The 71,232-nt window shown below is 42.3% G+C and overlaps 4 protein-coding genes across 10 annotated transcripts in view; 3 read left to right on the top strand and 1 right to left on the bottom strand.

The window, feature by feature from the left end:
- The window catches only part of dazap2 (DAZ associated protein 2), a 6,780-nt gene extending 2,368 nt beyond the window's left edge, over positions 1 to 4,412 (bottom strand). The window contains exons 1-3 of the mRNA XM_042096798.1: positions 4,255 to 4,412; positions 2,538 to 2,656; positions 2,024 to 2,272 (exon numbers count right to left, since the gene is read on the bottom strand). Of these exons, the coding sequence (XP_041952732.1) occupies positions 2,024 to 2,272; positions 2,538 to 2,656; positions 4,255 to 4,267 (381 nt within the window). The 5' untranslated portion in view covers positions 4,268 to 4,412. The remainder of the gene's footprint in view (positions 1 to 2,023; positions 2,273 to 2,537; positions 2,657 to 4,254) is intronic.
- Positions 4,413 to 8,306: 3,894 nt separating this feature from the next.
- On the top strand, positions 8,307 to 31,530 carry pou6f1 (POU class 6 homeobox 1). 5 transcript variants are annotated; one of them, XM_042098303.1, is made up of 12 exons: positions 8,307 to 8,676; positions 10,844 to 10,978; positions 11,506 to 11,550; positions 12,393 to 12,570; positions 13,155 to 13,282; positions 19,093 to 19,315; positions 20,689 to 20,924; positions 21,320 to 21,448; positions 22,168 to 22,401; positions 28,368 to 28,521; positions 29,362 to 29,530; positions 29,970 to 31,530. In XM_042098303.1, exons 2-12 carry the CDS (start codon positions 10,925 to 10,927, stop codon positions 30,352 to 30,354), a joined length of 1,935 nt encoding a protein of 644 aa, XP_041954237.1. In that variant the 5' UTR covers positions 8,307 to 8,676; positions 10,844 to 10,924; the 3' UTR covers positions 30,355 to 31,530. The 5 variants fall into 5 exon arrangements, with proteins under 5 accessions (XP_041954237.1, XP_041954238.1, XP_041954240.1 ...); XM_042098304.1 differs by lacking the exon at positions 11,506 to 11,550; XM_042098306.1 differs by lacking the exon at positions 8,307 to 8,676 and having other exon boundaries at positions 10,842 to 10,978; positions 11,471 to 11,550.
- Positions 31,531 to 35,134: 3,604 nt separating this feature from the next.
- tfcp2 (transcription factor CP2) lies at positions 35,135 to 53,026 on the top strand. 2 transcript variants are annotated; one of them, XM_042097311.1, is made up of 18 exons: positions 35,135 to 35,460; positions 36,270 to 36,468; positions 38,080 to 38,231; positions 39,698 to 39,774; positions 40,279 to 40,384; positions 40,822 to 40,928; positions 41,412 to 41,564; positions 41,839 to 41,949; positions 42,863 to 42,951; positions 43,433 to 43,481; positions 44,967 to 45,005; positions 45,616 to 45,657; positions 46,043 to 46,136; positions 46,429 to 46,519; positions 46,896 to 47,002; positions 49,717 to 49,859; positions 50,115 to 50,166; positions 51,009 to 53,026. In XM_042097311.1, exons 2-18 carry the CDS (start codon positions 36,347 to 36,349, stop codon positions 51,044 to 51,046), a joined length of 1,572 nt encoding a protein of 523 aa, XP_041953245.1. In that variant the 5' UTR covers positions 35,135 to 35,460; positions 36,270 to 36,346; the 3' UTR covers positions 51,047 to 53,026. The 2 variants fall into 2 exon arrangements, with proteins under 2 accessions (XP_041953245.1, XP_041953246.1); XM_042097312.1 differs by lacking the exon at positions 44,967 to 45,005.
- Positions 53,027 to 53,814: 788 nt separating this feature from the next.
- On the top strand, positions 53,815 to 67,323 carry csrnp2 (cysteine-serine-rich nuclear protein 2). 2 transcript variants are annotated; one of them, XM_042097310.1, is made up of 5 exons: positions 53,815 to 54,746; positions 59,702 to 59,871; positions 60,811 to 61,073; positions 61,985 to 62,281; positions 64,179 to 67,323. In XM_042097310.1, the coding sequence occupies exons 2-5, from the start codon at positions 59,715 to 59,717 to the stop codon at positions 65,235 to 65,237; spliced, it is 1,776 nt and encodes a 591-aa protein (XP_041953244.1). In that variant the 5' UTR covers positions 53,815 to 54,746; positions 59,702 to 59,714; the 3' UTR covers positions 65,238 to 67,323. The 2 variants fall into 2 exon arrangements, with proteins under 2 accessions (XP_041953244.1, XP_041953243.1); XM_042097309.1 differs by having other exon boundaries at positions 59,702 to 59,886.
- Positions 67,324 to 71,232: the final 3,909 nt, after the last annotated feature.

Here is a 71,232-nt window from a genome sequence, read left to right as displayed (position 1 = left end):
TGATGGTGCAGTGATTTCCCCATTTAGCTTAACCCCTCCCCCTTTGACATTTGACTTTAAAAATAGAATCAGTTCATCTTTGAGTCCAATTGACTATTCGTACCAAATTTGAAGCATGTGCATTGAGGCCTTCTTGAGAGATCACGTTTACTAGATGGGGACGGACAAACGTGCGTACAACCTGAAAACATAATGCCTCTGGCCACAGCTATTGCCAGCGCATAAAAATCTGTTTTCTGGAGTCAGATGTATTGTTTGCAGGTGTTTTCACTACTTAGCTGAACTATCTGGCTGAAGAGTTGTGCCAGTTACAATCAACTGGTTTAGAGAATGGTTGGAAGTATGTGGTAGGACGGTTAAGATATACTGTAGATTCAACACAGTTTGAGAGCTGAATATACCCCTCAAATATTCATAATTTTGACATAATTAATTTAACATACTTAACAAATTTGAGCGGTTAATGACATAATGGTCTTACTATTCGCCCAAAGGCAAAGGGTATGATCATACTCCCACCAAAATGGTTCATTAGCCATTGGCCAGTCGAGTTGCTGTTCTAACCAGCTTCATGCTCAGTCTATTATCCTTACAGGATGGTCCAGGGTATGGTCAATCTACTTTATTTACTTATACCATACTTTACTTTATATTGTATATACAACTAACTATACATACATCCAACTGAATAGACTGCATGTTATAACACTAACCATGCTGTAGCACTAAGTCTATATAACAACACTTTCTGTGCATAACTCAGTTTTTTTACACTTCTGGTTAAATTCTAACTGCATTTCATTGGCTCTGTACTTGTACTCTGCACCGTGACAAAGTTGAATCTAATCTAATCTAAATGACGTTATAGATGGCTAAGCTACACCAGTCATTCCACTTGATGTATGATGTGTATGGGAAAACTGGCAGTAGTAGCAATAGCAATAGTCTACTTTGCAAATTATTTAACACAGTTGGACTGTGTTCAAATTCCAGTTGATAAATGCAACAGCACCACTAAGAGTAAGCTGAACTATATTCACAGTGTAACATGCTGTTAACCACATTAGAGGAGGTGTTGATATCAATATCGTATTGTTACAGCTGGTAAACAGGAAACATTATCTGCAGCAAGAACTCACACCTGTGAAATGAAGTGGTCTGTTGGCTTATCTACTTCATAGGACATCACTTCCACCCATGCAAAACCAAGACAGAAGACATGCGATTTCCTACCCAGATATCTCGGATAGTCATAGCTAAAGATTAACCATTCTGACTCAATCCCTTCAGATAATGCATCCTCCTCACCTTTTTCTATTTAAAATATGCAGTTGGCAAATATGTTGCTGATATTTATGCTCAACAGCCAATCAAATTACACCCCTCCCTTCTGTGGTCCTGAACTACTGTGTTGATTGGCTGTGACTGATTATGACTCAGTCGGAGTCAGGAATGTGAATGATCTTTATTTTTTTTTTAAAACCACAAAAACTGCACGGACATCTGAGAGGGCCGCACCGTTCAACTTCCCAGAACCGCATTAATATAAATATAGGGTTCCCACAGGTCATGGAATTTCTGGAATATCATGAAAATTTGATATAGACTATTTCAGACATATGCAAAGTCTGGGAATTGTATATTTTTTAGGGCAACGGCATAGAATATCAGGGAATTTTGTTGTAGCAGTTAATTTACTTGCCAAAATACATTAATACAAATATATTTCCACGCAAAATTGATGTACATCTCGTTATTAGCTTTACTGCTTGCTTGAGTGGTTGTGGTTAGCCTAACTTTGTTTATTCAATGCCCATTTATTCATCTCAAAGATTCTTGAATGCTCTGAAGTCGTTGGTCGGTATTTTGTATCATTCATGTCATGGAAATTCAGGTTTTCTTGTCAGCGAAAATCATGGAATTTTACATTTGACTTGGAACCCTGTAAATACTTCATCATGTCACATGTACAAGAACATGAAAATCAGTTTTTACTAAAAGCCAAATATTTCTGTCTACTTACAGGAAGGGCAGGATTGCTGCTGGTTCCAAATCTAGCTCCTGCATCAAAGCCCCCCTCCACCAGGACTGTGGAGCCTGGGGGGTACACCGCCCCCATAGGATAATAGGCCATCGGGACATTAGGGCCCATAGTCCCCACAGGCATCGTCTGTGGCAAGGGCATGAACATCTGAGTGCCTGGGTAGGCGGAGGACATCTGCGCCATCTGACCAGGAGCAGGGGGTGCGTGCATGTACCTGGGCTGGTAGATCTGTTAGTGGCAAGAAAGTGCATGTAAGGAGAGGGAGAGTAAACAGTATATTGAAAAATGTGGCTAATGGCAACTGGAGCACAAAAAATAGCATGTTGCCTCTGCATGTATGTGTGAGGGCACGAGGGAGAGGAAACAGTATGGTAAATAAATGTGTGCAACTGGCTAAAATAAGCGTGTTACCTTTGCATGTATGTGTGAGGGCACAAAAGGGAGTGAAAAATGTATGCAACTGGCTAATGGAGCACAAAAATTAGCGTGTTACCTCAGAGTACGCCGGAGGTGCATCAGAGTAAGGAGGTGCCTGGGCAGGGACCTGCATAGTTTGGGGGTACATGGGGGCAGAGCTCTGCTGGGGGTACACAGCTTGCTGAGGATATGAGCCTGTTAAGACATAAACATAAGATCTAGTTAAGTCAAATCGTTTAATTTCAATTTACAAGTAACAATTTGTTGTAGTTGAAAAACCCAATGTCATGGGTCCTTTCTGCAAATTTGCAAACATGTAGAATGGGGGTAGAGGTCCATTAGGGTTTAGGATTAAACATGCTAGGGCTGTGTACTGTAGTTTCAACTGGCACCCGACCTGTTTCTGGTCAAATAGGTTTTTGCTGTGCAATAATTTAGAAACCATCTCAAGGCCTGGACCTTTTGTGTTTTTTCACGCGACAATTGTGTTTTTTCACCAGGCAATCAGACTGATGCACAATGGACAGTAAGGGACTGTTATGTATGTCTGTGATCACAGACATATACTCTTATCTTACTTATCGCTTATAATAAGGTGTAACAATAAGTTAATCTTAAATTGCACAGGGTTGGAGACACTGGTCCATGGATCAGGCCAGCATGTCCACCTGGTGGCCCAACCAGCTACATAAGCAAAGACCAGCTAAAACCAGCTACCAGCGTAAACTGGTTTTTACCTGATTTTTTCAGCAGGGAAGCAACACTGACTGATTCCTCCTTACTTACACCCCCCGTCCTGTTCTTTCTTTTGTCCTGTCTTATATGTCACTATGCCTGCGTAAGGAAATTGCCCCTCGGGGATAAATAAAGTTTTTTTTAATTGAATTAACTAATTTTGTGATGATAGCAAGGTGTCCATACGTCATCTCTAAGCAATGTGGATGTAGTGTCACGGGATTTATGTGGTTCATGGTGACCACTACAGGCAAACCCGTAACATAAAGGATTCAATCTATGGATTCAACATAACAAAGGCAACTGAGGCGAGCTATGACCAAGAATTACAGAAAAAAATTAAGACACCATTAACAGCTATTTTACAAACGCCGAACACAGGATATAATGACAATATAGTCAGTGGTCATTTTACAATCATACATTGCCATTAAGCATTGCACAAAATCGACATCAATAACGCTACTCTAAACCACGCACATTCGAACCAGATCGTCTCGCTGTTGCAGGCATATTGTGCTATACATCACTGCCGACTTGATCTGTCCAAATAACGCTAAGAGTCACAGATTCCAACAGACAAAGAAATGCATGCTGCAAGGGGAGCAATGTTTTGGGGTCACCTTATGTATCACGTCATTGGGTGAGCTTGCCAGTCTCAGCAGCCATCTAGCATCTAGTTAGCGGAGTCATTTTGGCTAACATTAGCTTGATGATTGTAAAAACACCATTGTCATAACGTTAGCCGAAACACAATTTGAATTGACGGAGGTAATTCAACACATAATGAAGTCTATACTTTTTACAAAATAACGTTATGTTCTTCAAAAGACAAAAGATTAACAAGAGGATGTAAGATCGTACTAAAGCTTACATCCCATGGTGGCTTGCGTTATTTATTTGCCTGACTAGTTAGCTGGCTAATTGTAGCTGCTAGCTAGAAAATGGTCGTTATATAACTAGCTAGTGAGCTAACTGTCGAGCTAGCGGGGTTAAATATCCTGTGATGAAAGATCGAAAGTCACTGATCAGAGAATGCTGACAAACATTCTTATTACCTTTGTTGTTCATTTTCCGTGAATTGGTTAATGTCGACAAAGAATTTGAGACACGGAGGCAGTCTTGATCGCTGAAGTAAAATCGGGGCCTTCCTGACAACAAAAACACAGCAGCCTAGTCAAAGTTCCCTGTCTTCACTTCCTTGTTTTCATGGTCGTTGTCGTACTCTCCTTTGAGTGTTGGTTTATACTACGTCATTCTGGTTCGGCAACTCCTTGTTAAAGCGACATGACTTATTATCAGGAAAGATAATAAGTCCTCCATGATGGCCAATAAATTTAGTCTCATGACCAATAAATCTAGTCTCGTGATCTTTCTCTCCATCCTGAATGTAGGCACATTTGATTTCAATTGAAATAAATAAGATGGAGTAGGCCTAATGTTGTTGAGCACTGACATTGTAACATGGAATCGAGACTGGAGGCTACCAGTGTTTTTCCTTGATGCCCATATGTGAGCCTTGTTGTCCAAAACTAGTCAATTTAGAGGAATGTGTTCCACCTCAGTACTTTTTTAAGTGGCATGATGTCATGGCTATTTATGAGGTGGATTCTCTATGTGAACAATTTCCATGTCCAGTTGAATTTATAATGTTTCCTTGACCTATTACTTTGATGTGACTTAGGGTTGAACCGTTTTGTGCCTAGTGAAGACTATGAGTTAGGGTAGCCTACTAAATGACAAACCTGTGTCCAAAGACAAAATACAGGACATATGTTTGCTCCTGCCCTTGCAATATGGGAGGGGTGTCAAACACAAAGCCCAGGAGCCAGATCAGGCCAGCCAGCAGGTTTCATATGGCCCCCAGATGTTTTGGGTGTGAAGGGAAATTAGGAAAAAAAGAGTTATCTTCCAGTCCAATTGTCTTCAACAATGTGAGAAGACAAGAATCATAATATCTCTTTAATATGACACTGATTAAACCTAGCACTACAAACCATCCTCAAGAAGGAAGAGGCCAAAAAAAAAAAACATGAAGGTATTTCAAGAGAGAAAGAGCAGTATTGTGACAGTAGTCAATTTGGAATTGCTTGCTCATTGGCTAAGTAGGTATAATAAAGGAGTATATCATCAAACAACAGATTGAGACCCATGCCGAAAAATTATAATGACCATGACATGACGGCCCCACAAGGTCTCATTCCAGTAAATCTGATCCACTGCCTAATATGAGTTTAACACCCCTGATACAGCATGTTATGCAATGACATGAAGTTATCATGTTTGTTTGGGATTTTTTAATAACTGCTAATACAGTTAAGGATACAAGGAAGTTTATTGTCACATGCATATAGTTACGGGAAATAAGAAATGCAGTGACATTATGTCTGGTGTCAGCCTATTTGTGCATTTATGGGGGGGGGGGGGGGGGGGGTAAAGTGCAGTAGAAGAGGGGTTTAGTAGATTAAGTGGCAAGGGCTGCATAAGAAAGGTGGTGGAGGATTGGGATGGGGGGGGGGGGCACCAACAAGGAGCACCCAAGAGCAACAAGGGCAAGGAAAAACTCCCTTACCAAGGAAGAAACCTTGGGCAGATCCACGGCTCAGGGGGCTAACCCAACCGCCAGGGGTCTTGGTGTGTGTGTTGGGGGGATGACAAGGGAGATGGGATAGTGTGCTGTGTATGTGGGGAGAGGGCAGTGTGCAATATGTGTGTTGGAGAAGCTTCCTCATGAGACAATGTGCTGTGTATTGGGGGGGGGACAGTGTGCTGCAAGTATGGTGAAGGGACTTACTATTGCAAGCAGAGTACTGTATGTATGATGTATGTGAGTGATGACAGTGAAGATGTGGGCGGCAGGGGAGTGGAGCAGTGACTGTGTGTGTGTGTGTGTGTAGTGTGTGTGTGGGTAGGTGGGGGCAGTGTGCTGTAAGTATGTAGAGGATGTGTATTGGAGAAGATCCTGAAGACAATGTGCTGTGTATGTAGGGAGGGGGGGGGGGGTATGTAGAGGAGGCTTACTGTAGCAAGCAGTGTGCTGTATGTGAGGTGATGACAGTGATGATGTAAGTGTGTGTGTTTTTTGTGTGTGTGTTAGGGATGGGGGTGGGGGGGGGGGGGGGGGCAGAAAGGCTAGGCAATCAAGGACATGGGTAGATAGATGGAGGAGAAATCAAAAATAATAAATAAAACGTTCTATGGAGATGTGCAAAAGTTGGAGAAAGTCAGATATGTGTGTGTGTGTGTGTGTGTGTGTGTGTGTGTTTTGACGTGTGATGAAATAAGAAAATAAATAAAAGGTCTGTAGCATAGGGAGAGGGATGTAAAAGTGCTAAAAGTCATGTAGGTGTGTGTGGGGGGGGTGGGGGGGTGGGTCATGAGTGCTGAGGAGTGAATGTGTGCAAAGTCAGTATAGTGTGAGTTCAGAGTTCGGATGGCCTGGGGATAAAAACTTCTCCTGAGTCTCTCAGTTCTGGCTTTGTGACTACATAGGCGTCTTCTTGATTTCAGCGGTAGGAATAATCCATTGTTAGGATGAGAAGAGTCCTTCAGAATCTTTTGGGCTCTTAGGAGTACTCTTCTGGAATAGATATCTCGTAGAGCAGGGAGTTGAGTTCTTATAGTACGTTCAGCTGAGCGCACTATACTCTCTGCAGAGTACTACAATCTCTTAACTGTGGAGTTCCCATACCAGGTGATGATGCTACCAGTTAGAACACTTTCAACCGCTGAAGTGTAGAAGGCCTTCATGATGGATGTAGAAACTTTGAATTTCCTTAGCTGACGAAGGAAGTAGAGTCGTTGTCTGGACTTCTTCAGAACATATTGAGTGTTAACAGTCCGTGTTAAGTCTTCAGTAATGTGGACACCAAGGTATTTAAAACTTGTGATTCTCTCTACAGGTTGCCCGCTGATCATTAGTGGGGTGTAACTGTAGTTCTGCTGCTGCCTTCTGTAATCCACTATCATTTCCTTGGTTTTATTGACATTCAGTGTCAAGCTGTTAGATTGACACCACTGTGCCACCTCATCAACCTGATCCAAGTAGAGCTGTTCATTGTTGTTACTAATCAGGCCCAAGATCACTGTCATCTGCAAACTTGATGATGGAGGTATGACTACTGTTGGCTTTGCAGTCATGTGTGTAGATGTTGTACAGCAGTGGACTCAAAACAGCCTTGGGGAGCACCAGTGCTGATGGTTAATGTCAGATGTCAGACCCCCCACTCTAACCACTTGTGAACGGTTGGTGAGAAAGTCAAATATCCAGTTATTGCACTAAATTATGATGCAATGAATGTATTGTTTATCTAATGAATATTTGCTACATTTTTTTTTGTTGCCTTACAAGCAGTTGCTCATGGAGCAAACCAAAATGGAATCCTACAGCTTAGTTTGGATATGATGCAGTAATTACAGATGCTACTCAATGAAACAGAGCTTCTCTTTTGAGCGGGCACCAGGACTAGATAGAGATAATTAAAGATTCAGCTATTCAGCAATCCCAGCTCTCCCTTTGAGCTCCATGGCAATATGTTGCTAATGCATGCAAACGCCAATGTTTGCCAGCTGGCAACAGCACAGAGGAAAAGACATAGCACACAAAGCAGAGTGTGCATAAAAGGGCATTATGTTTTCATAATGCAATACCTTTACCCGTCTTTGAAATCCAAATAGCAAAACTCTCAAAATTACAATCATAGGTTATCAGGCTATCAGGAGAACCCAATAAATAACAAAACTAGATGATAGATAGATAGATAGATAGATAGATAGGCTATCCTGGATTTGGCAGTGGCAATTTTTGTACCTTTTATTTTATTATACAAAATGGATTGATTGCACCAATAGTTCCAGCACCATTCTCAGTAGCCTTCAGTTTGGCTACTTTACAATTCAATTGATTAAGCATTAAGAATCCTCTCTCATGTCTATTTTCCCCCCAGTAATAGTTCCCTGTTTTCTTTCGCTAAACTGGAAAGAGACGGGGACTACACAGCACTCAGATTCAAAAATGTACATGCACATGACGCAACGCAGCCGCCGTGATGTCTCTATACTGCGCATGTTTGTGAAATTTCCACTGTCACTTTAAGGCCGCCATATTTTCCCCTTAAGTCGAGCCAGTAACATTTTTTCAATGCAAGCCTTGGCCTGCATAAATTATGTTCATGACGTAGTGCAAAATGCCAAAATTGTATTAATTTTGCGGGACTTTTTTGCAGATATCGACTCTATGCTTTGCCTTCAGGTGTTTAGACTTCACCTGAACAATATTGACGAAGATCGTGATTAAATATTAAGGAAAGGAGGTTCTTCGCGCTGCGACCCTTCTTATCAATGCAAATACCTCTTTTGTGTGCAGCCATAGCGCCTGTCTGGAAGCTGTGAGATGAATTTTTAATTATGTGTGTCTACATCAAACTGTGCCAAAGCTGTCCGAAAGAGGAGAATCTACGATATTAACCGACATTCTAAAGGTAAGTTTCAAAGGGAAAGCATTTACGGCCGTTGGTGTTTTTATCGCATTGTTAGACGAACTGCTAAGAGGAAATGAGTTTTTGGTTAATATGCAATGTTCGTAATTAGCATAATTTATATATTTATGATAAAGAGAAAGGAAATACATAAAATGCTGTCCCCTGGCATAGTAGTGAACTACATGGTGTTGAAGACGTGTAAGGGTAACAGGGTGTCCCGAAAGCTGTACGCGGCGAGATTTTTATTGGATCAAAAATCGGGGTGGGGTGGGTTGTAACACCTGCTGAAGTTTTGACAGATGTAATATTTTCATGGTGGGTTGGGTCATAGCCCCAGATTAATCAGTTTTTTCGGCTAAGGGAAGGAAGAAATCAGGACGTGACATTGAATCCTTGCAGCATCCACAAACTGTGCTAAGAATATCACAGAAATGCTGTTGAGGCTTCGTAGCCTAGGCCGCTTTACAACGACGAAGGAAACATTTACCCCTTGATGCGCAGTGCATGCATAATGTTTGAAATAGACCGCTAGTCTACTGAAAATGTGAACTAAGCCGCTCTGTCGTTTCTACTTCAGTGAAATGTTGCACGCTTGGTTCATATGGCTATCAGTCTGAGAAGGTGCCAGCCACTTCACCCTACAGTGAGCTAATCAGCGAAGGACTGTTATAATGTGCTAAAAAGAAAAACACACAGAACACACGTACACACTCTTTACATTTTAGTGCATTTAGGTGACCATTTGAACCAAGTGTGGCTTGAGGTTATAGCCTACCTTCTGGAAATTCTGCTATTGTCACCTATGCACTGCACAAGGAGTGTTCCTGGTGTCCAGGAACCGTGGGATACGCACCTCTTCCGAGGCCCTCAGTCTTTGGATCCATACCTATTGCAGTGCTCCAAAACACATAGAAAGTATATAAAGTTAGCCTACATCTCACATTGTAAAGAGAACTGTTAGCTAAACTTGACACTTAAAAAGAGCACCTATACAACCTTGATTCACAAAACCAAAAAAATATTTTGCTACCCATAGCCTGTGACCTCTACTATGGAATCCTGAGTGTCCAACACTTGCATCTGTCATCAAGCCACTTCTGAGTAATCTTGAGATTTCGCTTGGAAAGCTCACATGCGGGACAGTGGACACCGACTAATGAAAACGTGGTGGTGAATTAATTTGTACCAACATATTCCATTGCCCGTTGTAGAAGGCTGGTTGTACAAGGCTGGTTGACCTAGCCACACTTACATGGAGACAAGGATCAGATTATTAAAAGCCCTTTATTTATGATTGGGCAATAATATGAGTATAAAAAACAGACTGGTTTCAGCCTGACCGGCCTTTTTTACTCTTATTATTCCCCAATCGTAGGCAAGGAGGTTTTTAATAATTTGATCCTTGTCTCCATGTAAGTGTGCCTGATGTCAGCCAAGCAGCCTTGTTTCTACAACAGCTTTTTTGAACTTCAAGAGCACCTTGCATGTACCTGGAATCTACTACGTCCACGATCTGAGCATTCGGTATACCTTCCCTTTTTGACATTCTATTGCCCCATGACCTTTGTGTGGCACTGTTATGGAAGGTGGCCAGCAGCAGAGGTGAGCTAAGGAAGCTGTGCCCTCTTGGAGTGCCAAAAGATTTTCATGATGAAATTGAATTCATGGCTAATTGGTTGCAGAACATTAGGAGGTAGAGGAATGACGGCAATGTTGTAATTATTCTCCACAATACAGGGGTTCGCTGCCCACAATACAGGGGTTCGCTGCCAGTGGTAAGAAGAACGTTTCTCTGCCATGTGTATCTTGACAGTTGGATAACTGTCTTTACTCGTTACTTTACTGTCTGATGCAGAAGAGGGATGTGTGCCATTGATTGATTACTGTACTTGTTGGTCTTTCGAATGTCCAAACAGACACACTGCATGCTGTCTTGAAATAGGCCTACAGTATACGTCACGGCATGACATCAAAAACAGGGTGTTCTTAATGTGATTTAAAAAACAAGCATAAAGATATTGAGGTTGTGAGTAATAGCTATTGTTAGTTATTGTAAATTGTCAACACTGACATTATTTAGTTCACATTAAGGCATCTTTTTTCAGGGGGATAATTCATAGGTTTGAAATGGAGCATTGCAGAGTTGAACCATATGTCTCTTTCAAAGTTCCTCACAGGTGCTGAGAGCTTGGTCGTTGTCCAGAATGCTGAGCCAGTGAGAATCCACGGGGTGACCCAGTTCTGAAGCATGGACTCAGAGGAGCTCTCGGCGAACAACGCACCCCTCACCGTTAACGAACAGGTAGCCCACACATCCAGCGTATGGTCTGTTAGATGTGACCTCCAGTCTGTCCTGCTTGCCCCAACTCTGCAGCCCCAATATCCTCACCGCACGTTTCACCATCACAATACAAATTCATTTGTCGGGAATGATTTAACAAGAAAAACCTCTATTACACATAACACCCTGTGATTGTTTTTCCCATTAAAACAAAAACACTCTGCAGTTGCTCCCTCGAGATATTTCCGTCACATTTCCTCAGGCTTCTGTTTCTGTCTGTTCAAGCAATGTCTTGTATGCTTGTTGTCAGCCTACTCAAGCCATGCTGTTTGAGGCTGGCACTTAAAACATTGCTTAAGCTATTTGTGGGCTGGTGTTCCTGCTCCAGTATGCTCTACTCATGCCATGTGTGAGAATGTGTGTCTTTTTTTTTTTCTTTTATGTGTCCATTTTATTTTCATTTGACCCATTGTGTCCTAATGTGTGCTTGGCCTCTCTGTCTATTCTCCTTAGCCATTCACTGTCTGACTGCAGAAGTGTTTTTTCAGCCATTAGGTTCCTGCACTGTGAAATTCTCTGCTCATGATGACCAGGTATGCACACTGTCCCACCTTCTCCTCTGTTTTCACTGAGATGCTCCGTGTCTTGCTCAGGTGCCATTCGCTCCATCCTCTTCTTTCCTTCTTCCTCTCCTCTGTCTCTCCCGTTCTCTCGGGATTTACTGGGGCTTGAGCAGATCAACAATCTATTTTTCCCTCCTAGGGGAGTAGTTGTAAGGGTGAAATGTAGACTAGCTGTGTACTTCTTTTTTAAAAAAAATTTTAAGTATATTTTTTGGGCTTTTTGCCTTTATTCTGACAGGACAGCGAAGATTGACAGGAAGTGAGTGGGAGAGAGAGAGATGGGGTGGGATCGGGACATGACCGCAGGTCGGATCCAAACCCGGGTCCCCATGGGCACCCGGACTCGTACATGGTACGGGCGCTGTAGCCCGTTGCGCCACAGCGCCCCCAACCAGTTGTGTACTTCTAGGTGAACTTGGGGAAACCAAAGCAGTCCAGTGCCAGCCATGTCTGTGCCAGTTCAGCTGGTGTTTCTGCAGCTTAACCAAATTCTTAGGGTTCCCTTTAGAAACGGCCAGCAGTGAAATATTCACCCTAATTGAAATAGAAAGGGCTGCCTTCACAACGACGCCCTGGTGGTATTTCTTTAATTGCTGTGATTGCTCAGTCCACCACTGAGGAGCTATAAGAGCTGTAATATAGTACCGTATGGCTGTTTTTTTTTTCCGTGTTTGTGTGTGCAGCAATTCTGACTTGAAATGTTTGTGTATTTCCTATAGCTGAATAGATCAGACTATTCTCTTAGCCTCTCAGAGTGATAATGAGGCATCGGTTTCCATGATGTCCCTGAGCAGCCCTTCCTTCTCATGCAGGTCATTGTGATGTCTGGCCATGAGACGATCCGCGTCCTCGAGGTGGAGGTCGACTCTTCCCTGACGTCCTCGGGCTCGGAAGGGAAGGCGGCGGCCGATGGCGAGGAGGTGGGGAAACTGACCTCGGAGGGAGGGGCTCCGAGCGCTCCTACCGGAGCCAATAGAATAAAGACAGGAGGTGAGGCGGTGAGAGTGACATGGAGTAAATGTATGCTCTCCTAAGCAGATGGACTACTGTTCTGGGCTCTTTATAGGCTGCTTCTTTTAATGCATTCACAGAACAGAAGATCCAGTGCCATTTTGTGATGTTTGTTTCACTGCCACTAAAAGATTTCCAGACATTCAAGATATTTGTAAACTGTAGCATTTTATTGAAGGTGTGTGTGTGTGTGTGTGTGTGTGTGAGAAAGTGACTAAATACCAACCCCTCCATGCAAAGATCAGTGACCTAGGCTATGCATGTAAGTTTGTGGCATTGATATTTGGTAGCCTGGGACATGTCCACAAACTGATTGTCAGTGGACTAAGACTGGCAGGGCTACCAAAAGGAAAGTCTAAACAGTTGGCAAAATTCTGCTCCATATCAGCTGTGATAGGCAGCCTTGCTGTGTGGCGTAGGCAATGGTTTATGTACACTTGAATGTCAAAGCTGTGTCATCTCTTGAGAATATTTGAATCCTTTCTGGAAGAAATTTGATTGGCGGATTCAAATAAAGAAATAAAATGTGTGTGCGTGTGTGTGTGTGTGTGTGTGTGCATTAGGTGAGCTGGAGGTGTCTGCTGATGCTTCAGCCCCTGCTCCTCAGACTCTGATTAGCTCTGAAGCGGTCAGTGTGTCTGTTCATCAGCCACAGACCACTGTGCCCATCACCGTCCAGGCCTGTCCACAGGTGAGCCTCTCTCAGCCCTTAGGTGGGGATCACACTGGAAATAATGAAGCGGCAGCGGTAAGCGCAACGCTATGCTCAGACCATAATAAGTTCTATCTCGTCCCTAAGTAACACAAGCGGTTTGCCTAAACTAACAATCGAATATGCTCGCGTTACGCTTTGAAAGTTGAACCAAGTTCAACGCTCAGCTTGTTCAACGCCGCCACCGTTCCGCTGCCGAACCATAGAGAACAGGAAATAGAGAATAGGAAACCTGCCGCTTGCCGCTGGTCAGTGTGATCCCTGCCTTACACTCAGTCTCTGTCTCAACCCAGGTTGATTTGCAGTGTAGATTTGATACTGAAGCAAGTCAGAATATTATCAGTTTCAACCACATCCTTTGAAGTGAGATGTATGAATAAAAAAGAGAATAGTCTGTTGTCAAGTCTATGCCCAATTCTCATGAAGACCACCAATCAAACCTCATCTTTGTTGAACACAGCAGGATGACTAAAGTCCTCTAAGAGTAAACAAACTTAAACAAAAGCCTTCTTGTGGCCCACAAGGAGACAAACAACTATGAATAAACCCCGCTTTAAACAAATACATCTGTAGGAAGAAAGCAAGTACACAGTGATCGTGAAGGTGCAAACCTCCTTATAGCTTCAGACTTTGAGTTGTACTGCAAGCACAGCAATTTCCTTCAGTTACAAAGAAGTCCTGTAAGCAGTACCATTCAACCCAAACACCTGGCCCCTGAGCCATAATCTAAAAAAACACCCATGACCTTTCACCTAACCATACTCTATGTGGGCACCTCACAAATACTAACCAATCAACAGACTTCGTCACATAAGTCTAATCAGGTCTCGGCCTATTCCATATCTGAGCTGGAATGCTGGCACTCTGTTCTGCGTGCAATGCCCTCTCACCTCTGGTATTTTCCGAAGGGAGAGAACCTCCTCTCCTAAAGCAAGTGCACATTTGCGCGTGTCGAAGATGTGCGTCATTGACACACTGTTCCAATTGTTGGGAAGCACACAAAACCCCCGCATGCGCATTGATGACTCAATTCTCGTCACGCGCCGTGTGCGCGGGACACAGACGCGGGAGCATGTCACGGTCTTTACACTACTAACACCTTAACACACCTATGCACTTACCGTGCCCTTCCCTCCTCTAACACCTTAATACACCTATGCACTTACCAGACAGTAAAGACAGTTCCTCAGTAAATGGAACACTTGCGCGCATGGTGTTATCCTTGTTAGGATAAAAGGGTCTACTAAATGAATAAATGTAAATGCCATGTAATGGTCCCTATGGGCCCTATATACAGGGTTCCTGCGCAGTATGAAAAACCTGGAAAATATATAATGATAATAGGAACAATAGAGGGAACTCTAATCAGTCTTCTAAATGTATATGCGCCCCCTGGCAGCGATTGGATGGTTTATAGAAAAATATTTGATTTAATGACAACAAAAGCCCAGGGGGTAGTAATTGCTTGTGGAGACTTACAGACGTAACATACATTTGAATCCAAAGCTAGATGTCTCTAATGGGAGGCCATCATCAAAGCCCATTAACAGGAAGATGAATGCATTAATGAAGGACTTGGTTATTATAGATGTTTGGAGGGAAATTTATCCCACCAGTCGAGACTACACTTACTACTCCGCCCCTCACGCATTATATTCTAGAATAGACTACTTCTTTATCTACAATAGAGACCTCCATATGATACAGAGATGTGACATAGGCCCAATGACACTCTCAGACCATAGTCCTGATTTCATATCTGTGAGCTTTAACAGAAAACCTAGATCCACATTGTGGATACTGAACTCAGATGTTCTGAATAATCCAGGAAAGGAGTACTTGAATATAAAAATTAAATCATACTTAGAACTAAATGATAATGGAGAGGTGTAATTGTTTGTAATTGTAATTGTTTGGGACACGCTTAAGGCGGTTATGAGGGGCAAAATTATTGCCATCACCTCTCACATAAAGAAACTTAGGAGGCAGAGACTACATGACCTGGGAATTAAATAAAAGCATCTACAAAGACTCCACATTGACACTTTGGACGATAGGGTGAAACAACAAATAAAAAAGATAAGGACTGAAATTGAAGACATAAGCACTAAAGAAATACAAAAAAAGTTGCTATTTTTAAAACAGAGGTATTATGAAGTAGGTGGGAAAGCGATGAAACTCCTTTAATACAGATTAAGAAAGCAACAAGCTGACAATACCATCCACAAGATAAGAAATCCAGAAAGTGGAACTATAGAGTATAGAGTAGAGGAAATCCAGCAATGCTTTGAAAAATTCTATTGAACACTCTATTCCCAACAACAAATTGATAACGACCTTCAGATTAAATAATTTCTGGCCTCACTTAATTTACCCTCCATTTCGAAGGAACAAAATAAAGACTTAACATCTGAAATAACACTAGAAGAACTAAACTCCGCAATCTCTAGACTGAAGACGAATAAATCTCCAGGCCCAGATGGTTTCACAACCGAATGGTATAGAGCATTGCGAGAGCAGTTGGCTCCAACATTACTGATAACATGTAATTGGGTCTTAAAAAAAAAAGGAAATTCCCCCCTCCTGGAGGGAAGCGATTATCTCACTTATTCCAAAAGAAGGGAAAGACAAGCTTGAATGTGGTAGTTTCCGCCCAATAAGTGTTTTAAATGTCGATTATAAGCTATTTACATCAATATTGGCACACAGCATAGACAAGATCTTACCCATACTCATCCACCCTGACCAGACAGGGTTTATCCAACAAAGACAAACACAAGACAACATAAGAAGGACCCTGCACATCATCAGACACATCACACAACATGGTATAGAGGCGGCCCTTATAAGCTTAGATGCAGAAAAGGCCTTTGACTCCGTTAGGTGGTCATTTCTATAAAGTTTTATCAAAATTTGGCTTTCATGAGACTATAGTTGCAAAATTTCAGGCCTTATATGACAACCCTTCTGTGGTTGAGTAAACGGGTCCTTGTCAAGTCCCTTCATTCTTCAGCGTGGAACCAGACAGGGTTGCCCTGCCTCCCCCCTACTCTTCGCTTTATTTATCGAACCATTGAGTCAGTGGATAAGACAAAATGGTAATATTAAGGGTATAGCAATGAGAACTGACGAACATAAACTTGCCCTATTCGCTGATGATGTGCTGATCTACTTATCACAACCCTCACAAACATTTCCTAGGTTGATGGATCTGTTGGAGAAATATGGAACACTTTCAAGGTATAAACTAAATGTCCATAAGACTCAAGTTATCACATTCAATTATAACCCCCCTAGCTGGTTTATGGGAAAGTACTGTACCACCTGAGATGGGATGCAGATTATATAAGATACCTTGGTGTTAACCTACCTAAGGATATCTCAAAGTTGTCTGACTTGAACTATGGCCCCTTAGACGTGAAAATTAAGTCGGACGTGTTGCGATGGAGTCTTATCCCCTCCCTGGGCTTAACCTCCAGAGTAGAGTCCATAAAAATGAATGTGTTACCAAGACTGTTCTGGAAGATCTTCCAGACTCTCCCAGTGGAAATACCTATCAAACAGTTCATAGAATGGGACAAATTGATATCTAGATTTATATGGCAAGGTAAAAAACCTAGAACTAGATATAAAACTCTGCAGTTACAAAAGCAACAGGGAGGATTAAGCCTTCCGTGTCTACGTGATTACTATTATGCTGCTCAACTGAGACCTTTAGTGTGTTGGTGTGCCTCATCGTACTCTTCAAGATGGAAGGATATTGAGAGCACAATTAGTGAAGGGGTTCCCTTGGCGGCCATAGTGGCGGACCATGGACTAATGAACGATATGATAAATAAAAATAATCCCTGGATTACTACAGCTCTAATGATTTGGCAAAATACAGTAAAACATTGTAACATAGAGGGCCCTTAAAAAATGCTGAGATGGTGCGCTTTTGATTCTGACTTCCCGCCCAGCAAATTAGATAATACTTTTAGAACTTGGATCAAAAGAGGTCTTACAACGTATCACTCTTTTGTACAAAAGGGGACATTAAGAACTTTGAATCACTCCGGAAAGAGCATGGATTGGAACGACATGATTTTTATAGGGACCTCCAGGTCCGCCATTACTTCTGCCAAATTATAGTTGGACTACCGGAGGCAGGGAAGACGGGTATTTTTGAAGTGCTCCTAAGGGCATGCAATTTTCAGACATATAATAAAATCATCTCCAGACTTTACCATAGCATACGCCAGGCTGTTTCAGACAATACACTATACATTAAAGAGAAGTGGGAGAAAGAATCTAGTCAAGCTATCTCAGTGGAAGATTGGGAGAGACTATGTGAATTACAATGGGGGATAACATGCTCAAATACCTGGCGGGAGTTTAGTTGGAAAAACCTAACTAGGTTCTTCATTACACCATTACAACAACGACAACAAATACATAATACAACATGCTGGAGAACCTGTAGAGTCAATGAGGCCAAACATTTCCATGTGTTTTGGGAGTGCCCAATTCTAGCTCCTTACTGGCAAGAAATCCACCTCCACCTAGAAGCGGCCCTGGGGATGAACATCCCATATAGATTTGACACCCTGTACCTAGGAAATATATCATTTGATAACTGGGACCACAATGATAAGAAGTTGATACTGATACTTCTAGCAGCAAGCAAAAAAGCTATCTCAAGAAGGAGGTTAAAACAAGAGCCTCCATCATTACATGAATGGTTAGATATAGTTCATGATATTTATATTATGGAAAGGCTTTCCTTCTCTCTCAGAACTCAATGTGAGAAATTCAATAGGATCTGGTCGAAATGGACTGGGTATAATAAATGCATTAGATCAGATTTCTGTTAAAAACATTTATTTTTCTATTATTACCATCTCTATTCTAGCCTTGTGGAAATGTGAAAGCTCCCCATGTTCATGTTGTTCTCTTTTGCAAGTAAAAACTATTAGGCCATAATAAGGAAATACATAGCTTTATTTAAGTTTAATGCACGCTATAGTACATTGTGGATTAATGTATGAGTGATTTGCAGCTATGTATTACTTGGTCTCTTTCATTTTGTTCTCCTTTCTATTACACCTTGTATGTAGGCCAACTGGATATAATAATCCACTTTGTACTGTTTTGTTGTCTGAATCCCTGTAAAACATCCTGATGGCCAAAAATAAAAATAAAATGTCAAAAAAAGAAAAACCTGGAAAAGTATGGAATTTGATTTTAGTAATTTCCAGGTCTGGATAAGTATGGAAAAAAGAAACAAGGGTATGGAGAAATATTTGTGTTTTCAGACTGTTGCATTTGCAATAATCACATTTGCAATAATTCATTATGACTTCACTTTGGTCATAATGAACCATTCCTACTGTTGTGTAGCTTAACTGTCAGTCCCCATCGTCAAGATACAACTATGATACAACTAGGATACAACTAAAAATGAACCAGCTAAATGGACGAATATTAAGTGTCATTTTTTAGTTCACTTCAGTTGTCCATACCTTTGTTTTCACCGAGTTATCCCAAACCAGATGTGGCCGCAATGTAGAGAATATGGTCAGAAAAATCTACCGAGAAGTTTGGAAATTTGAGTATGGAAAAAGTATGGAATTTTGAAATGGAAAATGTGTAGGAACCCTGTATATAGTATGTCAGTTTACTTATTTATTGTTTTGTATTTGTATTTTTTTATTTGTAATTTTTTGCCTTGACTAACATTGAAATTTCGTTGTACTGACTCTGCTCTGTATGATGACAATAAACTGAACTGAGCTGGTCTGTTCCTCCAGGTGCTGACCCAGGACGGCTTGGCCACCCTGATGACGGGCATGATGGCGCAGCCGGGCTCCCTGGGCCAACCTCTGCTCATCCCCATCAGCATGGCCGGCTCGGTGACGGGACAGGGCGGCCTGGCCGTGCTCACCTTCCCCACGGCCACCGTGGCCACCCTGCCTGGCCTCGCCGCCAGCTCGGCCGGGGGCCTCCTGAAGCTGCCATTCACTGGCCTGCAGGGTACGGCCCCGTTCACACATATGCCGATTATATTTGCTCATCGTCTGTCTCTTGTCATTGAAATGATTCTAACACCGTGTCCTAACTGCTTGTGATGCGAGCGAGTGTTAGCGACAGAATCCGTTTGAATACTCTGTTGTCAATTGGAGTGTCCTAACTAGATGCAGCAATGCTGTCAAAGTCCTTTTAGGCAAGTCCCTCCACTCCGCAGCCATATGGCAACGCTTTTTGGGTACTCATCGGGCATCCATTTCAACAGAAATGCGCGTGCGCAAGGCTTCACGACACCAATCTTGCTCCAGCGGCGAGATCACAACACATGATTGGCACGATGTCTTCACAACACACCACATTATTGGCTCAATGTATTCACAACACAGTACATGATTGGCTCAATGTATTCACATGTCAACGTTTTGCCGTGGAAGGGGCGTGATATGCGTAGACAACTACCATATTGGCGTTACAAACTACGCCCATGCTTTTCTATGGAGGATTTTTTGAGTGCTGTGTCTCCTCATTAGAAAGACTCTGATGCTGTGCAGTGCGATGTGATGGAACGTTTTGAGCAGGACTTTTGTCGAACACCGTTGTTCTGCACATTGTTTTGCTCGTGTTGTTCTTTTAAACACCATAGACTGTCATATTTAACAGATTCAGTGTGGACAGAGTGAGAGACATGGCAGTTGATGGTTCACATGTAGTTAAGGATATGCTGTAACTCTGTCATGTGATGTTTTTCCATCACCAGTGGCTGTTTAGCCTGTAATCGCTGAACTACATTAACATTACATGGTCTGTTGCTAGTCGCTTGCGGTGTGAATGTGGATTAAGAGACTTGATCCATGCCTGTGTTTGTGTGGGGGGGTTTAGATGACCTCATAGTACATCTTTGGTACAACCTGGGTACATTTCCATATTCAACCATTCTGTTTCAGGCTTCTTGGAGTAGGTCACTATGAATTTATGCACATCAATGTGTGCAATGAAGTCTTTTAGTGACCTTGAATTTGGAAATATGGCATGTCATCATCTTGGTGTGTAACAGTGAAGAATTTCACTTTAGTAATAATCCTGAATCACACAAATATTAACACCAAACAATTCCTCTAGCAGCTTAGACAGTGTAGTCTACACATATGTCTATTTCTAGATTAGAGCCCTGCTGTGCGTTTGCAGGGAACTGGGTTTTTGTTGGGTTTAGCCTCCAGTGATAGCAGGGCTTGGCTAATGCTGAATGATTTTTCTGCTTCATCGCTGCTCATCAGACGTCCCCTTTGGTTATTTGACTGACTGTCCCTGAAGATGACCTTGGGCTCCTGCTGGTTTTTTTGGACTTCATATGTCTCTGTTTGTTTCGTCTCTCCCCCTAGCCGCCACTATGCTGAACTCAGTCCAGCCACAGCTGCAGATGCCCACGCAGACGCTCTTCGCTCCCCAGGCCTTGCAGTCGGTGCAGGCTGCCATGCAGACGTCCACACAGAGCACGCTGCCCACCACGGCGCAGGTTGCCACAGCAACGACAACGGTGGCCACTCCCAGAACCTCGGAGCCCAGCGCATCCGTGGCGACACTCCAGACAGCTGGGTTCTCCATAAATCCCGCCATCGTACGAACGCTTTTTGTTCCTATTAGAGCTCTACCGTTGGGAAATAGTTTAAAAGCACTGCTGGAGTCCGTGTGCGTTTAGGGAATTGTGGGTCTGCGTCCAGGGAGTTTCTGCTGTGGCTGACTTATGAACCCCATAATTTGTGCTGTCAAGTTCAGTTTGGAACAAGAAAGCAAGCAGTACAATCCACTGGAAAAACCCTCAGCACCGCTAACTACATTTTACATTTGATGGCTTTCCTTTATATTTAGATCATAGAGCCGCAGTGCAGTTTTTGTACCACTGTATTCTGCATTGTGAAGTGTATCAGTTCTAGTGAATCTATTGTGTCTGTATTTAGTTTGTATGGTGGAACGATAGCCGATTTCATGATTCATCTAATTGTCTCTTCCCAGATCAGTGCAGCATCCTTGGGTGCCCAGCCACAATTTATCAGCTCCCTGACCACAACTCCTATTTTCACCAGTGCCATGTCCAATATGGCTGGCCTCACCAGCCAGATCATCACCAACGCCCAGGGACAGGTGAATCACAAAAGACCACTGCCACACTTATGTTAAGGCCTCTGCCAAACTGCCGTTTGCCAAATGATATTAAATTATATTAAATGCCAAAATGCCTTGATTAAATGGTTCTTATTAAGTAAAGAATGAATGCTATGTATGCCATCTGCAGTGACAGAACTCTAGACAACAAATATCCTTGTTTGGTGTTCTATAGGACCTTTTCTAATAATGTTTGTAAGTTAAATACATCTTGTATCTCTTTTTGTCTGTACACCATTCCTGTCAGTGCTGTTTGAATCAAAGGATTATCCCAGATGGCTGCCTAGGGACCACGTGTGGGTGCTGTAAGGGCGTGATTACACAGTGACCTTCTCAAATGGCACTATAGTCATTGAGCTGTATTCACTTGGGACAACCTGGAAGAGCTATGTCTTATCTCAGAAATGAATGCAAGGCAATGGTCATTCACTAATGAAGGGGGAAAAATAGCAAAAAAAAATTAAATGCCATATGTTGCCCTCTAATTTTGTCTCTAGGCCTTTTCATCCAAATTGACCTCCACCGTTGTGAATGCACACATAGTTTACTTCTCTCAGCAAACTAGCAGAAACAGAATTCGGCACCGTATCCTGATCTCATACCCTGGTGCTCCTACTCCTGCTGAGGTTTATAGCTATGTAGTTAATAAAGTATGGGTTATTACAAACGGCACCTGCTTTTGCCCCTCCTTTTCTCAGGTGATTGGCACCTTACCTTTCCTGGTGAATCCTGCCTCCCTAGCGGGCGGTGCTGCCACACAAACCTTGCCCACTCAGGGCCTGCAGGTCCAGACGGTGTCCCCCCAGCTGGTGCTCAATGCACAGGGCCAGATCATCGCCACCATCGGGAACGGCCCCGCCCAGGTGCCCACCACTGCCGCTGTCTTGTCCAAGCCCTCGGCCGCACTGACTTTCACCAAGCCAGCCTCACAGGTACAGCCCAGCCCATACCCACACCCATACCCATAGCCACATCCATACCTATACCCACAGCATACCCATAGCCACACCATACCCATACCCATACCTATACCCATACCCACACCCACACATATACCCACATCCATACCCATACCCACACGTATACCTATACCCACACACCATACCCACACGTATACCCATACCCATACCCACACACCATACCCACACGTATACCTATACCTATACCCACACGCCATACCCACACGTATACCCATACCTATACCCACACGTATACCCATACCCACACACCATACCCACACGTATACCTATACCCACACACCATACCCACACATATACCTATACCCATACCCACACACCATACCCACACGTATACCTATACCTACACGTATACCCATACTGTGGAAGAATTTTTAGCTTAAAGGTCTGTAAAAACTGAGTCTGAAATAAGGTTTGTCTTTCTCGTTAGTAGTTTATTAATCTCTGCGCAGAGAGGTCTCATAAGCATCAGGCATTCAGGATACAGAGACAAAGTCTGTGCACCCAAGAGACAATCAGTTGTTTCTCACACACACATTTATACCTCGCACAGTATCATAATCTCATTGTATCATTGTATCATTACGCCCTCTCTGCACACTCATGACTTGGTCAATACAATGGGTTATTTAAGAATCAGGGACATTAAGAACATTTCTAATCGGACCATTAGTTATTGAAACAGCAGTATCAAATAACTAGATGTACCGCATAGCGGTACAAAATATGACCGCTGCTCAGTCCTGTACATCCGTTCTGCGAAAATAAATCACACTTCAATTTGTCTCCATATTTTACTCCATCCCCCACTCTTGAAACTTTTGTGTATGCTTGTTTGGCATGCCTGAGTGTGTGTGTGCGGCTGCACAGAAAGTAGCCTACTGGTGCTGAAAAGGTGAATAGATTGTAGAATAGCCAAAGAAGATCTCTAAACAATCACAAATAGGGCAGTTCATCACAGTTCATCCATTGCAACTGGATTGATGAAAGGTCACTTACACCTGTAGGCTACATTGTATTTGGGAAAAGCAAAAGGTATCAGCATAATGCTATTTATTTATTTATTTTTTATGTATTTATAAACAAAAACATCTCTGTCAGTTCCATGCCGTTTTCAACAGCTATCAAAAACAAAGGTCATTTTTGGATGGATGGATTTTTTGTGAATGTTTCTTCTTCTACATAAGATTTTAGTCATCTTTAGTTCATGTAATACTTTATTGTCAATGCACAAATTAAGTAACAGTAGTCTGAAACGTTATTGTTAATGCACAAATTAAGTAACAGTAGCCTAGTCTGAAACGAAACGCTGTTTTACATCTAACCAGTGGTGCAAATAACTGACATGTCCAAATGGGCCTTGATGAAATGCGTCGCTAGACTGTTCATACACATTTTAACGGGCCAAAGTTGAAGAGCTTTTGTCCGTTATTGTTCGTGCAAATATAGGCTGATTCATGTTCCCTTGCATTGTGTAACTGAGGTCCATGGCTAGTCTGGCTTTCATCAGACCAAGCTCAATCTTTTAAGAAATCAAAAAATAAATAGCGGGCAGATCAGGCTGGGTTCACCCAGCCTAGTCCATAGGCACCCGATATTGTTTAATTTTCCGATTGAGATATACACGCTCTGGCTATTCTAAATGCAAAAATGCATCAGGGAGTTATGACAAAACGGTAACTAACAAACTAGATCCTAACAGATAGCTGTTAGCTTCCCTAAGCTACAGGTATGATTATAAGGTAGGCCTATTTACAACATAAATTGTCAATAGGCTATGCTGGCGACACAAATAAAATCTCCTTTGGAAACCAATGGTTTACGCCTTACAGTATCAAGCGGACTTAAACTGTCATATCGTGGCGAAAAGTTGTAATAACATTCACGCAGCTCCATGAGTCAAGGAAAGGGCGAATGAAGTAGCCACTTCTAAATGGGACCCACTACACAGTAGCTTAAGGTGTTTTGCTAAAGCAGCCATAATGAAATGATGGTGTCATTGTTTGGATACTTCACACACACGTGCTTTTTAATTTCACAGACTACAACTACCAAGCTGTAATCAAAGCACATCGATTCCCCTCTCACACCCTGCACGCACTTAAAACAAAATAAACAGGCGTCTCAGTCTCACGCATGTATAGGCATGTATAGGCAAAACTGTATCAGACCGGTGTAGTGTAACGTTGGTAAATCTTCCATTGCACAGAATGATTTTGTAGCACGTGCAATAAATGACAGTCGAAAGATACAAACAGTGCTGCTATACATTTGCTTGGTATAACCGCATTTATAGTTTTCTACAAATGCAATCAATCAAATGCCTCCATCACTCAACCAACGCTAACGGTAACATTACCTAGATCCTTATTGATATTACAAGATTAACGTACCTGCAGTAAAAACCAAGCATGTCCGATAAACATCCTCAGATTTATTTCGGCTTCAAGAAGAAATGGGAATTACACTTCATGTGAACATCGTCCTATCCTTATTAGATGTTCGCTGCTGTAAATTACAGTCCTTGTAGGAAGCGTCCATTGTTTTTTCCAACCCACTTTTAACTTCCAACAAAATTACGTCTCACTGCAACGATGCGCCATCTAGTGGACAAACGACTACTTCTCGCCAATACTGAAAATGCAGCCATGATGATGATGATGAATATTTATTTTGGCTTTCTTTTAATCCTACTGAATTTGTAATTATGTATCGGCCGTTCTAATACCGATAGTATGTGGGTGCCTGTGTGTGTACAGGTCAATCATACACATAACATTTGGTGCAGTTCTGAACATCTTAACTGAAGATAGGGGCGATTAAAGCAGAATAATATTGCATTTTCATTTTTTACCGGGGGGTGGGGGTGCAAATCACAAATGAGTGATTATGAGCCAGGTTGATGTGGGCCCTTGAGACCAACATACCATAAAAGATTCTTCATCCTCAGTGCCACGGTTCAGGTAGTTATTTAGGAAAAACCTTTTTTTTTTGCGGTTCAGGGGGCCCAGCACGGGGGGGGGGGGGGGTGTGGTGGTGGTCCCCGGGGACAAAATAAAATTTTTCTGTAAAAGTCTAGTGGGGCTACATACCCACCAAATTTCATGTACCCCGGTGGTTCGGTGTCCCGGGTATCAATGACCAAAAATTCAGGGAGTAGATGACGGGAAAAAATCTTGAATTGTGTGCATGTGTGCGTGTACAAATTTGTGTTTATGTGTGTGGGTGTGTGTGTGTGTGTGTGTGTGTGTATGTGCGTGCTTGTGTGTTTGCCTGCGTATGTGTGTTTGTGCATGTGCATGCATGCGTACATATGTCTACTGTGTGAGTATGTGTCATACGTATGATTACTGTAAATGTATGTGTGTGCGTGTGTATCTGTTTATGCACATGTGTGCACATGGAATGGGTTAACATGACCCCTGGAGGCAAACATACGGAAAAAATTGGTCATCCTAGGCCCTACAGTTCTTAAGATATTCACAGAGAACTGTGTCTGCCCTACCCTCCTTTCGGGGGGTCCAGTCCAGCGGGGGAGGGCTACAGATCAAAACGAAGAATGACGGTTCCATGCTATCCATGTGGGGGTACATGCCCACCAAGTTTTGTGTACCCCGGTCTTTCAGTGTCCCGGGAATCCTTGTTGGTGTACATCACTAAATGTACACATAAATTATTTTATTGTAAGGCCCCCCATGAACGAAAGTACACAAAACTTGGCATGCATTCGGAGGGTGTCATAATGATCCTACACTTTTAATTTCGTGCAGTTTTGACCTTGTCAGCCAGAGATATTGTGATGAAAACACCTAATTTTTTGCTTTTTAATTTTTAACTAGGTGGCGGTATACATGAAATAAGTGGTAATGGGATGGGTTGACATGCCCCCTTAAGACCAACATACATAAAAAAGGTGGACCTCCTAGGCCCTACGGTTCTCGAGATATTCACAGAAAACTGTCTCCGGCCACCTACAGGCCAGTTGGTGTATAGTAACATAAATTAATTTATTGTGTGGCCCCCCACGAACGGAATTCCACCAAACTTGGCGTGCATACAGAGGGTGTCATAATGATCCTACACTTCCAATTTCGTGCAGTTTTGACTATGTTAGGTCACAGATACCTTCAATTACACCACCTCATTTTTACTTTTTTGTGTTTAACTAGGTGGCGCTATACATGAAATGAGTGGTTATGGAATGGGTTGACATGGCCCCTTGAGATCAACATACAAAAAAAAAAATGGTTTTCGAGATATTCACAGAAAACTGTGTCTGCCCTACCCTCCTTTCGGGGGGTCCAGTCCAGCGGGGGGGCTACAGATCAAAACGAAAAACGATGGTTCCATGCTATCCATGTGGGGTTACATGCCCACCAAGTTTCGTGTACCCCGGTCTTTCAGTGTCCCAGGACTCATTGACGGAAATGAGCATGCGAAAAATAAAAAAAAAATAAAAAAAATCTGACTAAACCTATATGACCGCCGCTTCGCTGCGCGGCGGTCATAATAAGAACCTAATAAGAACTTTAAGAACTAGATTAGTGTCAAACAGAAAGAATGAATTCACACTGCATTAGAAGTATAAATTATAAGGAACATCACAAGCTAGGCTAAACACAGGAGAGTCTATTCAAAAGTGTAAAATCTTACAGAAACACAAGTATCATATCAAAGTTTAAGGTCCCTCTTTGTCATACCCACACGTATACCCATACTCAAACCTATACCCACACCTATACCCAGGGGTCGAAATTAACTTTTTGGACTTTAGAGAAAGGGGCTGGTAGATGTAAAAACACATCCATGTAAAAACACATCCAAAACACAAAAGCACATACCGTTGACTTGCGCTAGCCTAGCACCTGCGAACTCTGCAATTAGAAGGACTGGATGAAACGTGTTGAAAACGGTCTCCACTGATAAATATCACACTTGCTTACTTGGAAATGAGGTCCTATGTCCAAAATCCTGAACCACCCCTTTAAGGTGAAAGTAAGCAAGCAATAGGCTACGTTTCTATGCAACATCTGAAACTTTCAAGTTCTATTGACGATCTATTCGTTTTCTTAGCAGATGCATGAAAGGGTAACCAAATAACTGTAAGACTTGTGAAGTTTCATTTTCTTGTTTCTTGTTCTGACCATGTCAACATTGGGTGAACCAAATACCGGTGTGAAGTGGAGTTGATATGGCAAGCCAGTTTAATGTGTTTAAAGTAGCCTATTCTCGCAGTTGATAAGCAGCCGTTTTCCACACGCCAAAGTGGCACAGTACCTGCCATAATTCAGCCGCCAATACAAAAATATACTCGCCATTGGTGCTCGGTGGGTGTTCATTTCAAGCTCTGCCTGCTATAGGCGAGGATCACATCAGCCAGCCGCAAGCGGCAGCAGCAAACGTAATGCAACGCTCAGACCATAATAAGTTTTATCTCGTTCCTAAGCAACACAAGCTGTTTGTCAATTGAATACGCTCGCATTGCGCTTTGAAGTTCAACGCTCAGCTTGCTCAGCGCTAGTGTTACGCCAGCGCTGCCACCGTTCCGCTGCTGAACCATAGAAAACAATAGGAAACCTGCTGCTTGCCGCTGGCTAATGTGATCCCCGCCATACCCACACCCACCCCATACCCATACCCACACCTATACTCATACCCACGCCCACACCATACCCAGACCCATGCCTATACCTAAACCCATACCCACACCCATATCTATACCTATACTCATACTCATGGCTGTGGGTGAAGTTCTCTGCTTAAAAATTGTATGATCTGAAGGACAATTCAATTGTTCTCACTTTTTATTGCTATTTATGGAAATGTCTTGTAGCTGCATCCATATGCACTTCAAACAGCAATTATATATAATTCAACTTTATGCCACTTCCCCCCCAAAAAAACTTTGTTGACTCTTCCAGGGTCCTGTGGTGACCATGGCACAGTCCCCCGTTGCTATTGCCCCCCTGGTCATCGATCCCCAGCCCTCCGTGGTGAAGCCAGTGCCCCCCTCTCTGGCATCTGCAGTGCCCTTGGCCAGCGGAGAGGCGCCCACAGTGGGACAGCTCGTCAGCAGTGCGTAGCCTCTGTTTTGCTCTTGCTAATTATCCTCAGTGCCGGGCACAGCATCCAAATTAGCCCAAAGTTAAATTACGCCTGGCAACCTTGGCAGGACGCCTGAGAACATTGTATGTTTGTTTATTACTCATAATCATAACATCCCATTTAGAAATGGATACAGCCAGAGAATGGGAGGCTTGTGACATAAATGGCTTTAGAGAAGTGCTTTTGGTGCTGGCCTGTGTGATATAAACACAAGCTCCCTGTCCTCTTTCAGTAAGGATGACGCATGGCATGTACTTCAAAGAAAATCAGTGTTTTCCATTTTGTAATTTGTTCTTGAGAATGTTAATGTCAAATGTACTCCATCCTTGACATGTTTTTGTTTCACTACACTGTATGCTGTAATAAGATGGGATAGTCCTCACATATACTTATAGTGTTTTAAATTAATATTGCTCTTTTCTTTGGTGTAGAAAATGTAGTCATGCTTACTCAAATTATTACTATCTAGATATTTTCCAACAGTGCTTAGAAGAGCATATATCAATGTCTTGCCCTATTGAAACATTAATGTGTGTTAAGATTAAATCATGCTTAGCTGATCTATCTTTAAGATGTTAAATTAGGGGAAGGCAGTCTTGGCCTATGAAATTAATGAACCAAGAAAAATAACTAGCTGCCTCTGAATTCTTAATGTTGTAGTTCATTGGTAGAATGTTGTCATTTGGACAGTTGGCCCTTGTGCCATGTAAGGTTATTGGAAGAAAGTCTCCTTTGGATTTTGGTTCATGTTTTTTTTATTTAGCGCAGCTCTGGCTAAATGGCTAGTGATCTGTCCACGTCTGTCCACAGAGCCGCCTCAGGGGGGCACAGACGAGGAGTGCATAAACCTGGAGGAGATCCGTGAGTTCGCCAAGAACTTCAAGATCCGCCGGCTCTCGCTAGGTCTCACGCAAACGCAGGTGGGCCAAGCGCTGACCGCCACCGAGGGCCCCGCCTACAGTCAGTCCGCCATCTGCAGGTGAGATGGCTTGCTCACACAGAGCGAGAGGAAGGACTGATGTAGTCCTGCAATCAGAGGTGGCTACCTTTGGTAACACTGCTGTATCCGAGGTTATGAATTATGAATAAGGGACAGCACTCAACAGTTCTTTTAAGCTTTTTTAATCGCCCCACAGACATTTTGGGGCCAGGTGCCCTTTTTCAGCGTGATATGCACTTTAGTTTATAAACTGTTGAACTCTATCGCTATCCTTAATTCAAAACTGCATCAGAGGTTATACCACTCTAATTGACATGCAGAGTGCAGCTGACTGTCACACTGAAATTTGGCTAAATGTGGCTAAATGGCAAGAATAGGCTGCAATACAATATGAAATCGTGAAATATGTTACTTGTATGCGTAGCTATCTGTAGAGTTAAAACAACACATTTGATCTCATTTCACTCCTCTCTGTCAGGTTCGAGAAGCTGGACATCACCCCCAAGAGTGCCCAGAAGTTGAAACCAGTCTTGGAGCGCTGGCTAGCCGAGGCCGAACTCTGGAACCAGAAGGGTCAGCAGAACCTGATGGAGTTTGTGGGCGGGGAGCCGTCCAAGAAGCGCAAGCGCCGGACCAGCTTCACGCCGCAGGCCATCGAGGTGCTCAACTCCTACTTCGAGAAGAACGCCCTGCCCACCGGCCAGGAGATAACGCAGATCGCCAAGGAGCTCAACTACGACCGTGAGGTGGTGCGCGTGTGGTTCTGCAACCGCCGGCAGACACTGAAGAACACCAGCAAGATTAATGTCTTTCAGGTGCAACAGCAGCAACAGCAACAGCAGCAGCATCAGCAGAAGCACTGAGAACACGGAACCGCTCATGGCTGGCTGTTCAGCAGTGCAATAGGACGGACATAAGGGAGGTTGGCGTTCCAGGACTAGGGGTTGTGGGGTTTTTTTGGGGTGAGAGGAACTAGAGGAGAGCAACATGAAGGAATAAGGAAACATTTTTAATACTGCAACGTGAAGGCACTTTTTTGGGAGAAAGATGAAGGCAGTCAAAGAGACGCACAGAGAAACAAAGGCAGTGGAACACAAGGATGAAGCTTGTGTGACATGATGCTAAATGTGAACAATTCAGTGCTTACCTGTTTCTTCACCTTTTTATACTGAGGAACGGTAGCAAGTCTGCACCACCACATTCTTTTTGGGGTTTTTAAAATATATTGAAATATACCCTCATGTGTCATTAAGAGACATACAGTTGATTTCATATTGGAAGCTCAATTTCATAAACTTTACATTGTGAGTAACACTTTATTAGGCCTCAGTTAGAGGTCCGTCATCATCCACTGAGGAGACCTTGGGCCCCACCCCCTCCCCTCCATCTTGTTGTTACAATTTGCCCTAGTTAAGAGGGTCACAGTCATATTCCTGTGTAAACTATGGTCCTGGGAGACTCCAGGTCTGTGCGCGACTTTGGAGCAGTTAATTTTTCTTTTCTGTCAGACGCACAGAGGTACGTATCATCAGCTTTCTCCTCAACTTTTTATGAGTTAGTGTGTGTGGAGATGGTCAGTGTGTGTGAGTGTGTTTTGTCACATTTGACAATCATATATCGTTTTTCAAGTCAGAGAAATGCATGCCCGTTGTTTCCCATTGTGAAACTTTCTGTTTGCCAAGAAATTCTGAATGTGTGTTTTACCACAAACCCAGTAATACATGCCTGTTGCTCTATATAGAGACCCACAGTCATGACCATAACATTATTGTAAACTGTTACTGTTAGTGGATATATTTAGTGTGCTTTTTATTCTGCCTAAGTTAGGCAGGAATAAGAGATTTTTCTGGAATACATAAGCTCCTAATCACAAACCAATGTTCTCTAATGCAGCATTGAATTCTAAAATGATATTATATTGTGAAAAGAATGACTGATATGAATTATGTCCTCATTAATATTTTGCTTTCATTAATAATAACATTTCAATATAATTGAATATATTTCTATTGTTATTACCATTAAATAATAACTTTTAATTGCCATTGTAAAGTTGTTATTTTACATGATGATTGTAAGACCATGCATTCACAACACAGTTCCTGACCGGTTTTTACTAGAGTTATGTTCTGAAGATGTTTTATGATGAAATGACTGCAAAAAGATCTCCAGAATAATTAGCGGTTGGTTCCGCCATTTGTAATTTCTGAGACAGTTCCTCAATTTAACTGTGCTTTCAAAGAATTTTATGTAGAGTGAATGAGCAACTGCGTCTCAACATTTTAACTTGACATCATAATATTATGAACAGTTGGGGGTCTAAACAATTATTGTTTATATCCTCTGTAAACTGATAAGTAATTAGACAGTTTATATCATTAACATTTATTGGAATTGTTGCATTTTTTAAACAAAATGCTTAACAGAATAACAATCATTGAGAAAGGGGGAAAACTCAGCTTTTTGAGAAGAGAGAAAGTTTGACACAGAAACTTAGAAACTTGAAATCACAATGACAGTCAGACATAGCCTGACATCTCACAAACAGAAGACCGAATCCAAGCAATAGTAAAATTGTCAAGTATATTTTTGTAGCTCTTTTAAAATTCGTAAGGACCAATAGGTCTCAGAACTTCTTGGAGGGAATTCATTGATTTGTAGGCCCTATACAACCAGGCGATCGGGATAATGGTATATTGACATAAGTTGATGTTCGAGAAGATATTACTCCAGTATATTTCACAGACAACGTTCAACATGGGTGTTGCTGTAAATTATCTAGAACTTGGACAACAGACCTTTGTTACAATTGTGACTTGTAACAAATGATTGTTAAATTCCTGCTATAGGCTTAGCAATGATGAATGAGAAGTTGAGGTAAACCAGCATATCTTTTATTATATGCTTTATTTTGAATGATATGAACCACTTGCAGAAAGTTCAGAAAGATTTCCATCAAAGGAAGTAAGCATGCTAATGCAGGTAAATGCTATTTTTACATAATATCCTGGCAAGTGACCGCTTGCTTTTAGCACAAAACACAAAATGTTCAGGGCTTAAACACAAATTAACTATTGCAATTAAAAAGAATCTGCAACTTGTTTTTACTCTTTATAACACATTACAATATTGTTACACTATAAGCTACAACTGTTGCATATACCAGCCATTAGATGAGATAGACATTGAATGAATTCTGAACTATAACCTGAACTTTCCATTCACTCAAAAACACTTATCAAGTAAGAATTACTCTCAAGTATTGGAAAGTGTCTTATATGGTTTTCATTACCTGCCTATGTATTAATATTTCAGTTGGATCGGATATTTACAGTGACCCTATGCACAACTTCTAAATGTTGCTCAACATAATTTTTTACATAAAAAAAAAGTGTAAATTAATCATTTACACATTCAGTCTTCTGGAATGCCTATAACTTCGATCAACTAAGCTTTGTCTTAAGGTTTGTGTCAGATTCCGTGCAGCATAAATTTCTTCTACAACATTATATTTAGTCATACACTTTTATGATATTAAAAAACAGGATGTGTAAGAAAGGCACTCCCTACATCAATTAAAGGCATTCGGCATTGAGGACTTACATTTTACATTTTACAATTCCTTGTCATTTTGTATGCACAATGTATATGGATCTTACAGGTCAATTAAAGTAATTTGTATGGTCCACATGTAGGTACATAAAGCTCCAGCTAGTGTAAAACAAATGGCAATGTCACATGTCCTTTTTTATTTTTGTTTTCCCTTTTTAAATAACATGTTCATGGGAAAATACTTTCTTCACTATCAAAGGATTAGTAGGAGTAAGCTGGGCTGTGTAAACAATGGCCTTTGATATACTGTAGCTCAAAACAAAATTACACTGCAGTAATAAGCCTTGCATGGGCATGCTACTTTTCTCTGAGCATGGTGTCTTTATCTGTTTCGGTTTCCTCTTTCACTGTTACAATTTAACAAGATTGTCTCATTTATCCCATTTTATTGTCTTTAAAATGAATGAGCTAACTTACATTTCTTTTTAAAGGAAATGTTATGTATGTATTTTATGTTTTTGTAAAATCTCACTCTGAGGTGAAACGATTTGGTTTATCGTAAAATATTGAGATTAAAATCCTTAACATGCATTACAGTAAAGTATAGTCTCTCTCTCTCTCTCTCTCTCTCTCTCTCTCTCTCTCTCTCTCTCTCTCTCTCTTGCTCTCTCCCTCTCCCCCTTCCTCCACATCAACTCTTTTATAGTTCTACGGGTTTTGATATGATGACAAGTTATCATGACAAATTACCCCCCCTCCCCATACAATATATTATAAATGGATAATCATCAATCAAATCATCTGTTGCCGTTAAACCCAGGGTTTCCATGGGAGGGCCTGCAATTCAGCAGCTTTAGCACCCTAATGGACAGTGCCATAGGTCCTACATATGGACCCTAACTCAAGCACACATGGGTTCTTGTAGTGGAGTTTGATGCAAATTCACAATTCATATTTGTGCGCATCACACAACATTTTCCTGATTGCTTAATTAATGATCATCTGAACATCAGTGATTGTGTTAAGATATAGTCATATGTGAAATGCACAGGATTGTGTATATTAGTTCAGTGGAGTGAGAGCTAAATTATCTTTCTGGTCAAGGTTTCTTTTATTTCTTTATTAGTTAAATAATTTAATGATTTAATATTGTTAACCATTTTGGCAGCTTTTCAGATGCTATACTCATTCAATTGCTTTGGTGCCATCTAAGAAATGTATTGGCCTACAATGTGCAAAAGAGAAAGGTGCTACAAGTATAAGGAAGGGTAAGATAAATGTGTGCATTTATCTTCAAACCCCCTCTGGAATCACATTTCTAAATGTGTACCGTGTTGAAATAAAGAGCTAGTGTGAATATGAAATATGGACATACATTTATAAGTGTAAAATAAAACTATACAAATCATTTGAAATCATCCATTCATGTCAATGTTGGGGTTTAAAAACACAATGCCTTATGAGCTTTTTTTAAAGTAGCGTAGGCGTATGACCCTCACTGCTGTATGCGCAAGGTCTTAACAGTCTTCATGTATTACTGGATGATACATATTGTTTGAATTATGTCTGCCAATAAATTGACATTTAACTCAGTCCACTCTCCTTTGTTGGTTTGCAGGAATATCACAGTAGTGTGAAACAAAGTCCATCACAGTGGCATGTGGGTGTCTCCTATGTTCATTTGTGTGTATATAGTAGGCTATCAGTGACAGTCACCAAATAGAGCGTATGATCAGAGAACCCCATTCGGGCTAGGCCTACATTTTCAACACAATCAAACCAACTAACAGATGATCAGGCCTGCTGTTTTGAAAGTCTTGACCACATAGGCCTACACATGATAGGATAATAATATAGCCTAAGTGAATAGCTTACAGTAGCTATAGGCTACAGTTTATTAAACATTGTGCTTTCAAAAGTAGAGGCAGCTGAGATATAGGGATAGGTTACTTTTTCTTACATTTTGATGAGGTCTTTTTATCTTGACAGATGCGCACCACCACCACAGTTTTTGCTCTAGGCCTGCTGCTACTGAAGAGCATATTCAGTTTTTACTCCACCACAGCAGGCGGCGGTCAATTACTATGACCACAGCCCAGGTAACGCAGCGTCGAAGAAGTAGGCGACTGCGGATATTACGGCAATCTCTTTTTAACTGACCAAATAAACAAAATTGTATATACTAGTGTACTAATTTCGGGATGTGTTACATGTGTTCTTTTTGTCTTTGAGTCTATGGGCAAAAAGTTGCATTAATACTTCGCCATTTGTTTCGGAGGGAGCAGTCGTTGCCACGAATAGTGTCTGAGGACTAGCCAGCTAAGTTGTTTGTTTTACCTCTAGCTAGCGAAAAGACGGGTTGAAATATGGCGTGAAGCGGAGGCTGACTTTTACTAATTCAACATTGGGTTAGAAGGGTGAGTCAATTAACGGTTTCTGTTTTCAATATGCTGTGCTGTTGCCGTTTGTTTGGTAGTTTCCATCCCGTACATATGACAGGTATCACCATAGATAAGTATGTATCTCTTGCTAACTCCGTAGCTTAGCCAACTTTGCTTGGTTTCGTCAATTTGCATAACGTGACTAGCACTAGTGTGCCTGGCGAAGAACGGCTAGCTAACGTTATTGTTAGCCAGCAGCTACATCAAATGTTATTTATTCACAGGTAATACGTGTAATCTTCCATAATACAGCAAAGTGCGTGTTTCCAAGTGACTCGCTTTGAAATACGCTGTAGCGTTGTTATATTTTTAGAAACTGTGGCTAGCTAATGTAACTGAAACCATCACCGACAGTACCAAGTGTGCTGTGCTATCAGGTTGTCGCTGGCTGAGCATGGAGTTACAACGTGCTGGCCATACCTGCTTTGTGTAATATAAAATTTGACTTTGATTGCCGATTACATTATGTCGATGTCATAGTTTTTCAATTTCGTTGATCAGTAAAATGTCTTTCTACTGCGTAGACAGTTAACTGCAGTAACATGTAACGTTAGGCTACCACCGTTCTCCTTCATCAGTCAATGTTTTCTTCAGGGCGAAACTTTATTGAAACCAACCTTGACTGTGGTATTTATGCCCACTGTCCACCTTGTCATGATCTGACTAACACCAGGCGCAGCAACCTTATATGCGTTTGTGAGTCGATGTGACTTTACTACACGTAGCTGCACACATCTGGCCAGTTGTCCAAACATTTTCTTGATGGTTTTACTCGGTAACTGCAGGTCAACACAGGTAATCAAGTCAGATCAATTGAGGGTCAGGGGTTCCGTTCGGCCGGAACCTCCAAGCGCGCGTCGTCATGGCTTGGGCCCTGAAACTGCCGCTGGCGGATGAGGTGATCGAGTCAGGTCTGGTGCAGGACTTCGACGCGAGTCTCTCTGGCATCGGTCAGGAACTGGGAGCCGGGGCTTACAGCATGAGGTAGGTGGCAAATGACTGTCTTCACTACTTCCTACTGACTTTCAGTGCTTTCATTTGAACTGTTTTGACGGCTCTTCTTGTACACCTTTCAGAGCATAGTGAAGACTTTGACATGCTTTTTGTAACCTGATAAGAATGGGGCGAAGCACATTGCTTGTATCCTCCTAATTGCAGGCAGTTGTTGAATCTGTCAAAACAGTGATTTATCTGCATTTCATGATAATACAGCCATATGCATGTAATCGAGATCTATTTCAAACTCTCGCTGGGTTGGGTGCCCACTCCTCCACCACTGGTAGGCTACTGCTTTGCGTGTCATCTCATCTGAGGTGAGACTTGCTCTAAATGTCAGCAGTGTGTGTTTTCAACTCGACAAGAACCTCTGGCAGTGAGCCTCCAGCATGATTCAAGCTTCTGCAAGAACACAGTGTCCTACAGCCAAAAAAAACCCCTTGATTGTAAAGTAAAATGCAATATGGAACTGCTGTAAGTGAATAAGACACATTTGTGGGTGACTGTCTTTTTCTCTGAATGCCCTTTACACGGTGGCGTAATCGATACTTGCGAGGATTTCAGCAGCTTATCGCTTGGTGCCCCTGTCAGCTTGCTGCGAGTAACACTTTGAGGTTATTAATTTATGATTTTGCTACTCACTAACATTTAGGAGGTGAGTGCAACTAGATAGAAGGTCAAGCCAAATGACTAAAATGCTGTGTGGCAGTGCATTGCAGTGTGGTAGTTACTAGATGTTTATTTCACTTAGTCTCACTTTTATTAAACCATTTTGGCGTAGCTTCACTTGATTTGACAAGTTGGTTGACTAGGCTTTGGTGGTATGAATGTTTTAAAACACAGAAAATCCAGTACTGTTTGATAACGGAAAGTTGTTACACTAAGAAAACTTAGTTGACAGTTTATTTTTATATGTTGAAATCCATTGAGGTCTGGCCAGCTGTTGTCTTTCAGCCATATTAATTTTTGGGGGCTTTGAAGTGGCCTGATTTGTATCGTAAAGAGCATTCTTGTGGAGACAGGAAAGTAAAGCCAACCTGTGATCCCCTTTCGTTGGTTTCTAGGTAACTGTGTGGCAGTGTTAGTGTTTATGGCTGAAAATGTGAAAACATTTCTTACGCTCTTGGATAAGAGTCATAAATGGTCTTGCAAACATTTGTTATTATGTGAGTGGCCAAGAGGTGCCCCAAACTGGTAAGGGGAACGTTTCTGACATTTCTTTTATCATCAAGTGAAAAATGTCCAGGGTATGCTGAAGTGTTAATGAAGTGTTAAGCAGAAGGCTAAATTACTTAACCGTTCTCTTCTAGACAATGTGGTGTTCTTTGAATTAGTTTTATTGGTGTATTCTTAGTTGTTTCCTGCCGTGCTCCGTAACCTCCCTATATGTTATTTTATTTATAGCCCCCAGTGAAGGAAGCCATTACTCAAGACGTGGTGAAAATGAGTAGGAAAACACCCTTTAGGAAGACACCCTTTCCCCCTGCATTTGTCTTGTCTACGCCTAATTACTCTCTCTCTCTCTCTCTCTTTCTCTCTCTCTCTCTCTCTCTCTCTCTCTTTCTCTCTCTCTTGTTTTCTGTTTGTGTTATACTTCAGTGATGTGCTGGCCCTTCCCATCTTCAAACAGGAGGAATCTAACCTTCCACCAGACACAGAGAATAAGATCCTGCCCTTCCAATATGTTTTATGTGCCGCCACCTCGCCTGCTGTCAAACTCCACGACGAGACGCTCACCTACCTCAACCAAGGTCTGCCGTACAGGGATTCCCTGGGATCATCCATATTTACATGTTCACACTCACAACCACTGACTGTTCGTTTCACTCCTAACTAAGACCTTTGAGCAGTCTCCTTAAGAGACCTCGGCTGCCTCTAAAAACTCTCAGTGTTTCCGTTTACAGTCATTCTTCCTTTCACACACTTTCACATTCCATACTGTGAGGTGTGAGTTAATACCGCAAATCATTCATTTCATGGGGCACCTGAGGTACAAGATCTCACAAGCACTGACAAAGTCAGTGACAGCAGACATTATTGGTGAGAAGCATGAGTTAGTTGTGTAGGAAAAAGTGAAGGGGTAAACCGGTCAATTTAACCAACCGGCATCAGTTAGATGGTTGGTTGGTTAACAGGATTGCACAAATTACTGGCAACAACCCATTCGTTTTTGAAGGTGTTTATTATTATTTTCTTCTGTTATTGTGCTAAATGCTCCAAATGTAAAGCACTTTGAGCTGCAATCTGTGTATGAAAGGTGCTATACAAATAAAGATTATTATTATTATTATTATTATTATTATTATTATATGATGCCTATGATTACGATTCAAGATCTTCCTTGGCCCATGGGAGGCCTACATGTTTCAACCATGTTTTATGAAAATACGTCCAGCAGTGTTGTAGATCCTGTGAACTTAGTGGAGGTATGGTCTCTACTGTGGGCCATTCTAGTGTGGATCATGTAGTTGATGAGAGACAAAAATTCCACCTAAATTGGTAGACCGATTAAACCCCTCACATGATTAAGCAAGGGATATGGCTGTCGTAGAATTAGTGCAGGTTGTGTGCACTAGAGGAGACTACAGAGGCTGTTCTCCTCCTAATCAGACGTGTCTGTGGGTGTGGAGTGAGGCATGTCCAGAAAAGCAGCTGCATGTGCCCTTTATAAGTCTCATACTAAACATGTCACACAAGCATCCAGCCTTTCAGCCATATTAGATATCCCCGTTGTCCCTTCTTGCCAGTATTACTAGTCAGGAGTCCCATGTAATGTGTAGTTTAAATAACTGATTAATTTCAGTGAATATTACTTTAGTTGTTTTAAATTCTTATTATTTATATATATATATATTTATATAAAAAAAATGAGGGCTTGACACTAACTAAATTAAATAAGTTATGATTTTATTTTACCTTAATGTAGCTATTCCCCTACACTGTTTGCCACAATGGACATTTAAAATTACAAGCTAATAATAGGATTTATACACTACCAATATATGATCTCACAATATTCACACCTGATTAAAGGGCTTACTTGTGTTAAAAGGCGAACTTCACTTCAACAAACCACTTGCTTGTGTTTCTCAGTGACTAGCTTTTCACACACACCATATTCCTGAGTTAATGAGTGCATGACCTGACATGGCTTACTAATGTGACCCTAGTCTTGCTTGTGCCATTTACTAAAAGTATTTTTATTCTGCAATTTTAGGACAGTCTTACGAAATTCGAATGCTGGACAATCGGAAAATGGGGGAGCTCCCGGAAATTACGGGGAAAATGGTGAAGGTATGAGTAGTTTTCAAAGCCAACTCAGTTATGAGATTAGTCCTTTTTATGATTTTTTTTTTTTTGTTGCGCCTTTTCTCATCATATCCATCAGCTACTTTTCAACATGGCAGGAAGTGCTCCGCTCCATTTATAAATGCCCGTTCTCCATCTACTGCAGCATGCTTGTTTTTAGTGCAGTATGCTTGTTTCAGTGCAGTATGCTTGTTTTTAGTGCAGCATGCTTGTTTCAGTGCAGCATGCTTGTTTCAGTGCAGTATGCTTGTTTTTAGTGCAGTATGCTTGTTTCAGTGCAGTATGCTTGTTTTTAGTGCAGTATGCTTGTTTTTAGTGCAGCATGCTTGTTTCAGTGCAGCATGCTTGTTTCAGTGCAGTATGTGTGTTTCAGTGCAGCATGTGTGTTTCAGTGCAGCATGCTTGTTTCAGTGCAGTGCTTTTGAGGGGAAGGGGGATAATTGGTTCTGACTGAGGCACTGAGTGTGTGACCCGCACTTGTGTCCCCAGAGCATCATCCGGGTGGTCTTCCATGACCGGCGTCTACAGTACACAGAGCACCAGCAGCTGGAGGGCTGGCGCTGGAACAGGCCTGGCGACCGCATCCTTGACCTGGGTGAGGTGGCCGACACACACAAGGGCGAGGGTTGAAGAAGGGGAGTGGGCAGGGGATACCAGTCAGAACAGATTATTTAGAGTAGAGGAGGGCATCTCCTACGATGAGTTACCAGCATGCTGTGTAGTTACATTTTAATTATACAGCCCAGGCTATCTTGCACCTTAAGTATTCTTAATAATAAAAATGTTGTTACCTGATGAATTGTAAAAAATGTGCAAATGAATATTGATTTGTAATGGATAATACTGGCTAATACTGTTCAAAGAGTGGCTCTGTTAAATGTTAGCGTGCGTTAAAAACTTCAAACATAAACATAAACGTATACATTTTTAAGAATCCACATTGTTTTCATGTTGCTTATGTTGGTTAGAAGTAATTAGAAAAATGTTGCTAAATTGTTTAACAAATATTGACCAGTGTTTTGACCCCTTCAGACATCCCGATGTCGGTGGGTATCGTGGATCCCCGAGCCAACCCCACACAGCTAAACACAGTCGAGTTTTTGTGGGACCCGTCGAAACGGACTTCGGTCTTCATTCAGGTATGCTGCCACCTTAGTACATGAAATCATAGAGTAACTGGTGTGTGCGTGTGAGTGTGCGTGTGTTTCTTTCTTTAGAGTCGTGTATTTCAGGCTAAATAGTCTTAAGGGCCTAACACTAAGAACGAAAACTATATTGATAACGGCAAAAAAGTAACACTATAACGATAATGACATGAAGAAGATGTCGTCAGGGATGACTTTCAGAGCGATTTTGAGCTGATAGACTATCAAAATCTATCAAATTTGAGACATCACATTCATCAACACAAGGAGAGGCTTTTACTTTTGTGAGTGTGTGTGTGTGTGTGTGTGTGTGTGTGTGTGTGTGTGTGTTAGGCCCAGATTATTACTTCCCCATTTTGTGTCAAGGATCATTGTTGTCTCAACGAATGGTTTGAACCATTGTGTTTTTAGAGGGACTAATTGAGTAATTGTGGCTAGTTTGTGACTGTGCTAGCGTGTGTTTTGCGTGTGCCACAGGTTCACTGCATCAGCACAGAGTTCACCATGCGCAAGCACGGGGGCGAGAAGGGCGTGCCGTTTCGCATCCAGATCGACACCTTCAAAGAGAACGAGAGCGGAGACTACACCGAGCACCTACACTCGGCCAGCTGTCAGGTCAAAGTCTTTAAGGTGAGGACCCCCCCCCCACACACACACACACACACACACCTTCACACGCTCCCCTTACCTCTCTTAAGATGAGACCGCCACCCTCAAAAAAAAAAAAGAAATCAAACTTCTAATGCACTTTGATTGAAAGGTTTGACCCTCAGCTGTCAGTTGGAGCCCTGTGACATCATATTGAAGCATTGGCCAAAAAATGGCTAAAAAGCTGTTTTGGCTGTTCAAATCTGATCGGCACGTGTGACCTGATCCCTGATTGTTTGTGTTTGTTCTCCTTCAGCCCAAGGGGGCAGACAGGAAGCAGAAGACAGACCGGGAGAAGATGGAGAAGAGGGCTCCGCAGGAGAAAGAGAAGTACCAGCCCTCGTACGAGACCACCATTCTCACAGAGGTACGCATCCGTCGCCGGGCAGGCTGACTGGAAGGAGTTCTCTGTTGCATACTGTCAGTTATGGCAAACCATGCTCGGTGCTGAAGAAACCTTGCTATTCCCCTCAATGGTCAGTTATTGAACCTCGTGATTCCACTTTTCTTTTCATAAAGTGTGTTAATGATGGATGTTTTTGATTTTTTTTTTATATCATAACTGAAGAGGAACTCTGACAAGTTTTATAAAATGACATCGTGGCACACTTGTGGTAGACCAAATTCCCTGAATTAATTTCTTCGAGGATCTACGCAAGTGAGTTATTCCTCATCATTCAAGAAAGCGAGACGTTTCATTCTCTAAAAATTTCTGAAACATCATTTGTAGAGAACTCCTTATCCGGAATGGTTCTGAATGTTTACAAAGGTAACTCTGCAATGAGTTTTTCGCCTGCAGTGTCTTTGTTTCGGCAAACAGGTAATGTGGCTCAGAGATATAGTGGCCGTTAAGAGCTGCTGGGAATTACAGTGTAACCTCTAGGATTGAAGCAAAATATGAAAATGAAATGGTTATATTTACGGTAGTTACCAGTCACAGACCACAATCTTTTTTATGGCCAACATTTCTCCACAGTTTCAGTGATAAATCTGCATTGATTTTTGAGCACTACTGAAAGCAGATGGTTTCCTTTCCATTCCTGTTGAGGTTGGACTGTGGCCTCTCTCAGAAGTGGTTTTGATTGGCTTCTGTAGACTCTGAATGGCTTGGTTTGGTTGTGAGCAAGTGAGAAATCATGGCATTTCATCAAAAGTCATCAGAGTTCCCAGAAACTGTTTTTTTTTGTTGTGCATGTCAGTGTTGAATTCTTCTTTATGTCCAATATTCAAATGATGCCTGTGTTTCACAGCAGTTTCCTTGTTGCGTTCTTTTTTTCCAGTGCTCCCCGTGGCCAGAGGCTACCTATGTAAACAACTCTCCATCACCTGGATTCAACAGCACCCACAACAGTTTCACAGTAGCTGAAGGGTATGGCATACGAGATGCTAAGTATCATTACTTAGCATTACATCTTACTTTTTATTTATTTGTTCATTTGTTTGTTGTCTGAAATCAATGTCTTGTATGTGGAGTGCTTTGGGTTGCACTCTGTGCATACAAAAATACGCTATATAAATAAAAGTGACTTGACTTGATTACTCAAAACTGTTTAGTTATTGAAATGGAGAATAAAAATGAAGTGGCAGAACCACAAATAATGTATGGGACAAGAAATGTTGACAATTTGGTGGCCTAACAGAAGCTTTCATCACACCAAAGTAGACCAAAACAACATTCTCTTCAGCCTCTAGAGTAGACACAGAAACGTTCCAGGAGCAAATCATCCCGAGTCACATTAGTTAAAGGGCTAGAATTCGAAAAGTATCAGAGTATGTGAAATGAAATGCCTGATTGTTTACGTTTTGTAATGTCATACTAAATATATCACACTCTTTGTTGTTACCCTTAGAAATGGATCACCAAATCACCAGCCAGAGCCACCAGCACAGATTGCAGAGGTGAGTATGGTTTTCCCATCACCCCCCCACTATCTCCCACTACTCATAATTTACGTTTTACACGTGACCACATAGTCTTCATTGAAAAGATTTCTTATGTATTAAATTTACGTAACAAGTACCTTAAAGACTGTCTGAAACATCCTTTATCCTGGTGACAGAGATTCTTCAGTAACACTAAGCGCAGTTATCTCCCTGCAGCCTGTGGTGCAGTTTTGGGCTACATCCACACTTTTACGATTTTCATTTTAAAGTGTTTCATTTTAAATATGTTCTTCAAAGTAGAAGTGAGTCTTGTCAAACCGTTAGGGTCCACATGAAAACGCAAAGCCGGTGTTTTCAGATCATTACGGGGCCGACAGCATTTTCAAATCGTTCCGTTTCAGGAACTTAAAAAAATACTGGAGTAGTTTAGATGAGAGGTGAAAACAAAAGTCTTTCGGATTTGAACGAAAACGGAATAGTGTGAATATAGCCCTGGACTCTCACAGGGAGGCTACGCCGGGCACGCAACTGAAGCGTTCTGTTCGCGGAGCGTATGCTGCAACAATTAGCTTCCACTATAATCAATGGAACTGGCTACTCCAGACATGATAACGGCACTTACATTGGAAAAAAAATATAACTATTTTTACGCTCCGTGAATGGAGCTGTTGAATTTTGCATCCGGTGCAGCCTGGCTGTTAGTGCTGTGTATTGTGTGTGTGTGTTCTTGTATCGCCAACCATCTTTCCCCACTCACACTTGATCCAGGTCTGTAATCATGCCTATTTTACTCCCCTCACCCCCTACCCCCAAATCCCAGTCCCTCAAAAATGTTCACACCTTCTTGCCGTGTGGCTTTGTGATGAACATATTGTTGATTTATAACAGGGTCACCGCATACTAATATGGGGCTCAATGATGTCATTACTAAATTAAATAATACAAAAAAGAATGATCAGAACACAATAGTGTTCTCTACTTGTATGTACACCCAATAATAATTGAGAAGACCATGGGCCATAATTTGAATAATGGGACATTCCATGTCAAATCAGACAGAATCCGGGAAAATGGTTCTACATAATGTTTAGGTCCCAAAACTAACACCTGTTAAATATTTTTGTTCAGTTCCATGTTTTCATTCATTTTTTCACCCTTGATTTTTATTATTATTATTATTATTATTATTATTATTATTATTTTAGGTATTACTCTCAAAAATGCCTCATCTTGAACAGCATGTTTGAGGATAATGATACTTATCTATGATATAACATTGGCACACTAAATGCCCATTCAATGAGCTACTTCCTAATAGATGTTCATGTTCTTACTAGCTACCCCACATACTGTATAATTTTTAGTCCTTTGAAAATGCCTGAAAAACACAATCTCCCCTTGTTTTAGCCTTGATATATTCATGGCCATTATTTGTGGAGACTTAAATATTGTATTTACTGTAAGTGCACTCTTTTTGCACTTTGTTTTTTCCAAATGTAGGAAATCAATGAGGATGCCGTACAAACCTTTAGTGATTCGGTAATACTGAGAATATGTTTGTCTTTCAATTTACAATGTTTTGGCTGGCTGTGAATAATACTCTGACAGGGTTGTCAAAAAAGCTAATCACCTAAGATGGGACTTAGCAGAGTGTTGGATGTGAAGGTTCAGTGAAGGCTTGGACCTGTCATTTATCCATGTGTTGAGTAGCATTGTGTGTTCAGTCAGTAGATTTTCCAAATCATTGCATTTTTACTTTATGTAGGTATAACTTGCTGACTTCTGAAAGTCACTTTCAGAAGTGACTTTGCTCCACTGAAAAATTTCCCTTCAGTGGGGCACCATTTTAGACCATTTAAATGTTGTTGTTGTTACAAAGATGATCACAGCAGTCTACAAGGTCAAATCTAACGGTTCAAACCCTTTAACACAGTGTTATTGCTTGTGAATAGAGAATGATCCAACAGAAGCCTTTGCCTGCTTGGTTTTGACCAGAGTATAGTCTGCATCCACATGTTAACAAATAGAGTTTTATGTGTGTATTTGTTTCCTCTTAAGTTCTTTAATGTACTTTCCATAAGACCATGTGTGAAGGTATGGTATATTTGGTGTGGGTTTTTGAAAATGATGCCATACAATTGCTTTACAGTTGCCATACCATCTACTTAGAAGAGACAGTGAGAACCAGCAGGTACATATGAATTTATTTGCTGATTTGTAGTGAACTGTTGATCCCATGTCTTCCTTCAGGCTGTAGGAGAAGCAGCAAATGTTAAAAAACTGCTAGTAGGAGGAAATGCCTGAAATAAACTAATAATCAATCCATAGCGCACTGGGACTTGGATTGATCTCACTCATTTTGATCTCACTTCTTTTAACGTGTATATTGGTCAGCATTGGTCATTATGAACGTAGGCATTATGACCTAGGATGTGGGTGTTAACGTGTTTGACTTCAGGGGAAGGAGACCGTTTGAGTTTGATGTGATGCTTAATTCCTTTACGATGTGTGCTTAACCCCCACCCGCCTTCTCTGCTTCCTTGCCTGTCTTTCTCACACCTGTACGGAACAATCAGAATCTGTTGCCCACAGCAACGCCACAGGAGGCCCAGCAGTGGCTCCATCGAAACCGCTTCTCGCCCTTCTGTCGTCTGTTCACAAACTTCTCAGGTACGGCCGCACTGCACAAGCATTAACACTCCGAATGGTCCCAGAAATGCATAGAATTTGTCAACGATTTACTGTGACTATTTTTAGACCTCTAAAGCCAAATAAGGAGCATCCCCAATATTTTTCAATGGATTTTGTGAAGTGACTGTATGTGCTAAACTGCATTGCTTACAATTAAAAGTGGGTCATGTAGGAAGGCATACTTTGTATGTAAAGTGCTATGTTCACACGTCTTTTTTCCCCCACCTGTAGAACACAGGCCTACCTCTAATAGTGTGTTTGTCTGTAACAGGGGCAGACCTGCTGAAATTGACCAGGGAAGACGTCATTCAAATCTGTGGCCCTGCCGACGGCATTCGACTCTTCAATGCACTGAAAGGACGGTGGGTGTAGTTATCTCTCGCTGCTACCTCTGCTCTGGGTGACATCAGAAAGTGTGTATGCGACCAGAGGTGCGGTCAAATTCGCAAACGTTTGCAAACCGGTTTCTGTTTGCATTGAGTTTTTAGCGAACATTTGCAAACAGTCTGAGGAGTTAGTTCTCCGCAAACATACAGTGAAGATGAACGTGAGCTTAACGAAATGTTACCGTTACAATGGAATGCTCACACCAAACCATTCAAATTGAACTGTTCAGAGAAAACATGTTCACCACTGTTTGCCGAATTTGAATGCACCTCAGATGTGCAAGTCTACCCACCGACTGAGGAGTAACGCTTGTCTGTGTGTGTGTGTGTGTGTGCGTGTGTGCTGTAACAGGGTGGTACGTCCGAGGCTGACCGTGTATGTATGCCAGGAATCCCAGCAGGCCCGGGAACAGCAACAGAAGCACGAGAACGGAGACGGCAGCAGCAGCACCTTCTTTGGTTAGTGTGTGTGTGTGCGTGTGTGCGCACGTGTGTGTGTGCCTGTGTGTGTTGTTGTGTTGGTGCTGCATGGATGGAACATCAGTACTTTAGTGTACACAGATTATTGCCTACCTGGCTGAGTGTAACAGGAAGCATCCGTGTATGCACAAGAGCTGGAAAAAAAGCCTCGACCCCTTCATGAAAAAGTCTAAAGGCCAGTTAGTGTGAGCTCAGCAGTCAGTCTCTGAAGTCCACTACTGAATACTGCATTACCATTGAAAGCCACACCATGAGCAGTCCTTGAGGAACATCTATTGTCAACATTGTGGCCACGTCATTTCCTCTCGATATATGGGCTGCACTCGGTAAAAAACAAAACCTCGTAGATATATTTGCTCATTGAAAATGGCAAAGAACTATTCTGGTGAGCTAAGGTCTCCTGCACTGTAACTTGAATGTTATTCTTTCTGGAAGTCGCTTTTTGGATAAAAGTGTCTGCTAAATAAATAAATGTAGATAAAATGGCAAAAAATCAGAAGTTGACAACAGCTGGATTGAGTGAGTGCCCCTACAAACTCTCAGCTGGCTCATAGAAAAATTACCCAAATAAATGGCTGAATATTCTGTGTCATTTTTAAAAAATTCACTTCAGTTTGCGTTTGTTTTCATCGTGTTGTCCCATACAGTAAGTGACCGTTATGTTGAGAATTCATGGTCTCATGCCCTCATAGTCTAAGCCATTGGTTCTCAAAGGGTGGGTCGCAGGAGATTTTATTTGTGTCGCCAGCATAGTGACAATTTATGTTGTGTAATAGGCCTAGCTTATACCTATAGCTTAGGAAAGCTAACAGCTTTCTATTAGAATCTAGTTTGTTAACTACCAGTCACGGTTTTGTCATAACTCCCTCTGTGCAGTTTTGCATTTAGAATAGCTCTGAAACTGGGGGGCGAACACGTCGCAGAGGGGACGCCAGAGCTTGGACATCTCACTCGCAAAATGAAACAATATTTCTGTCAGACGCCTACCATGGATCTCACAATGCAAGGGACATATTTTTGCACAAACAATAACGGACAGCAGCTCTTCAACTTGACCCGTTAAAATCTAAAAAGTATCATTTTTAATCTCAAAGACTGTGCTGTCAACAACTGAAGCAGACATCTATAGACCGGACATAAGGCTATTCAATTTGCGTCATAGTCTACAGATAGTTTTAATTGTAGATAGGCCTATACTCTTTAAAGTTAATAGCAGTCTCCTCACTTTCCTTTTTATTTCGGATTTAAAACGTGCAACAGTGCATTTGATTAGGCTACAATTTAAATGGACATTTAAACGCTATTTTCCTCTCGTTTTCCATCTCGCAAACTCCCCTACGGTAAAGGCGCATTATCGTTCATCTTTCGGCTATTTCGCAAAAGACAACACCAATACACAGTCTCAGCACAAACAAGCACACGTGTAAGTCTAGAGGAAAATGCAGATTCAACTTCAGTTATTTGCTGTTTACGGAATTGTCCACGGTGTTATGGATCCATTTGTCTGCAATGCCTAGGCTACACCATCTATCTTTAGAAATACAGGAGCAGCTTACTATGCTGAAGAGTGATGACTGCGTAGCATGCCAGAATATCCCCAAACTCTCGGATTAAAACGTATCTTTTCGGTAGGCTAGTCATGTCCAACATTCCAAGCTGATGTTGGTCAAAATGCAACACAACCGTGTTCAAAGCAAGATGAGGACAACCTGAGGTTGTGTGTGTGTGTGTGTGTACAAAACTGAGCGAGAATTTAACAGCTTTGAACATATTTAACATTGTTTCATGAGTGTAACTGAGATTGCAGAATTGTGGGAAATCTGAGGAGTCAGTGCATCACCAAACCCTATAGTGGTTGTAGGCCAGACCTAGTAGGCACTATTAGATATCTATCCAACCACTAGATATTGCACTGTAGAATGATTTGGGGGGGGCCCGGCATAGAAAAGATTGAGAACCTGTGGCCTAAAACATAGATGTTTTGGGCAACATTGGTGGTTGCATGTTAGATCTGAAGTGAAATGGGTCGCCATGGTCTGTCATTTTTAAAAAGTGGGTCCCCAGAAAAAACGTTTGGGAAACACTGGTCTAAGCTGTTCATCACTGACCTCTGCTGGAAAGGTTTGGCAGTGCTTGCTTTGTGCTGGCTTGGTTTATGTTTGGCATCCCTATTTATTATGCTTCATTTACCAGTCAGATAATCTGCACAGGTAGTGTCCATTTAAGTGTCATATTTGTCCTGCAAATGTAGTGTAGTGTATTGAGGTCTGTTGCTGTGTGCTCTTTTTCTTATTAAAACAACACAGGTTAATTTTGTTTAATTGAACCAATCTAAATGTAACTAAAAATCCCTCCAGTGGGAACTCAAAACAGTAAGGCACCACTAATGGTGTTTGGGTTATTATTTTCAGTCAGTTTAGGTTTTTTGTAGCTCCCTAGATGATTGGATAATTTATATAATTTTTCAGGTAGGTCATCAGAGAACATCAGTGTGGCACCAATTTAGCCTGCGTTTGTGTCTCAACATGTTCCCCACAGTGCTGTATGTTAAAACGTCTGCAGTGCTGTGCTCAGTCTATGTGTTTACTGATGTAAAATGCTACTTTGTGTGTTGTCTTACTTGAGCATGGACTTCATAGAATGTCATGATACCCATACTCATGATGCTCAGTTCCAACTGTTTGTGTCTGCAGTGTACCATGCCATTTACCTGGAAGAACTGACTGCCAATGAGCTCACTGAGAAGATCGCCCAGCTCTTTAGCATCTCTCCTAGGCAGATCAATCAGATCTTTAAACAAGGACCCACTGGTATCCATGTGCTGGTCAGTGATGAGGTAAGACCCATGCACACTTCACCTGTTTTAGAATTTTGTGTTCCAAACTGATTCCAAATTACAAATCCAAACATTAGAATTTGAATGCCCCTGTCATCTTCCAGTTAAATTAAAAGTTCCATGTTTGATTAAGCAAACCATATGGGCCATTGTATTGATACAAATTACACATATAAGTTTAATATGATTTGCTGCTCTGTTTGTTCTGAGACTCACTCAGAAGGCCTTGCTGACTGAATGTTTATGTCCTTACAGATGATTCAGAACTTCCAGGATGAGATGTGTTTTGTTCTGGACACAATGAAAGGTAGGGTACCCCAAGAGAGGTCATGTAATAAAACATTCCATGGTCTTCTCAGGTATATTGGTTGAAGTAAAATCACATGACGGTAAATTTATGAAAATCTTTAAAAAAAAGTCCCAAGTTTTCCCATACCTTTTCTACATACATGGGCCCCATTTTTAGAGACTTTAAGTGGAGAGACATAAACAATGAGAATCAGTGTAGCATTGAGCTAACTCACTAATACCAGCAATGCCTAAGCAGGTATACAGTTCAAGCCTATCGGGCGTGTCTGCCCACATGGACAGAATTTCTACCGAGATAACCATGTCTGTTTACCTCAAAGTGTAAACTAGTTTTATAAAAAGACTGTACAGTCAGTACCTCTGTCTTCTGGGTCTCTGACCAAACATGGCAATAAGTCGATTGAGTGCCTGCTGTCCAGTAATCACAATATAGCTGCCATGCGTCAATCATGTAGTCGGGACTTACAGGGGAGCTACGCCAGAGACATGAAGATAACAAAGGAGAGGTCCCTGACTGTACAAATTCTCGTTGTATACCATTTTTTTCTCATCTCACAAATCCATCCAATTTCTTTCTTATCTCATAAATCCATTCAACATTAAATTAGACTCAACAGAATGTGTTTTAGGTGTGCCTCAGATCCCAAACAGAAATGTAGCTAGCACAATGTAGCTAGCACAGAAAGCAACTTGAGAACAGGAAACCGCAAAGTCACCAAATGCTCTTGTAGACCAGTTGTTCGGATCACCCGCATGCGGATGTTGGTGTAAAAGTGGCTGTGCTCTGCCCTGCTGTGTCTGTGCAACCTTTGACTTTGGCTCTGCATCTTCTCTTGGCAGCCGAGACAAACGATGGGTACCACATCATCCTGAAGTGAAAAAGCCGACAGTTGGATTGGTGGCGGGGTGGTTTGGTTTGGTTTGGGTGGGGTGGGGGTGGGGACTCACACAACAGTCCTGCCCTCCCCCCCCCCCCCCCTCCCTCCCTCCCTGTCTCGTCTTAGACTTTTGTCTCAACCACACCCCCCACACACAAAAGCCCACCCCAGAACCCTCGCCCTCCAGTGCCCAATGGATTGGGTTGAAGACTCCATCGTTTCACCCTGAACGCGTGTGAGGAGGTGCGGCCTCAGTGAAAGACACTGGTGTGGGGAAAGAAGAAGTGGCATCTAACCCTCGCTCACCTTACTGTCTTATTCAACCCCCCTCCCCGCCCCCCTCCCCCTCCACCATCTATGCCCTCTGCCATCCACTCCTTTTCTTTTGTATTCAGTATCTTCCTGCTTTGTCGCTTATGCTTCTTAAAGAAAGTAAGATATGAAAAATGGAAGGGAAAAAAAAAGCTTTTTTTGTTTTGTTTTGTATGTATGTGTCCCGCATTAGTTGAGTGTGTTGAGTGCCAAAATGTGAGACTACAGATGTTGTGCGAAAGCCCCCCCCCCCCCCCCCATACACTGCTTGTCCTCTGATCTGAAAGGTAAAACAAACAAAACCAAAAGCTTAACACATAACCACATAAGGCCCCTTTGTTCTGCCTTTTAATATCTTTTTTATTCCTGGATCCCGATATGCAAATTTCACATGCATTATAATTACTCTGATGTAGCCTGCTGGATATCTGACGTGCAGAGCTCGACGCTTAATCTGCTGAGGAGACATGGCTACAGGAAGTGATGTCAGAGGAAGGCATACCGCATGACATTTCAAGCTTCAGTGATGTGTTCAATGTCTTTGTGACTCATCTGTCACAGTAGAGCTCACTGATTTAATGATGAAATTCCATGCTGATACAAGAGTTAATGAATTAGGAGTACTGCGTCCCTATCATGGTTGTCTGTTTATTGTGTACTATGCCTGGATTTGATTAAGTAGGAGTTGTGCCATGAGCAGTCTATTTTTGAAAAAGTTTTTTTTTTAAGTCCCTCTAAAATATTACCCTTTAATATCAATTAACATCTGTCCCTCTGTCATTGTTTCGTAGTTAAAGCTCTGATCAGCAAAACTTGTGATAAGAAGGTGCCTTGCCTTTTTTTGTTTTTGTTTTTTTTGTTTAAAAGTCTCTTGACTGAAGGTTAATGGACACTTTTGATGGTCTTGACTGAAGGGATAGCCTGCATCTCTGCCTCAGTTTTGAAGGTCTTGACTGAAGGGATAGCCTGCATCTCTGCCTCAGCAGCGTCTTGCGTTGGCACAGCTTTGTTTAGCACTTGTCCTCTTGAGTCGTAATGTATTTCAACATGCAGGAACGAATGCACACATATGAGGATTGGACACTCTTGAGTCCTCACCCCTGGACTAAAGACCTAGAAGTCTACATTAATAAGACTGCATGTCATTTGTAAACCCGAGGGATGATCTTATAAATGCGTCGTCTGATGGTCACTCCTTAACTCGTTTTTGTTTTTGTTTTAGTTCTGTCGCTCTGTCACAGCATTATTCCTCTCTGTAGCTGACAGGTTTTTAAGAGGCGCCAAACTCTACAAATAGGGAATCCTTCTGAGAAAAACAACAACAACAACATACAAACAACTAAATGTTTCGATATGCGTAGGCCTGTGTATAACCCCAGTTTCTTTCGTCTATCTTTTTTTTAAAAACAGAATTGTGTTTACTATCAGTGTAATACTTTTGTTTTATCATTGGATATTACCACTTCCAGACTCTAATCCATCTAGAGGGTTGTTGTTGGTGGCGGTGGTTGATGCGCTGAAACTGCATGAGGAAAGCTAGCGGTGGTTGTCATTTCTGATCAGTTGTGCTAGATGCGTCAAATGTGGATGCTGGGACACACATTGATGTTGTCTATCTTTGCCCCCTTTACCCATGTCATCACGATGATTAAACTACTTACCCATCAAGATGCCCATGATTGTTTGTTTGTTTGTTTTTACCCCAATTCATAATCAACACATTTTTTTTGCCCCCCCCTCCCTCAAACAGCCATTTATCTTTGCAAACTCATGGACTTTTCAGTGGCTATGTCTAGCCTATATCTGCCATTTGTTGGGCTGATGCTATGCTCACTTTGGCGAAATGGCATTGTGTGTAGGCTAAATGTTCTCTTGCATTAAAGCTTATGCTTGGATACTGTACTGTAGATTGACACTGTTCAATCGTAATGTTGGAAAAGCAGGTATGATCCAACGATATAGCCTATTTGTATGATTATGCAGGGTCTGTAGCAAGCCCTGTCAACTGGAGGGGGTATTTATGGTAAGCTACAGCTCGTAGCTAAATTGGGGCCGTGTAGCCAACATTTATTTTTTAACAAAGATTAATTTGCAGACCACCAACTTGTCGAAAAGTTAAACAGTATTTAGCACTGACCAGTAATGGTAGGCCTACTACACCATTCTCACGTGATGTTGAGTAGCAGCTGGCCGAGGTTTCAGGCACTGGGCCATGTGTACCTGGGAAATGTAGTAGGACATGGAGCCCCAGGGCGTGGAAATATTTAATTTTGTGTGGAACAGTGGACTGTCATCGTGATGCACGTTCTTGATTAACCACTATTTGTCCTTTTGGTAGATCAAATGTGTGTTCTGATTAAATTGAATCTTCAAATCGTCTGTATGAAAACCATTTGCCGGTGATGGGCTATTCTTGAGGACGGTAGGCTATCCTAAACGTCTGACTTTGCTTTAATGTCTGAAGCCTTAGAATCTCTACTAAGTAAAAAATATATCGTCAAATCTCTCATCGACAGTTATACACAGCAATGCCTGCCTGAGCAAATACAGGCCTTCTATAATGAATCACTCTTGAAACCTCGAACAAAGAACCCTTTAATTTTGGACCAGCCTACGTTTCCCAGCGGTCTCTACAGTGGCATGTCTGTGATGTCACAATGAGTATATATTTCTACTGTGTAGCATACCAAACTCTATTGTTACGTTGTAACAGACCGGGGCAGGGGAGCGGGCGACAGAGGCTTCAACAAAAAAATTGGCAGATCTTGCACAGTTTCAAGGGATAATTTTATCTGGACAGAAATTTTAAAGTCTGTGCTCATTCTGGGACGTAAAACTTCGCCGGAGATTTAACACGCCCTCGGAGAGGAAAAGGGACACGAAACCTCGGTGGCTTGTTTTACAAAAGCAATCATTAAACGCCGGGCTGAGAAGACAAGGCTTTACACATAAGCCATTGTTAACACAAAATAGATTTTTAAAAATTAAATGAAGTCCTCCGCCCGCATCGCCTGCCCTGTGTTCTCGTTTTGTGCAATTGTGAACGACGATACATTTTCCTTGCACAAATCCAAAAATCAAGACTAATTTCCTGTCTCTTCTGCTCATATGTATTTTTGTGTGGACTAGTGCAATGTATAAATTTCGCAACGGATCAACGAGCACAACATTGCAATCCATTTTCAACAGATCAACCTACGTTTCTTTATCATAGACATCTAGCCTACAGCCTGCGAAGGTGGCAAACTGTGAAATCAGAGAATCGTGTGGAGTTTGAAAAGAAAAGAAAAAACCATACTGCCATAACCAAAGGAAATTTTATGTCGATTGTTGCTGCTGATACAACGGTGAACAGCGGAACCGTCGGCAAAGGCTATTCCTGCGTAAGGTAAGGCATCTGGGTGGCTATCATTAGCAGTTACGCCAGTTTGTGCGATAAATTATATGGAGAGGAAGCATAGCTTCCAACCCATTGTTTAGGAGTTTCTGCGCTGTCACGCTGTGCTGGACTGGTCTCTTCAGGAATGAAAGATCCAGGGCTTTGACGTGAGTGACCATTCTCGACCGGTCACTCGAATTAGCCTATGTAGGCAGTCAGGTGAACGGACAACTGTTCCCTTACTCCTGCTTCGCTATAACCAGACGTCTAAAAGGTCCCCAGTGACGCTACTAGCCTACTCTACGACAGCTGTTGGGCTATTGTTGAACTTCACAAATGTGCAAATGAGGTGAGTTTGAAGTATGCGTAAATATAGGCCTATGTTCTGGAGAGACCATGGTGGTGTAGCTCAGGTAAGCTTCCCAAGCCTTTGATATCTGGACCAGACCGTGAAACAGCCTGAGGTGCTGTCAATCCTCAATTAGCCTTAATGATCATAACCTCGCAGGCTTGTCTACCTCAAGTAGTCCATGGCATCTGTTGTCATTGTGTTGGCCTGCCAGGTTGAGGGGTTTAGGTATTTGTAACATGCAATAGGAGCATATAAGCTTTGTCTGTAGTAGGTGTGTGTAACTTCTTCATAGCAGGGGTATTGTCATGTACATTTCATTTGATAACCTCACTGTACTGCAGTTTATGTTAATGAACCAAACCAATAAACTGGCCTTATCTAACACCTCCACAGTTTACTACCTCAACAAGGTTTGCATGCTTTGCCCTTCACACCCCATACTGCATGGTGGGTAATGAGACCCACTAAGAAACTAGTGATGAGGCTTCCATCCTTTTGAGGTTCAGATGAAACATGGCTATATGTCAGAATATATTTTTGCCAAAGCCAAAGTAGTCCTTGACCCTACGTAAATGTTGAGATTGTACGACCCATTTTCAAGATTCGTGTTGAATATGTGATGCATTGGATTAAGTGACCTACCCCCAGCACCGTGAAGGCTAGACGCCGCTAACTGGGGCGACCCACATTGCTCACGTTTTGGTGCGTGTAGTCTAATCCTTCACACAGCTGGATGAGTGGATGTAGTGTTGCACGTAGTTCAGCCTGAGGAGCAGGACTTGTTGGGCTTCATTGCCCGAGGTTTACCCTGTCCTGCTTTGCATATACACTTATAAGTATGCTGGCAAGTATAGCAATTTGGATAGGCCTCAACATAGTATGTTTGCATTTTTAAGTGTCCAAATTATGGAATATTTGAGGGTTTTGTGAGGTAGGAGGGATTTTAAAGCCTTTTGATATAAAATACAATGACTTATAACACACCAAGAGCATTTTTCAGTCAGTCTGCTTGTGCAATTCTGTTGCTGACTCACTGGTTTGATCCATGTGATGAATTAGTTCCTGGGTGTTCTATTGTCCTATAGTTTATTTTTACATTTCAATATGCATCATGATCAGGAACCATCCCTACTTCTTTGCAGACTATAGGTGGTGATGGGCAGGGTGAGTAGGAGTCATTGCATTCCTCTTTTGGACCAGACAGTTTGCTTTTTTCCAGTCGAAACAAATCATCTGGAGGTCAGCCATCTGTGTGCGGTTGCCTCTGCTTAAATGAGATGAGGGTGAAGGAAAGATCTGCAAAATCAAGGACAAGTCTTGGAATGTTATTGCTATATTACATATGAATAAACTATATATATATTATCTACATTAAACATTAATGTGTGTAATGTATCCAGTGCCTTACATACAGTATGTGTCATATTGGCAAAGAAATATATGTACTACTACATGCCAGACCATGTTGTCTAGTGTGCTTTCATACAGTAATACGTTTTTACATACAGAATTTTTATATTCAGCCACATTTATGTAAATGCATATGTCCATAGACATCTAGCCAATGAGTGGAATAAAAATAGGAACACAAAGTTCTCTGTTGATATTGACACACAAAATAAATAACCCAGTGCTGAGACCCCTGAACACAGCTGTTTTAAATGGTTATGGATTTATTTTTGTCAACTGTCTGGTTTGGAGTCACAAGCACATGGAAAACTACCTCATTAAAGCTTTGTTTGGGCTTTTCTTTTTTTAAAGTAGCCTAGTATTACATTCTTTTTTGTAATGCAATGTTTATTGAGCTTTGAACATAGGGAAGCATACATAACATTTGTCTTATACACAGCGGTCAAATGTTCCCTTAAAACCCGCCTTCCCCACCCCACCCAATCCCTTACCAATACATGGATAACTGAGCTAATTACCATTAGTCAGCTGAGTACAAAGACATTTATGTTTGAAGAATAGTATCACATTTAATGGAATTAATTTGCTCTATGGAATGCATTTTTGGTATTGTATTTTATCAGACAACTACTAACCATAACAACTTCAGCCATGTCATGAGCCAGACTTGCTGCGATGACTTTGGCCTGTTACCTACTGTACTGTATGTTTACCTACCTAAACAACCATGTCCATTCAGGCTACAACATGAAGGGATGTCAAAATATTCCATGATATACCAAACCACTACCCACAGTATCACAGGCAAATTTTAAAACAAAACCACCAAACGTCAGAAGACTGAATAGCAGAAATAACCTGATACCCCAACTGTCAATTAAACTTATGTTGTTGTATTAAAGGTTTAGTTTATGTTTATGGTTCCTAGCAGACACCTTTATCCAAAGCAACTCACAATAACATCAATAAACATTACAATTAATAGTATGAATTAAAGTCATGTAGCCTAATAAGAATACAAATAATAGTAGTTGTTTCTTAGTTATGCCTAGTCGAAGTCAGTTGATGCTTATTCAGGTCTTAACTGCAAAACCATACATCTGACATTAAACTTCACATTCCAATGCCAGTGACCAGGTTTTTTTAGTATGCTCTTTATGAATGTCTTTGGTGTTGCATGTGATGGAGAACCAGCAACACAGTGTGATAGTGGTGTCTGCAGTATACAGTTATGACGTGCTGTACCATGAAGTGTAATGAAGCTAATAGTTGATTTCCGTACCATTTGCAATGTCACTAGCTATATTTAGGCTTTCTAAAATCTCAAGGCTACAAGAATATGAAAGGTAGCTTAATGGTCTTTTGGTTCATGTGTTGCCATGGTTGCAACCCATTCATAATAAACTGATTAGACTTGTGTAGTTCCCTCCCTATGAGTTATCCTGCCAATAAACAAACTGTGCCCCTTGATGTCATATTTTGTTGTTGTTGTTGTTGTTGTTTATACAATAAAGAAAAAACATATCGCACCCCTTCAGACATTTATATCATGCACCTATTAAATGTCTCCCTTGAATAGATTTTTAGCCATATCATAGGATTTGCAAGTGTGCTCATGGGTCATTTATTTAGCAAGAAGAAAATATTGTTGAAAGAACACTGGAAACCAGCAACAGTTACCACTGAGATACCCGAAAGCTTGTGTGTGTGTGTGTGTGTGTGTGCGTGCGTGTGTGGGGGCAAAGCCGAGGGTTGCCTGGTAAACGTCCTGGCTCAGCCCCATCTGACCCTGTCACTTGGCCAGACCTCTGACTACAGACAGCAAAGGCCTGTTGTCTGGAAGGTTCCACCACGTTCAGAGGGAAAAAGGAGAAGAGAAGACAGGAAGAAAAAGCTGTCTTTCCAAGGCCATTTTGCTGTAAACTGTGCTTTCCCAGTTGCCATGGCGATGTTTGCTGCCAGATCATTTCCAAGCAAGCTTGTCATGCTAGACGGAAGAGGAGAGAGAGGGAGGAAGGGAGGGAGCGAGGGAGAGAACAGAGGGATGAGGCAAGAATACAGATGAAAGCAGAGCCAAAGGTGATGTCACCTTCTTGGGGAATAGAGGGGGATTGCTGCATTGAAGACCCCTTGATAACCTGACGTTAATGAGTATGAGTGAATTCAATATACCCCACTCATCAGCTGTGCCTAAGAAACCATCTCATCTCAAAGCCAGAGTGTGGTGTTGGCGATGAGGGGAGTGCCCTGCCTTGAGAACAGGACCACCAGGGGCATCACTCACTAGCTCTACTTTGCAGGGGCTTCAATGTTTTTTTTTTTTTTAATAATGCTATTTACATACATTACATTTACATTAATTCATTTAGCAGACGCTTTTATCCAAAGCAACTTATAGAAAGAGTATAAAATTGCTACTCTACAGAGGAGCCCTCAGCTAGGAATGACTATTGCATCTGTCATAGAGGATAAGAGTGTTGACATTCTTAGTACAAGTCAAAGTGTTTATCAAAGTATTTAACAAAGCACCTGTGATTTACGCCAGTAGATCAGCAACACAAATCTTAAAGAGATTAGTTCCACTGTGCTCCAACATGATCAAGATTTAACTGATTGTAGTATTATGCAATTGGTTCCGTTCCATTTCTTGGAAATGATCGGGCATTTTCAGTTCTCATTCCATTTGTGCAGTTTTAAGACTTACAAGATCTTACAAGTGATGAACAGGGGTCTTTTCCACAAGGCCTGCCAAAGATATTGTTAAATATTTTGCATTGCTTTTCAGAATATAGGCCTACACTTATGCTGATGTGTATTGCTGACTGTCGGCAGTAAAGTAGAAAATCAATTTGGAGCTCGCCAGGGTAGGTTGAGAGTGATTGATGGTAATGCCACCTGTGCTTGATCTAAGGCCCAACACACACACACAGAAAGACATACACACACTTTAAAGTAATTCCATATTGAAGCAGTGTGTGTTAAAGTTAAGGTGCAGTTCTGGCCTATAAGTGATATTTACTGCGGCGCTGCTGATTAACTGAATCATTTATCCGTCCCTCAGCTGCCCAGGTCTGCCTGGTGGCCAAGTAATCGCATTTACCTGAAGTTATTAAGCGCATTCTGGACCGCCTGCCTCGTCCGTCACTCAAAAACCTGCCGGTTGGCCTCTGTGCCTTTTTTCTCTTTTTTTCCCTTTTCGCAGACGCTGAGTTTCCATGGAGACAGTGGGGACACTGGGCCTGAAGCGAAAATTCGAGGAGGTGGACAGCGGCTCGCCCTTCTCCACGCCCAAGGACTCCGACGATGACATCTCCAGTAGCGACAGCGCAGACAGCTGCGATAGTCTCAATGCCCCCTCCAGCTCCCTCACGCGTAAGGCCAGCCCAGGTCAGATCAGACACAGTTAGGGGGACGGGGTCGGACTTGTGGTAGAGGTCATCATGGTTATTCACATGTTCTTATTTGTGTGGTTTGTTTGTTACTTTTTTTGTTTAAAGTTGTATGCATTTTAGGAAATTATATCTAAAGAGACTTGTTCCACATCAGTTTTACCATTTGGAATGCAGAAGCTTTGACACTGGATATCTCAGAACCGGTCTGGACGCAGATAGAACAGTATAATTCTGAGGAGGCGACTGGTGGTTTGATGTAGTGTGGACACAAGATCAAGGTGGATATCTGGCCCATTCAACATTCAGGAGTGTAGCTGCTGGTGGCTATATAGTGTAGGAGGATTATATTTTGATAAACTCCAGACTGATAACATGCTGGCAGCGGGCCTTTGAGCTTTCGCACAGTTGAGCTGTGGGTTTCAAGGACTCACGGTGTGATTGCTAAGCTGGAGAGCTCGTGTGGAGGCAGAGTCTGTCAATCATGCTCTCTGTTATTAACTTGTTGATGTGTAGAGTAATGTTTTTTAGTTTATCAGCACTCTCCGTCTAATATCCATCTCCTTATCTCTTTCTCTCTCTCTCTTCTCTCTCCCCTGTCTCTCTTTCTTTCTCTATCTCTCTCTGTCTCTCTCACTCTTTTTCTGTCTCACTCTCTGTCTCTCTCTCTCTCTCTCTATCTCTCGCACTCTCTCTGTCTCCCTCTCTTTCTCTCATTCTCTCTCTTTCTTTCTCTACTGCTCTGTCTCTGTCTCTCTCTTTCTCCCCCCCTCTCTTTGTCTCTCTATCTCTCTGTATCTCTCGCACTCTCTATTTCTCTGTCTCCCTCTCTCTTTCTCTCATTCTCTCTCTTTCTCTACCCCTCTCTGTCTCTCTCTCTCTCCACCCTCCCTCTCTGTCTCTCTATCTCTCCGTCACACAGCGACCTCCATCCTCAGGCGCCCGCGGCCGGCGCTGGGGCGGAAGCGCGTGCGTTTCGACTCGGTGACGGTGTACTACTTCTCCCGGCGCCAGGGCTTCACCAGCGTGCCCAGTCAGGGGGGCAGCTCTCTGGGCATGGCGCGCCACCACTGCGACATCCGCCACTACACGCTGGGCGAGTTCGCCCGCGAGCAGGAGAGCAGCCACAGGCTCATCCTGCGCCAACACCTGCGCCAGGAGAAGCTCAACGCCCGCAAGATGAAGGTGAGGAGGAGGAAGATGTCGAGGGGGGGAAGGACAGGAAGGACAGTTATATCCATCTTGGAAGTCTGAGTAGTGCATTTCAATGAAAGTCAGTTGCAGGACTTGACGTGTGCTTACTGGAAGCCTCAGTTCCAAATACACAATAATGAAGAATTGTGGTGGTAAATGCAGTTCAAATGGTGTTCTCATAGTCCTGCAACACTTTACGGCCATGATTGTTTGTCGTTTAAGCACTTAAGAATAATGAAATCAAATCTAACAGGCAGACTACACCAGGCACATAATTAAAGCGTTCCTTTAAGAGTGGGTGCTGCAACAATTAGCTTCCACTATAATCAATGGAACTGGTTGCAGCAGATGTGATAGCGATGCCCTACCTGACATAGCCAGTGTGATTCAGAATTTGAGTCTGATGCTGCTCCATTGGGACATGATTATGGGGCGTGTTTGAACCGATACAGGGGGGAAATGCCTCTGCGCTCAATTGGATATACCTAACCAATCAGAACAACGAAATATGTGAATCCTGTAGGGAGAACAGCCAAAACATCCTTCTTCTCGACAAATGTTGTAAACAAAATCAACCGAAGTGCACTCAGGTGACGAGAATGACTAGGCACCGCTGGTCATCTGTCCATCATCGTATAAAGCCCTCCCAGATGATTTCATTGGTGTGCACAGCTCTCATACAGGCTTAGAGGCTTCTTAATGGAGCAAGACCAGACTGACTTTCCTGACCTCAAATTTTGTGGGCGTGGTACATTCGGGCTGGCTTCCAGGCTACCAGTAACCATTTTTATACTCTGTGAATGGAGCGCTTCAATTGCACACCCTGTAAGTTTTTAAAAAGATGAGTCATTCTTTCAAACTTGATGGCCGCGTCTTTCTCCTGACACCCCTCTCTATTCCAGCTGACCCGTAACGGGACGGTGGAGTGCGCCCAGGCCGAGCTCCTCACCCTGGACGACGTGTCGGACGAGGACCTGGACGTGGAGAGCGTGGAGGTGGACGACTGCTTCTTCCTGCAGCCGCTGCCCACCAAACGCCGCCGGGCACTCCTACGCGCCTCGGGCATCAACCGCATCGACGCGCGTGAGAAGGCCGAGCTGCGCACCATCCGTCTCTCGCGCGAGGAGTGCGGCTGCGACTGTCGCTTCTACTGCGACCCACGCCACTGCGGCTGCAGCCAGGCGGGCATCAAATGCCAGGTGAGCGCCACTGCCCAGGGTTATCATCAGATAGAGAGCACAGAGACCGTGCTGATCTTCGTGCTTGCCCAGTCAAAGCATAGGTGTGGCTTATGCAAATCCCTGCAACTGCTCCAGTGATCAGCAAGCCTCTAAAGACTGGGGAGTAGATAGAGAGATGAGAAGTGGTAGAGCCGTTGTAGAATCTTCTGCCATGTGACCTATATTGATTAGTGTGTATCCGTTTGTAAATATCAGACCTTCACTTAGAGATTGTACAGTCATGATAGGTGTGTGTGTGTGTGTGTGTGTGTGTGTGTGTGTGTATGTGTGTGTGTATCTTTGCATTGTTTAGTGTGTCTGCAACATTCCTGTCATTTTTCTGCCCTCTTGCACACCATGTGAGATGCATTTGTCTGTTGGTTTAGCTTCACGCTCTGTGGCTGCCCCCTCTGTCCTCTCCCCTGCGCTCTATCAGTGCTCCTCAGAGTCTCCTACTCACACACCAGCTCTGTTCGCCCAGCGTCTCATGGGGATGACACATTTCTCTGGACAGACTTACTGTCAACCAGAAAGCTAATTGGACATCCGCTCTACACTCATACAGACGGGTTTCCCGTTAACCAAAATTACTAGATGCACGTGTAGCCATGGGGCAAAAAGCGCTCACTGGCCGGCCACAGCGTTATAAAGCTGACCTAATAGTCGGCTGCTGTAATCTAGATTTGGCATGGTTTGTATACTCTTGCTGACTCAATAATGATAACATTGTTATTGTTACAGAATTGGATCTATAATCCTATAGCCTGTTAGCTACACTGTCACTGTCACAGGCTACACTCGCACCCTGGGCTTTCGGCTCCACATATCACTTCTCTCGTTTGTCATGTCTGAATGTGCGGAAGGTCCAAATTAAATATCCACTGATATTAGATTAATATCACTGATTTTTGTGTCGTATGTATGACATGTCACATTGTACAGCCCTACATAAATCGGGAGTGCTGTGTCAGAACTGGCTACAGCTCCGTACCATTCGGGCCCAAGTGTCCACGGGGACACAGGTTCGAGTTTGACCCGGGTCATTTCCCAATCTCACCGCATCTCTCTCTCCCACTCACTTCCTATCAGTCTCTTCACTATCCAATCATAACCAAGTGAAAAAAGCCCCAAATATACACTTTAAAAAGGAATATAGAACATTCTTTAACCATTGCTGTTTCGGTTGGTGCGGTTACAACACAACTCCAAGTAATCTTTTCTGCTCTATGCTTCTCCATACTGTTCTATGCTGCTTTCTGTCCCTTAGATGCGCACACATGTTTTTGTGATGTTGCATGGAAACCTATGTATAATGAATTAGAGAGGGCACTTCACTGAAAGAGTCAAGTTCTCGCCTGAAATATGTACTGTATGTATGTATGATCAGTGTTGGGAGGGTTACTTTTAAAATGTATTCCACTACAGATTACTGAATACATGCCCTACAATGTATTTTGTAACATATTCCAATAGCTTACTCAAAGTGAGTAACATATTTTTAATACTTTGGATTACATGAACGTTATATTATATTTTATTAGCAGTGGATGAAACAGTTATGTGAGGTTATGTGAAGTTGTAAGACTCATAGTGTCAACAAATATTTTAATTTGAGTTTGAAAAGGCATGGCGTACATGTTTTAATGATTAGAATTTATCATGTACTGTATTCTGAATACCACCGACTTATATTGTAACTGTATTTAAATACAGTTGCTCATAATTTGTATTTAAAATATGTAATCCGGAATACATGTATTCATTTACTTCCAAACACTGTGTATGATATGTATGAGCAGCTGATTTGTAATGAGGTGCCTGACATACCTATTGAATGTGATGCTTGTGCTTAAAATGACCGCCATGTCTTTACCAGGTGGACAGGATGTCGTTCCCTTGTGGCTGCTCGCGGGAGGGTTGTGGCAACGGCGCCGGTCGGATCGAGTTCAACCCCCTCCGCGTGCGCACGCACTACCTGCACACCATCATGAAGCTGGACCTGGAGAAGCGTGGGCTGCTGGGCGAGGTTCTGGAGGACGACCCCGAGGCGCCCACGCCGTCCCCGTCCATGTCTCCGTCCCCCTCACTGTCCCCGGGCTCGGAGCTGGAGGCGGACGCGCGGGCGGTCCAGGCTCTGCTGGCCGAGCACGACAGCCTGGAGCGCGAGAACGAGACGGCCGTGCTGCACCTGCAGAGCGCCGAGGAGCGCGAGCGGAGGAGGCGCGAGCAGGAGCAGGAGGAGGTGGTGGCGCTGGAGATGGAGGTGCAGCACGAGGAGGAGCCCACGCTCTGCCTCCTGGCGGGCCAGCTGGTGGAGGAGGCGCGCAGGGCGGAGGCCGTGGAGGGCATGCTGATCCAGGGGGCCTTCCCTGGGGGCACAGCGCTGCTCTGCATCGCACAGGAGCCCGTGGGCCAGCAGGAGGCGCCGCTGCAGCCTGAGGAACAAGAGGAGCAGCAGGAGGCAGCGCTGCAGCCTGTGGAGCAGCAGGAGGAGCAGGAGAAGGAGGCGCAGCGAGAGCCACAGCCGCAGGAGCAGCAGGAGCGCTGCCTCCTGAAAGACCAGCCCGCCGCTCCACTGCTGTACTACCAGATCGGCCAGATGGAGGCCAGCGCCGTCCAGTCCCACGCCACAGCTGAGAAAGCGGAGCGGGAGTGCAAGGAGGTCACTGGGCCCGGCCAGGGGGGAGGAGGAGAGGAGGGAGACACGGAGAGCGGGGGCCACGAACTGGCCACCAGCAAGCAGAGCTCGGGTGAGAGCTCGCCCTTGTCCGTGGAGGATCCACGCCCTGAGAGCAGAGGTGAGGAGGAAGAGGAGGAGGAGGAGGAGGAGGAGGAGCCCCCCAGTCCGCCTGAAGAGAGCCTCGATCGGCCACCGTGCCAGCAGGTGTGCCTCCTGTCTGGGCCAGATGCACTAGAGCTCCCCACCGAAGTCTAAGTCCAGCACCTCTGCAGAAGTTTTGCACAAGATTTTCACTAGATTGAAATTGAAGGGTAGAATCAACTCAGTCGATGAGTAGATTGTTTTATTACTAATGCTATTATTATTATTATCATCATTATTGTTATTATGGATAAGCGTTGCGTAATGTTGACAGGTAGAACGTGAAACGTAACTGTCACTGATGAATTTTGTAATTGGAGTGATTAGAAATATGGGCTTTAGGGGCCAGTCTGAAATATGAAAGCAACATATCTCGTAAAAAAATCTGGCCTGGCCTTAGAAAAACATACCAAGTAATAATGGATCAAAAGAATACTTTAATATGTCAGAGGGGGGAGGGCATGATGCACTGTAGGGTTGGGAGATATACCAAACATTTCCTCATATCACTGATGAGAAGCTCTTACTGACCGCAGAATGCATTTCTGGATAAACGTCAGCTCCGGTTTATAAGTGTCGGTAGCGGCAACTCTTCCGTGCCATTACATTCTGCACTCTTAACAAAGTACGAGACACCATCAGCACGAGTGAGTGTCACACCTTTCTCACCACTGTCTTACATTCAGTGTGGTGGCCACCATATTTATTAATCAATCAAATCATTGATCCATTACAGTTCAAAGAAAGGTGACAAATATTCTAAAAAATATATATCATTGTTCCTGAAGTAGCCTAACTGTTGGAAAGTATCTTGGTACTGACTTGAGGTCATATCTCCCAGCCCTAGTATGACGAGGCGTGTGTAGGTCATAGTTTCCTGTTTCACCCTGGCTTAGTGGACGCTGGAAAATGTTGCCTACGCATGTGGCTTCACCACCAGTGAATTTAATGTGCAGAGGCTCACTGTCTGTTGCTGAGTTGACCAGAGATGGTACAGGGGAATTGGCCGCCCAAGAAAACAAACAAACTAGTAAATAAGGATAGGAAAAAATAAATGTCTGGTCACCAGAGGCCACTGGCGTCACCCTACAGTGTGAAGCAGACCTAACTAAAATCCTGGAGATACTTGGTTACAATGTACTGTAAAAGAGTTCATCACGAACAGCGTGAGTGTGTGTGAGCGCGAGAAAGAGTGAGCACACTGCTTGATACGCCTGTATGCACGTAATAAGCTTGATTTGTATTGTGAGTGGGGAAACTGGTCTGAAACCAGGCCAAATGTTCTTTTAGTTCCTTCGGTGGCTTTTTATCCTTTCTTGTCTATGAACCACAGTGCCACTACAGCTAGCAAGAGCTCCTTATCTATTACACCCAACTGTAGCGGTAAACACAGGAGCTGTGATGCAATTTATTGATGACTGACCCCAAATTGGTTTTATTTGAGTATAATTTGGGAAAAGAGTATGACTTCTGAAATGTGAGGCTATACTGGACAAATGATACCCACTCTATGTTGTTATTTGTCTAAAAGTCTGATATACGTTTTCGTTTGATGAAATTATTGTTTTTTGGTTTTCTTTTTTTTTTTTACTTAATGGTGGGTGCACTTCACACAAAGTCTCCATGTACAATGCATGCACCTTGACAACGGTAACTCTTAACCGTTATTTGCACAATGACACTGTTACGTTGCTGTTTTAATCCCGCTAGACAGCGGTTAGCTATTTGCCGTTTCAGTGTACATGTTGCAGTAGGTGGCGATGTAGTTTCCTTTTAAAATATAGACTTGAACGTCAGACTGTGCACGTCACATTAATCAAGTCACCAAGTGTTGTCGTAGCCAATTCAGATTAAAATTGTAGATTGAATAGCAATATTCTCTTTTCAAACAAAGGGGACAAAAGCTGGAGTGTGTGATGATTCCAATGACATCAATTCATTTCCCCAGTCATTTGCCTCAAATTGTTTTAATTTGCCCCCATTGACCTGACATCACAGAAAAATGTCCATTTAGATATTACAAATATTATGGCAATGATCTTAAAAAGCTTCAAGTCAAACTTATTATATGTTAATTAGAGTAAAATATTTAAAGGAAAAGTCTTTGGAGATGTTTTGAAGTGGTAACAAAAAAAACTTTTTTGTGCTAAATTATGTGAAACCTGAAAAGACAAAAAAAAAACTGTTCTTAGTCTATATGTGACTGTGTGAATGTGTGTGTGTGTATGTGTGCGCACATGTGTGTGTGTGTGTGTGTGCGCATGTGTGTGTGTGAATGTTTGTGCATGTATTTGTGCGCACGTGTGTGTGTGTGCGTGTGTATGTGTGTGTGCGTGTGTGTGTGTGTGTGTGTGTGTGTGTCTGTGTGTGTGCGCGTGTATGTGTGTGTGTGTGTGCACTAAAGAATGAATTTCTATGTAGTTCTGAGTGTGCCTCAGCAAAGGAATGTGTGAGCTGCTCATCAGCGCATGTCAGTGGGTTGTATTCTTTTTCATACAGGTGCTTTTGGATTTGACATTTTCACAAAGTTCCAACCATTTTGACAGTCGTATCATTTTATTAGCTATTTTCTTTGCCGTTGGTACGGGGCAGAGTATGTATGTGTCTTTTGTTTCTGTGGATATGACTGTGAGGTTTAAAAAGCTGTTGTTTAATGTTTAAAGTCATTGACATCTATGACCCCCCTGTTGAAATATGCTGTATAAGTTCAGATCATCAGGACATTGGATAAATTCTCTTTTACTCATTAGTGAGCATGACACTAAGGAAACAATGTTTTTGTTTGTTTGTTTGTTAGTTGTTTGTCTTTTGCCGTGTAATGTATTCCATAATCAAAACGGAGTTGGCAAATGAGAACACAATGGCCTTTTTGGGCACCTCTTCAAACTAAATCATTTCACATTCATTGTTTTTATTTTTGTTTTTTTGTTTTCATTGTTATTTTGTATGAATATGAATGTCATTATAGGGACATATTGTTTTGGTTATGGTGAATTTTTATTTCTGATATTGTGCCGTGCAGTGCCATGGGACGTCACTGGCATTGGGCTGCCTACCAAGCCTGTGTCATCACCCCCACTTACCCCCCTTCTGAAGTCTCACTAGAACATTCAGAGATCTAAATGGCGGCGGGAGCTGCCCTCCCCTGTTGTCAAATGAGAAGTGATGCTGATTTCAATGGCTGCCAGTGTGTGTGTGTGGGGGGGGGGGCAATCTATGTGGCACAGCAATCAATGCTGTCAGTAAGAGAGCACGCTAGTTCTGTATGGCGATCTCGTTCCATATCATGAAATGATAAAAAGTATGTATGTTGTCCCCTTCCCCCACCCTGTTTGTTTATAACTTGTCCTTGTTTGTTTGTTTGTTTGTTTTGCCTTTGTAATAATCTATCCATGCGTGCCCTCCCTGTGTGCATGTTTGGTCTGGATCAGTGTAGGCCTGCCAGCCTTTAGTACTCGGCAACCTTACCTAGTGGGAGCACAAGGTCAGGAGGTTGAGTGCCGTGCCCATCGGTCACCTACCACCTTACCTAGTGGGAGCACAAGGTTAGGTGGTCGAGTGCCGTGCCCATCGGAGTGTGGCCGCAGCTGTGTGCACAGTGGGGTCTGCTGTCTCCTGTCATGACTTTCATTTTATCGTCTTAATGTAAAGAACGTACGTATAGATAAACGTATATATCTATTTGAAAGAGAAAGCACTCAAGAAGAAAACCAGAGGGTCTCAGATATGTATGCTGCAAAAGGGGAGGGTTAACAGTCCCACAAAAAAAAAAAAAAAGTGATGATGACAGAAACCTCATGCTGTACATGTGCATTCCATGGGTCTGACCCCTCCTCTCCTTCTCTATTTCTCCTCTCCTTCTCTATCCTCTTTTCCTCTCCTCTCCTTCTCTATCCTCTCTTTTCCTCTCCTCCTTTCCCTCTCTCCTCTCTCTTCTCTTTCTCCTCTCCTTCTCTCTCCTCTCTTCCCCTCTCTTGTCCACTCCTCTCCTCCTTCTCTTCTCTCCTGCCCTCCTCTCTTCTCCTCTCCTCTCTTGTTCACTCCTCTCCTTCTCTTCTCTCCTCTCCTCCTCTCTTCTCTTCTCCTCTCTGTGTATTTGTGGTTCCCTGCCAGGGCTTCATAGATGCAGTGGGCAGAACTATCCTCTTCTGCTTATAAGGCCTGAAATCACTGCAGCCATTAAAATCCAACCCATTCTGTGATTGCCTTTGTGTGTGTGTGTGTGTGTATGTGTGTGTGTGTGTATGTGTGTGTGTGTGTGTTTGTGTGTGTGTGTGTATGTGTGTGTGTGTCTGTGTGTGTCTGTGCGTGTGTGTATGTGTGTGTAGGAGAAGGAGTTACATTATTTCAGTGCTGATTGGTTGGAGCGACTCTGATGCTTACTGTTGCCTACAGAAGAGATACTCATACAAAGTCTTTTTTATATAAAATGTAAGGAAAAAATAAATGAATTAAAAAATAATGAATTGAAGAGCATTGTGTTCATTTATTCTGTAAAAATATCTCAAATTGTCATTGAGCATACAAGAGTGAAACACTTTCCATACTTAACAGTGCTGATCTTGCTGTTACCCCCGACAGTATTCTGAAATAAGAGTAGCATACAGCCACTAGCCGAGACAAGAATGTTCCTCTTTCTCTCCCTGTTGATTCCGTTTGACTGGTGAGAACCTGCATTGCCTCTCCAAGCATTTTATATGGTCATCCTGAGAAGCCTGAACTGAGTATTGTCAAGGTTACGGCCATCATGTTGCTGAAAGTTTTTAATACATTTAGTAAATTGTGTGTTTGTATTTGGTCTGGTAGTGGAAACTGAGTTTTTAAGAGTTTAGCTGGCGTGGAGTGTGATAAGGTGAATGTATCAAACCCAGTGAGAGAAAAGAAACCTGTGATATGCTGCACTTCCCCCCCTCAGCAAAGCCCTTTCCCACTCCCTAAATGGGTATGTGGTTTTAGCCAAATCCATTCTGATAAGAGCATCCTCCCAAACCTCTACAGCAGCAGTTGCCTAAGCCACTCACCACAGATCATGAAAATGTGGTAGGAAATCTAGTGGACCAATCAATTCTCATCTGAGACTGTACTCTATTAATCTAACTCAGTGACATACAGAACAGCGATGCCAGGCTTGTAGATTACTGCCAATAATACTACATGTGCACTATAAAGCGCCTGTCATCATATACACATAGACCCTTTTCAGTCAGGTTTGTGTTACCACAGTAATCAAATTAGTTGCTCCATCTCGATGTAGGAATGCATATCGACAGTTCTGACCGAAAGAGGAGTTATTTCATGAACATCAAGAGATTCTGTAGAAAAGAAGATGTTGTTAAAAGTAGTTGAATAGATAGCCTTTGCTTTAAAAAAAAAAAAAAGATTTAGCAGAAAACATTATTTTTATTTTGCTTTTTGCTATTTTTGCTATTTGTTTTACTACAATGCTTTGAAAGCCTTGCTATAAAATATAATTAAGCAGCAACAATCATCCACTGGTTTATGATGGTCCTCAGTATCTTTACATCAGTGTGTGTGATTTGCAATGCAGATTATGCTGGCACTGTCTAGGATAGGCTAACAAAAGATATTATCAACAATGGCCAACATACATTTGATATGGGACAAACTATTAATTCAGGTTTTGGCAAGATATATCATCCAGATGATAGTAAGATGAAAGACAATATTTTCACTGCTGCAAGACTGATACCATAGCCATAAATGTACTGTACATTAGAAAGACCAGGCTGCATTTTGACTATTATACCACTAGATGGCGTTATCTATTCTTGATCTTCAAGAACTGTCTAAGGATCTGCTGTCTTTGAGATGCCATAGCCATGGATGTATATTACAGTTTTTGCCCATTGCTTACACACTAAAATCGAATGCTTAGACCAAAGCCTACCTAAACTTCTTGTAGCATACTTTAAACACATAACCATAGCTTAAACACATATTCTGCTTTGTACATTGTTTTAAATTCTGCAACACACTTGCGAAACACTATACCTTTCTTACATTGCAAAACACTACACATTTCTTGCATTAGACACTTTGTTCAAAAATGATACTCCTGTTATCATTGAGAAAACACTTCTATTCAAAA

This window comes from Alosa sapidissima, chromosome 7 (genome assembly GCF_018492685.1).
Source record: "Alosa sapidissima isolate fAloSap1 chromosome 7, fAloSap1.pri, whole genome shotgun sequence".
Lineage (NCBI taxonomy): Eukaryota > Metazoa > Chordata > Actinopteri > Clupeiformes > Clupeidae > Alosa > Alosa sapidissima.
This window is presented reverse-complemented; position numbering and strand designations above follow the sequence as displayed.

Coding starts and splice junctions, on each gene's coding strand:
- tfcp2 (XM_042097311.1), top strand. CDS start 36,347: ATGGCTTGGGCCCTGAAACTGCCGCTGGCGGATGAGGTGATCGAGTCA. Junction 39,775..40,278: donor TTACGGGGAAAATGGTGAAG/GTATGAGTAGTT, acceptor TTGTGTCCCCAG/AGCATCATCCGGGTGGTCTT. Junction 45,658..46,042: donor GAGACAGTGAGAACCAGCAG/GTACATATGAAT, acceptor CGGAACAATCAG/AATCTGTTGCCCACAGCAAC.
- csrnp2 (XM_042097309.1), top strand. CDS start 59,715: ATGGAGACAGTGGGGACACTGGGCCTGAAGCGAAAATTCGAGGAGGTG. Junction 59,887..60,810: donor CACGCGTAAGGCCAGCCCAG/GTCAGATCAGAC, acceptor TCCGTCACACAG/CGACCTCCATCCTCAGGCGC. Junction 61,074..61,984: donor TCAACGCCCGCAAGATGAAG/GTGAGGAGGAGG, acceptor TCTCTATTCCAG/CTGACCCGTAACGGGACGGT.
- pou6f1 (XM_042098302.1), top strand. CDS start 11,398: ATGTGTCCATTTTATTTTCATTTGACCCATTGTGTCCTAATGTGTGCT. Junction 11,551..12,392: donor TCTCTGCTCATGATGACCAG/GTATGCACACTG, acceptor CTTCTCATGCAG/GTCATTGTGATGTCTGGCCA. Junction 22,402..28,367: donor TCACCAAGCCAGCCTCACAG/GTACAGCCCAGC, acceptor TGACTCTTCCAG/GGTCCTGTGGTGACCATGGC.